This window comes from Pelophylax lessonae (assembly GCF_965119305.1).
Source record: "Pelophylax lessonae genome assembly, chromosome: 10".
Classification (NCBI taxonomy): Eukaryota; Metazoa; Chordata; class Amphibia; order Anura; family Ranidae; genus Pelophylax; species Pelophylax lessonae.
Window position 1 is genome coordinate 18,559,513 of NC_138777.1, and position 60,948 is coordinate 18,620,460.

At 45.2% G+C, this 60,948-nt stretch overlaps 1 protein-coding gene across 1 annotated transcript; it reads right to left on the bottom strand.

Moving 5' to 3' along the window:
• Positions 1-6,645: 6,645 nt before the first annotated feature.
• On the bottom strand, positions 6,646-54,264 carry UEVLD (UEV and lactate/malate dehyrogenase domains). The gene is made up of 12 exons (XM_082269990.1): positions 54,202-54,264; positions 49,468-49,552; positions 47,954-48,019; positions 46,388-46,551; positions 27,263-27,398; positions 22,978-23,078; positions 20,744-20,852; positions 20,468-20,638; positions 18,770-18,943; positions 16,461-16,551; positions 13,120-13,243; positions 6,646-6,958 (listed from the first exon to the last, which is right to left on the bottom strand). The coding sequence occupies exons 1-12, from the start codon at positions 54,241-54,243 to the stop codon at positions 6,791-6,793; spliced, it is 1,431 nt and encodes a 476-aa protein (XP_082126116.1). The 5' UTR covers positions 54,244-54,264; the 3' UTR covers positions 6,646-6,790.
• Between the last annotated feature and the right edge of the window lie 6,684 nt (positions 54,265-60,948).

A 60,948-nucleotide genomic window follows, 5' to 3' on the forward strand; every position in this document is an offset into this window, starting at 1 on the left:
CTACTTCCCCTGCATGTAATCCCAATTTCCCCAACCAGTCACCTCACTGTCACTTTTTTTCCCTGTATGTAACCCATATATTGTATCTCTTAATGCTTGCCACTTCCCTATCCTGTCACCCCAATATCTTACATTACTTGCTATCCCCATACTCCCCTACCCTCCCATCCAACTGCCCCCTCCTTCCAATGCCTGCCATACCCCTACCTCACAACATTGTCAACCAGTTGTCCCCTCCTTCCCTTCATGTAATCTCAGTACCCCCAACCAGTCCCCTCCTTCCCTTCATGTAATCTCAGTACCCCCAACCAGTCACCCCACTGTCACCTACTTTCCCACTATGTAGCCCCAGTATCTTTTATTGCCTGCCACCCACCAAGCCTTTCACCCCACGGTCTCCTAGAAAACAACAAAGAGAGGGCGCAGCAGTTTAGTGCATCATCTTTGCAAACAATTAATTAATCCATCACCCCACTGTTCCCCCCTTCCCCTGTATGTAATCCCAGTACCCCCAACCAGTCACCCTACTGTCCCCTCCTTCCCCTGTAAGTAATCCCAGTTCCCCCAACCAGTCGCCCCACAGTCTGCCTCCTTCCCCTGTATGTAATCCCAGTATCCCCAACCAGTCACCCCACTGTCCCCTCCTTCCCCTGTAACTTTAACTGTTCCCCATCTCCCCACTGTCCCCTTTAGATTACCCCAATACCTTCCATTGCCTGCCATATCTTACCATTCAACCCTGTCACCCTCCTTCCGTTATATGTAACCCTAATCCCTCTCATTGCTTGCCACCTCCCAAACCACCTGTCACCCAACTCTCCCCTCCCTCCAATGCCGGCCATACCCTTACCTTACAACCTAGCCAGCCCACTGTCCCCTTCATTTTACCCCAATACCTTCCATTACCTGCTACCCCCTACCATTCAACCCTATTACCCTCCTTCCCCTATATGTAACCCTAATACCTCCCATTGCTTGCCACCTCCAAACCCTGACACCCCACTGTCCCCTTCTTTCCCTGTATATAAACTTAACTGTCCTATGTCTGCCATCCCCCTACCCCCCAGCCCAGTCACCCTACTGTCCCCTTCATATTACCCCAATACCATCCAACTGTGTCACCCTCCTTCCCTTATATGTAACCCTAATGCCTCTCATTGCATGCCTCCTCCCAACCCTGTCACTCAGCTCTCCCCTCCCTCCAATGCCTGCCATACCCTTACCTTACAACCCAGCCAGCCCACTGTCCCCTTCATATTACCCCAATACCTTCCATTGCCTGCTACCCCCTACCATTCAACCCTATTACCCTCCTTCCCCTATATGTAACATTAATACCTCCCATTGCTTGCCACCTCCCAACCCCGACACCCCACTGTCCCCTTCTTTCCCTGTATATAAACTTAACTGAGCTATGCCTGCCATCCCCCCTACTCCCCAGCCCAGTCATCCTACTGTCCCCTTCATATTACCCCAATACCATATATTGCCTGCCATATCCTACCATCCACCCCCTTTACCCTCCTTCCCTGATATATAACCCTAATATCTCTCATTGCTTGCCACCTCCCAATCCTGTCACCCAACTCTCCCCTCCCTTTAATGCCTGCCATACCCTTACCTTACAACCCTGTAACCCCATTGTCCCCTCCTTGCCCTGTATGTAATGCTAATACCCCCAACCCAGCAATTCCACTGTCCTTTTCTTTCCCTGTATATAAATGTAACTGTCCTGTCTGCCATTCCCCTACCTCCAAACCCAGTCACCCCACTGTCCCCTTCATATTACCCCTATAGCGTCTATTGCCTGCCACCCACCTTCCCCTACATACAACCTAAATACCTTTCATTGCTTGTCACCTCCCAACCAACTCTTCCCTCCCTCCAATGCCTGCCATACCCTTACCTCACAACCTATCACCCCACTTTCCCCTCCATGTAATCTTTATACCCCCAACCTTGTTACCCCACTGCCCCCTTTATATTACCCAGATACCTTCCATTGCCTGCCATATCCTACCATCCAACCCTATCACCCTTCTTCCCCTATATGTAACCCTAATACCGCATTGCCCCCCATCACCCTACTGTCCCCTCCTATCCCCCTCCCTCCAACCCAGTCACCTTTTTTCCTGTGTGTACCTCCAATACTTCCTATTGCCTGCCACCTCCCAACCTTGTCACCCTACTGCACATTTTTCTTATCACCCCATTATCTCTCTTCCCCCCCATGTCTTTCATTCAGTTTATCCCCCTCCTCCACCTCATCTCCCCCCCCCCCCCAAAGCCTCTCTGTTCTTCCCATCGCCCCACTTCCCTCCTTCCCTGAACTGCCGCCCTGCGCTCCTAGTCAAGTCAACGGAATGGACTGTTTAATATGTTTGCACCCAAAATCCTAAAACGTACCCATTAAAAGTGCTTTAAAAAAATCTGCATCTGGTGTTACCAAGATCTAACACCTGGTCTATGGTATGTCCATAACCCCCCCTTTAGATAAAGTGTATCATAAAATATTACTGCAAAGTCTTGATGATGAACACACAACATAATAAATTAAAACGCAAATTTGATTGGTTTTATCTTAGATTTATTGGTTGTATTACGTCATTCACTGAATGAAGGCATTTTTCACCTCGTCCATGATTATCCCACTCACAAATGTTTATGTAGAAAATATCTTGCACCACAAATCCCAAATATGAATCTGTATATGTAACAATCATATATAGTACACAGTATATAAATACAATGGTTTGGTTGAAGGACTTTTGATTCTTTTAGTCCCTTCCCACCATTACCTGTATGGTAATCACCATAGATACATTTCTGAAGACTCTGAAGGCACGCTCACTCTATGGAGTTGCAGTAAGGCACAGCAATGTACATTAAATGCGTTGGTGCGACACGTTGGGGTTCATTTACTAAAACTGGAGTGTGTAAAATCTGGGGTAGCTCTGCATTGTAGCCAATCAGCTTCCAAGTTTTTCTTTTTGTTAGAAGTAAGAAGCTGATTGGCTACCATGCATAGCTGCACCAGGTTTGAACTCTCCAGTTTTACTAAATCAACTCCACTGGAGGAGATTTACTGAAACCGATGCACTCAGAATCTGGTGCAGCTGTGCATGGTAGCCAATCAACTTCTAACTCCAGCTTCTTCAAATAAAACCTGGAAACCGATTGCTTACTATTAGAGGCGAAATTTTGGGGTCGAAACTGAAAATAGAAAATTCAGGATACACTTGGCTGAAACCAAAATTGCCAGTTTTTATATATATATATATATATATATATTTTTATATATAATTGTATTCTATTCAACTTTTTAGTTATTATGAATTTAAATGAATATGAATTTATTGTCGGCCATTATCGGCACCATTAGCGCAAGAAAAGCTAAAAAACGCATCCTTTTAAATTTTATGTATGTCTTCACACTGGTCTGTTGTGCTTTTGTTGTGGTGTTAAAATCTTGCTTGCTGCATTTTTGGCAAGTTTAAAATGCACTTTGCCCTATATATCGGAATCGGCCTTTTGATTTACCGATATTTCGGGAAAGTGCTTGTACCGGAGTGATGCCTGCAGCTAGAGGCTTCACCCCGGTACCGGTGTCCATAGCCGACGGACGGCTGTCTTGTAATGACAACCGATGCGGCTGAGATTCCAAGGAGCGGGAGGGGACGCCCCCCCTACCGCCGCCTTCCGCGGCTTGCCCGGGTCTCCTGTCCCACCGGGAGACCCGGGCATCCTACCTTCACCGCCACCGTCTGACTGGGTCTCCATTTCTTTGAATTCGGTGCCGCCGAGTACCCGGAAGTGATGTGATGACATGACACCACTCCTGGGTACTGGCGGCGCCGAATTAAAAAAACATACAGCATTCAAAACAGCCAAACTTGTCGTTTTGAATGCTTTTAAGTGCAGAGGAGGGGTTTGGGGTCCCTCCACCACAGTACCTGTAGACATTAAAAAAAAAAAATATATACACACACACACATTATATATATATATATATATATATATATATATATATAGTGAATATGAGGGGAATATCATAACAAAGCAATAAATAAATATAATACATCAGGCAGTGGGCTTGTACGGAGATAATAATAACATAGAAGCATAGTAATATAGCAGTAATTATTGTACATCAGTACATTGGAGCCCACTGCCTACAAAAAGGTACAAAAATGGGGGAACGGTAAAAGAAGGGGGGAAAATGGGACTTTAAATGAAGTGTGAGGACATGCAGTTGGTAATAATTGTTTAGAGAACATTGATAAAAAATAAAACAGGTTTATTATTACATATAAACTTGTGTAACATTGCATCAATTGCATAGTACATGCATATTGTATTGGCAGATCATGGTACAGTACAGAGCATAATATCGAAAACACATGATGTAATAGACTTGTACATAGGTTCCTTGGTAGCTATGGGTACATATTGTAGAATCCAAATCGTAGTAGAGTAGATGCATCGATAAAAAGCTCGACGCGTTTCGTGGACATGACCACTTTATCAAGAGCAGGTGCATCATAGAATATATATAAATATACAGCAGTAGAATCAGTATGCAAGACTAAGAGAACATCATGTAGCTTGGGTCAAGAGGGCAACATGTCCACACCGGGAGCTGAGGGAGTCCAACCAGCAGCCACATGGGGCACATCAAGAGGACATTCATAGAGAGGAAGTGTATCCAAGATATTAACAAGGGGGCGGTTTCAAATTAGCAGTCACCAAAGTAATCTGTAGGGGTGAGTACAAAAATATGAATAAATATTCAAAAAAAAAATGTCACCATTTTTTGAATATTTATTCATATTTTTGTACTCACCCCTACAGATTACTTTGGTGACTGCTAATTTGAAACCGCCCCCTTGTTAATATCTTGGATACACTTCCTCTCTATGAATGTCCTCTTGATGTGCCCCATGTGGCTGCTGGTTGGACTCCCTCAGCTCCCGGTGTGGACATGTTGCCCTCTTGACCCAAGCTACATGATGTTCTCTTAGTCTTGCATACTGATTCTACTGCTGTATATTTATATATATTCTATGATGCACCTGCTCTTGATAAAGTGGTCATGTCCACGAAACGCGTCGAGCTTTTTATCGATGCATCTACTCTACTACGATTTGGATTCTACAATATGTACCCATAGCTACCAAGGAACCTATGTACAAGTCTATTACATCATGTGTTTTCGATATTATGCTCTGTACTGTACCATGATCTGCCAATACAATATGCATGTACTATGCAATTGATGCAATGTTACACAAGTTTATATGTAATAATAAACCTGTTTTATTTTTTATCAATGTTCTCTAAACAATTATTACCAACTGCATGTCCTCACACTTCATTTAAAGTCCCATTTTCCCCCCTTCTTTTACCGTTCCCCCATTTTTGTACCTTTTTGTAGGCAGTGGGCTCCAATGTACTGATGTACAATAATTACTGCTATATTACTATGCTTCTATGTTATTATTATCTCCGTACAAGCCCACTGCCTGATGTATTATATTTATTTATTGCTTTGTTATGATATTCCCCTCATATTCAACATGAATAGGGATGGAGGCATCTTGCCCCTATTAGGTAGAGCCTCATTTAAAGTCCCACCTTCTGAACCTCGGTTCAATTCTTTGTTTATATATATATATATATATATAGCAGGGTCCTCTGATTCCTTCTGTATTGAAGTGTATTGTATTTGTACTGTCTACCCTCAAGTTGTAAAGCGCTGCATAAACTGTCGGCGCTATATAAATACTATATAATATATATATATATATATATATTTTTTTTTTTTTTTAATGTCCGAAAATATCGGCGGTAAAAAAAAACAATATCGGTCGATCAATATTGAAAACGCACCAGTGTTACGTTTTGGATGCAGTTTTTGAGTCACATGACCTAGGAAAAGCCCACCATAAGCACAGTAAAATCATAATAAAATTACAGCCAAATCATGGCAAAATCATGGCCATTATCGGCACCTTTTTCTCTATTGGCAAAATGTTAAAAAAAACATTTTCGGACGCAGAAATTTCGGTGCATCTCTAGTTACTATGCACAGCTGCCCCAAATTCTGTGTGCACCAGTATTGGTAAATCTCCCCCAGTGCCATTCATTGTAAATGGCTCCCCATTTGACAGAACACGCATTGCTGCTCGGTGTGTGGAGATCCACCAATCTGCAATGTGCTGGTAAAGAATGGCGCATACATCATTTTTTTTTTTTTGGCAGGGCAGCGCAAGTTTATCACAAAGTGCATTGGGGTGCAGTTCAGAGTACTTGGCACTGCATAAAACACCAACACATTTAATGCACATTATTCAGACGACGCTAACGGGCCTTAGGAGTTTCATTTTAGAAAGTGCAAAACAGCCATGACAGAACTTTATTAGTGTATAGAAAATAGAAGAGACAGCAGCTGTCAAACAACATTGAATGTATGGAGATATATTGGGCCTCATTTACCAATGTCACTGAGGGATGAATGATCTGTTTTTGTTGTAGCCAATCAGTTGCGAAAAGATGAGGCAGACATTTTTTAGTTGCTATGGACAAAACAGACCGCCAATGGTCAAAATCTATGCAAAAATGCCATCTTGACCATACTTTTTTTCCCCACATACAAACTACAAAAGCTTTCTTTCAGTAACCCTGCAATAATCCCTTCATTGTAGGAGAGTGATGCTCTGCACTGCAGAGACGCTCCCCCACCCAATGTCATTGCATAGTAGAGAAGATAGAGGAGTCCAGCTCCATAAAGTTAGAGTTTCAGCTGTTGCTGAAGATTGTGTATGGAGGAGGCACTTTTCTGGAGGGCCGCTGTCATTGCATCGCTCTGTTGAAGGGTCTGGGGGTTCCCATACACCCCAGTGCTTCCCAGTACACACGGCAGGCTTAAAAATACTTCCTCCTGTATGTTGTAGAAACCCTGGATTGGTCACAAAGAGAAACAAAACAATTAGAACCAGCAGAATAAAATATTACTACAGATCTATCCGGAACAATATTCCAGAATCTGCAGCATGATCAAATCCAGGGATCCTCAAACTACGGCCCTCCAGCTGTTGCGGAACTACACATCCCATGAGGCATTGTAAAACTCTGACATTCACAGACATGACTAGGCATGATGGGAATTGTAGTTCCTGAACAACTGGAGGGCCATAGTATGAAGACCCCTGATCAAATCTATCAAATATTCAATTTTGGAAAACCTCTTTAGGTTAAATCGCCTGAAAGTTAGTGTTACTAAACAGTAAAATCAGTCTGTACATGCTTGTCATACTCACTATGGAACCTAAGGGGTTAATCCTGAGCATTGTGTAAAAAGGCTGTTTGATCCGGTCTTCTCTGATCCTCCCTTCTTTTACTTTCCCCAATCCATCTGCTGATAGTACAGAGTAGGGATCGATCGATTATCGGCAAAGCTGATATATCGAGGGCCAATATGCACTTTCCCCGATATATCGGAATCGGCCCCTGAGGTTACCGATATTGTCGATATTTCGGGAAAATGCATGTACCAGAGTAATTCCTGCAGCTAGAGGCATCACCCCGGTACCGGCGTCCATAGCCGACCGTCGTTTGTCTTGTAATGATAACCGACGCGGCTGAGAAGCCACTCGGCTGTCATTACAAGGAGCGGGAGGGGAAGCCCCTCCCACCGCCTTCCGCGGCTCCCCCGGTGGGACGGGAGACCCGGGCAACCAGCCTGCATGGCCGCCAAAGACCTGATCAAAGCCGCATTCAGCTCTGATTGGGTCTCCATGTAAAAACCCGGAAGTGATGACATCACTTCCGGGTACTCGGTGCCAGATTAAAAAAAAATGACAGCATTCAAAACAGCCAAACTTGGCGTTTTGAATGCTTTTAAGTGCAGAGGAGGGGATTGGGGTCTTTTAGACCCCCTGATCAATCCACAAGAGTACCTGTCGAATAAAAAAAAATACATTTTTTTTAAATGTACGAATATATCGGCCCATATCGTCCGATACCGTTACGCGATGACCTAAATATCGGTATCGGTAATGAAAAAACTATATCGGTCGATCACTTGTACAGAGCCTTGGGGGCACTCTGCACATGCTCAGCTTGGTGTGTATTGCTAGAGAGGGTGCATGTGATCAACACAGGGCCAATCAGCACTGTCCAGGCAGAGGGTCGGGGGTCCTGCAGCCTCATAGGGCAGTCAGAGCAGAATGAAAACTCCTCCTACAAGCTTTAACCAGACACTGATAGAAGTCACAAGACTGCTTTATACTGCTGATGGTAAAAGGTATTTATCAGTTTATAAAAAAAATATTCTTTATATTTGTTATTTGGTGTATTCCCACTACAGCTGCAGCTTTATTGCATTCAATATTTTTTCACTGTTTTAGCACAGGTTGAGTATTGTTTGTCATATTCTTACAGTGTGTTTAGCGCGGTTATTTTTTGTATATATATTTATCAGTTCATATTTACTAAAATAATTGTATTTCCATGTTCGTTGTATATATATACACTAAATAAAATTAAAGGAACACATTAAGAGCCCATTCACACTAGCACTACTTGTGAGGCGACTTGTGTAGCCCCAGGTCGCTTGACATAACAAAAGCAATGTTAATCAATCAGTGCCGTCTTAATCGGCACTACTGAAGTCGCTCCGACTTCAGAAAAGGGTCCTGTACTACTTTGAGGCGACCTGTGATCCGACTGTCCCATATACTTCAATGGGAGTCGCCTCCTTATCTTAATTGACACGACTTGTTATCAGACTTTCCAGAAAGAAGAAAGAGATTAGCCTTGGCATTCCCCACAGACAAAGTCGCCTGTCTCTTCAAAGTAGTGCACAAGTCTCTTCCAAGTCTCTTCCAAGTCTCTTCCAAGTCTCTAAACAAGTCTCTAAACAAGTCTCTAAACAAGTCTCTAAACAAGTCTCTAAACAAGTCTCTAAACAAGTCTCTAAACAAGTCTCTAAACAAGTCTCTAAACAAGTCTCTAAACAAGTCTCTAAACAAGTCTCTAAACAAGTCTCTAAACAAGTCTCTAAACAAGTCTCTTCAAGTCACGGGGCGACTTTTTGGTCGTGGTAGTGTGAACCGGCTCTAAAAACACATCAGATCTCTTATGTACCTTTATTTCAGAATCAAAAATCAGACTTCGGTAATTCAATTGCCTGGACAGGGATAGGGGGGACTTTAGGTAGTTCAGACATCACCTGAACCTTTGCAGTAATTAAATCCGCACAAGGAGACTCAGGACCTAAAAAAAACCTGAAAAACCAGCTGGGGTAACCACTGGATCTAGATTATCCAGCCCGTCACCCAGATACGGCATAGTTGCTTGTAGATCTCACAGGAAAAAAATCTAGAGAAAAAGGCTAGCTAATAAAAACTATTTACATAAAAAAAACACTTTTATGCCAGAACAAAAGATCCCAGGAGGGAACGAGGTCCTTACTCCTGACTAGGCAGATTAAAACTGACATCCTATGCAGGAAGAGAGAGGGTGTACCCTCCGGGACTGCCCATAGGTATAGCCAGAACTTTTTTCTGCCTAGTGTCCTACTCCTGTAGGGGGCAGTATAACCCTACTGATATGGATCAGAGGACTGCCTTCCGTCAATGAACAATAGAGAAAGAAACATTTCGCGGATCTCCTTGACACTCACAAAAGAAGTCCTCGGGGCCGGAAACCAGCGAAGATGTCCCCCTACACCAACGCTGGTGCCGTTCCTTCAGAACTCCGTGCCGTGACCATTGGCTCCCGCGCGCGTGCACGGGAGTGACGTCACCGCGGCTCCGGCCAATCAGATGGCCGGATGCCGCGATCACGGAAGACGGGCGACTGGACATGTCGCCCATCATAGAGGTAAGCGGACTGCACGGCGGGGGCTCGTTTAAGGTAAGTATTGCATAATGAGCTAGTATGCGATGCATACAGGCTCATTATGTGTTTCTCTTTCAGGTCGGAAAAAAAAAAAAAAAAAAAGTGTGTATGAGTTTACAACCACTGACATTTAGGCCAAGGAACATTACTGTAATGAATTCGGTTTTGAGACCTGAATCTAAGCCTGGAGGCACCAGGACAACAAAATAAAATGGTTTGGTCCTCACCTAGGCCAGGGGACACTGGAGATAAGACAAATGCTCACCGAGTTGTATGTATGCCAGGGTGCACAAGACCAATTAGAAAGGCCAGTAGGCAGTGGGACACTAGGACAATTAGAAAGGCCAGTAGGCAGTGGGACACTAGGACAATTAGAAAGGCCAGTAGGCAGTGGGACACTAGGACAATTAGAAAGGCCAGTAGGCTGTGGGACACTAGGACAATTAGAAAGGCCAGTAGGCTGTGGGACACTAGGACAATTAGAAAGACCAGTAGGCTGTGGGACACTAGGACAATTAGAAAGGCCAGTAGTTCTGTCTCTGGGTATGGGAACACTAGCCCATTCAGAAAGTCTTAAAAAGGTCCTCATCTATGCCAGTTTACACTATGTCAATGAGAAATGCTCATAGATCTGTTTATAGGCCAGGGGATACTGGGTCAATGACAAAGGCCTTCAAGCCAAGAAAGCACTAGGCCAAATGGGAATTGCCTGTAAGCTGGGGAACATCAGGAGGATGAGAAAGGTTTGTACGCCTATATCTGGATCAGGGGACACTAACCCCTTCAGAAAGGTCCTCACCCAAGCAAGCGGACACTAGACCAATAAACAATGCTGAGATCTGTTTCTAGACCACTAGGGCAATGAAGAAGCCCTCTTGGCCTTTATCAGGGGCAGGGGAAATTGGACCAGTAAGCATTTAGACCAGTGGACCATAGGACAAAAAGAAAGGCTTGAATGTGAGAGGACACTAGGACAGTAAGAAAGGCTTTTAGGCTTGCATCTGGCCAGGGGACACTAGGCCAATGGGAAGAGCCTGTAAGCTGGGGCACACAAGGAGAACGAGAAAGGCTTGTATCTTGATCAAGGGACACTAACCCCTTCAGAAAGGTCCTCACTCAAGCAAGCGGTCACTAGACCAATAAACAATGCTGAGATCTGTTTCTAGACCACTAGGTCAATGAAGAAGGTCTGTAGGCCTTTATCAGGGGCAGGGGACATTGGGCCAGTAAGCATTTAGACCAGTGGATCCTAGGACAATAAGAAAGGCTTGAATGCCTTATCTAGGCGAGGAGGCACTAGGACAGTAAGAAAGGCTTTTAGGCTTGCATCTGGCCAGGGGACACTAGGCCAATGGGAAGAGCCTGTAAACTGGGGCACACAAGGAGAATGAGCAAGGCTTGTATCTTGATCAAGGGACACTAACCCCTTCAGAAAGGCTTGTAGGTCCTCCCCCAAGCAAGCTGACACTAGAGCAATAAACAATGCTGAAATTGGTTTCTAGACCACTAGGACAGTGAAGAAGCCTTGTAGGCCTTTATCAAGGCCAGGGGACACTGGGTCAGTAAGAATTTAGGCCAGTGGACAATAGGACAAAAAAGGCCTGGATTCCTTATCTAGGTCAGGGGACACTAGGACAGTGAAAAAGGCTTTTAAGCTTCCATCTGGCCAGGGGACACTAGGCCAATGAGAAAAGCTTGTAGGCCCACATCTACACCAGGAGACACTAGACCAGTAAGACAAGCTTGTAGACTTGCATCTTGTAATGGGAACCTAGGTCAATAAGCAATGTTTGTAGGCTTACAGCTGGCCAGGGGACACTAGGCCAATGAGAAAAGCTTGTAGGCCCACATCTACACCAGGAGACACTAGACCAATAAGACAAGCTTGTAGACTTGCATCTTGTAATTGGAACCTAGGCCAATGAGAAATGCTTGTAGGCTTACAGCTGGTCAGGGAGCACTAGGCCAATGAGGTTGTAGGCCTTTAACAAGGCCATGGAATACTGGGCTAGCAAGCATTTAGACCAGTGGACACTAGGACAATAAGAAAGGCTTGAATGCCTAAGGGGGCACTAGGCCAATGAGAAAAGCTTGTAGGCCCACATCTACACCAGGGGACACTAGATCAGTAAGACAAGCTTGTAGACTTGCATCTTGTAATGCGAACCTAGGCCAATGAGAAATGCCTGTAGGCTTACAGCTGGCCAGGGAGCACTAGGCCAATGAGGTTGTAGGCCTTTAACAAGGCCATGGAATACTGGGCTAGCAAGCATTTAGACCAGTGGACACTAGGACAATAAGAAAGGCTTGAATGCCTAAGGGGGCACTAGGCCAATGAGAAAAGCTTGTAGGCCCACATCTACACCAGGGGACACTAGACCAGTAAGACAAGCTTGTAGACTTGCATCTTGTAATGCAAACCTAGACCAATTAGAAATGCTTGTAGGCTTACAGCTGGCCAGGGAGCACTAGGCCAATGAGGTTGTAGGCCTTTAACAAGGCCATGGAATACTGGGCCAGTAAGCATTTAGACCAGTGGACACTAGGACAATAAGAAAGGCTTGAATGCCTTATCTACGCCAGGGGACACCGGGACATTGAGAAAGGCTTTTAGGCTTGTAGGGCACACTAGGCCAATGAAAAAGGCCCGTAGGCCCACATCTACACCAGGGGATAATAGACTAGTGAGAAAGGCTTGTATACTCACATCTAGTCAGGGGAACCTGGGCCAATGAGAAAGGTTTGTGGCTTACATCTGGCAAGAGGACACCAGGCCACTGAGTAATGGGCCATACACACTATAAGATTTTCTGAAGACTTTTTCCTTTAGATTTACCAAAACCATATAATATGAGGTCAAACCTAAACATTTTCAATTTGTATGCAATCAGGCCGGCCCTTGTACTACATAGAAAAGGTAAATCTGAAGGAAATCTAACCACAAAAGTTGGATAGTGTGTATCCAGCTTTAGGCTTAGTCAACATCTAGCTTGGGCAGATGAGGATAGTTGGACAGACATTGTTTAAAAGGACAAATTGGTTCTCTGTAGGCTCCAGCAGTCAAAAGAAAAAAATCTGACCAATGATTGGAAAGTAATACCTTGCTGCTTTTCACGCATTGCAATAAAATCAGCCACACTGCTCCTAAACCTGTTTATGAGGTCATATCTCATCTAGCAGCTTTAAATCAGAATATTAAGACGATGGACTCATTACCTTGGAAAACGATGATACTGAATGGGTCTTCCTTTTGTTTTGAACAATGGTGTCCGTGAGTTCGGCTATGGACAAGCCAATCGACCACGACCTTTGACCTTTTCCTTTCATGACTTCCAAGGTCCTAAGGATAAAAAAACAAAACGATACATTTCAAGCAGGGGGTAACCAAACTACGGCCCTCCAGCTGTTCAGGAACTACAATTTCCATGAGGCATTGTAAATCTCTGACATTCACAGATATAACTAGGCATGATGGGAGTTGTAGTTCCTGAACAGCTGGAGGGCCGTAGTTCGGACATAGCTGTAAAGAGGTTTAGATTAAGCAATATTTAAAGAGGAGCTCCAGTCTGTAAAAAAAAAAAAAGTCAGCAGCTTCAAATACTGTAGCTGCTGACTTTTAATATTTGGACACTTACCTGTCCAGGGATCCCACAATGTCGCCCCCCCCCCCCCCCCCCCCGAGTCGATTCATCAGCAGGCTTTGGGTGCAAGCGCCGGCATTATAAGTAAGGGAAACCAGCAGTGAAGCCTTCAGACTACTGCGCTTTCTGAATGGTCCCTGCCCTCTTCTGGGACCTGTGTGTGTCCCAGAAGGCAATGGGGGTAAGGGGGAGGGGCCGGAAAGGCTTGTAGATCTCTGCGGCAATCTTACCCAGAACGGAGAGCGGGTACCTGTCAAAACCAGATACTTGCTCCTCCCCCAAAAAGTGCCATATGTGGCAGTAGAGGGAGGGAGGGTGAGAACAAGCGGAGCTTCCCCTTTTGGGTGGAGCTTTGCTTTAAAGCGGTTGTATCGCCCCCCCAAAAAAAACCCCTGCAGGACAATGGCATAATGTGCTAGAATGCATCGCATACTAGCACATTATGAAATGCTTACCTTAGACGAAGCCCCCACACAGTCACCCAGACACCGCTGAGGGAGCGGACATCTTCCCTCGGCGTCTCTTCCGGGTTCAGCGGCTTCAGAGCTGTGAGTGGCCGGAGCCACGAGGACATCACTCCTGCGCATGCGTGTGGGAGTTCACCTTCCTGCAAGGAGCCAGCAAGGAGCTCTGAAGGTCCGGCAAGATATGCGCTGGTGTCAGCGGCTGTATGCATGGTGAATATCTCCTAAACCGTGCAGGTTTAGGAGATATTAAAACGGAGTTCCAGCCATTTACTCACCTGTCCAACGGTCCAGCGATGCGGCCGCCGGAAGCCTCGATCCTCTCCCTCGGCGCCGGCATCACTGCTGTGGGCACCCGGCTGTTACAGTTTGCGGCTTCACAGCCGGGTACCCACTGCGCATGCGCGAGTCGCGCTGCGCGCCGTGATTGGCCGGCAATCTTCTGGGACCTCTGACGTGTCCCAGAAGATTGCAAGGAGGGAGGGGGAGAGGAGAACTTCCGCTCAGGGCGCCGCGGCGCTCCGAGCGGAAGTGGGAGCGGGTACCTGTCAAAACTAGGTACCCGCTCCCCCCCCCAAAAAATGACATGCCAAATGTGGCATGTCGGGGGGTCAGGACTCCCTAAAGCGGAAGTTCCACTTTTGGGTGGAACTCCGCTTTAATTTTACCTACAGGTAAGTCTTATTATAGGCTTACCTGTAGGTAAAAACTAAAAAAGCGGAGTATACTACAGCTTTAAATAGACATTTACACTCTGCATTTATTATGATGGATTTCTATTAGGTAATATTCCAGCACTGTGCCAAAAGGGTTTGCTTTCATGCCAAACAGTGCTGGAGATCATCTTTTATGTTTAACCACTTGCTGACCACCCCACGCAGATTAACAATGGCAGGGCTGCGCACAATCACATAGATCTACGTGATTATGTGCAAGTGGTCTCGGTGGACCGCGCGCTGCCGGAGCCACGCTCCCGCTGTGATTAGACACAGCGGGAGCCAGACAGCGGGCGCGATCACTGCCAGCCTCTCGCGATCTTCAGGGAAACTGACAGGAGAGCCGCCTGCCTATGTAAACAAAGCAGGTGGTTCTCCTGTCAGACAGGCACAGTGAGTTGGTGTGTCTCCGCTAAACTGAAACACCGATCTCTGTGTACCTGTCACAGAGCCCCCCCCCCAGTTACTAAGCACAATTTAGGAGCACACTTAACCCCTTGATCACCCCCAGCATTAACCTCTTCCCTGCCAGTGTCATTTATACAGTAAAGGTGCATATTATTTAGCACTGATCACTGTATTGGTGTCACTGGTCCTCAAAAAAGTGTCGCTTAGTGTCAGATTTGTCCGCTGCAATGTCACAGTCACGCTAAAAATCGCCGATCGCCGCCATTACTAATAAAAACAACAAAAAAAAAATAAAGTCCAAAAATCTATCCCGTAGTTTGTAAATGCTATAACTTTTGCGCAAACCAAAACCAAAACTAAAATACGCTTTTTGGGATTTTTTTTTTACCAAAAATATGTAGTAGAATTCAAATTGGCCTAAACTGATAAAAAAAATTTGATTTTACATTTTTTTTTTTTATTGGGAATGTTTTATAGCAGAAAGTTAAAAAAAAAAAAAAAAAAAAAAAATATATATATATATATATATATATATATATATATATATATATATATATATATATATATATATATATATATATATATATATATATATATATATATATATATATATATATATACACACACATACATATACATACATATACAGTATATATATATATATATATATATTTTTTTTTTTCAGAATTGTCGCTCTTTTTTTTGTTTATAGTGTAAAATCTAAAATTCACAGAGATGATCAAATATCACCAAAAGAAAGCTCTATTTGTGGGAAAAAAGGACATCAATTGTATTTGGGCACAGTATCGCAGGACCGCGCAATTGTTAGTTAAAGCAACGTAGTGCCGAATCACAAAAAATGTCCTGGTCATTAAGGGGGGTAAACCTTCCGGGGCTGAAGTGGTTAAAGGAAACAAGTAATGGAAAGAAGAGGGCCTCCTTTTTTAAACTGGAGGCTAGCTAATTGCCTTTTGATTAATCCTAGGTTCACGCAAATGCGGTACGGGAAACCCCGCAATCTATGCGCATTTCCCGCACTGCATTTCAGTCGTACTGCCCTTGAGATCTGCAGCGGGTGTCATTGCAATCTTAATGACATCCCAAAAGCAGGTCGCAAATGCAGTGCGTTTGCGTGTGCCCAATGGCATGGTACAAGAATGACCATGTGATCCTATTGCAGGGAAGTTCCAAAATTGGTGCATGCAAGACAAGTCTTTGGTGCGATTTGAGCCCATTTAAAATTTGCTATTTTTTTTTTTTTACACACAAAAGTGGAGTTACCCTTTATTTATTTTTTTTTTAGTTCAGGACCACTTTAGGCAATTTACCTGTTTGCCAGCTGCTCTTGAAAGATCTTGGGATATAATTTTGTAGGGGATTTGAGATTGTTTGCAGAATCTTCGTCACTCCATGCAGCCACTGAAAGAGATTGTTGCCATAAATTCAGATGATGGGGTTTGCTGTTTCTTTAACCGCTTCCTGACCGCTCGCCGCAGTTATCCTGCGGCAGGGCGGCCCTCCTACGTCGGTCACGCACCTGAAGCTAGGGGAGAAGCGCGCGCCGCCGCCGCCGCTCTCCCGCCCCCACTCGTCAACGGGAACTCCGATGCACAGGGCAGGCGGCTCCGATTGCCGCCTGACACCCACGATCGCTCCCCGCTGAGAGAGAAGAACAGTCAGCTGTTGTAAACACAGCCGGCCGTTCTTCTCTCTGGAATGATCACAGGGCCCCTGTGATCCCTCTATATAGGATCACAAGTCTCTGTGATCATTTCACAAGCCCCTCCCCCATACAGTTAAAAACACGCCCCTAGGTACACATTTAACCCCTTGATCACTTACTATGTTAACCCCTTCCCTGCCAGTGTAATTTTTATAGTAACAGTGCATATTTTTAGCACTGATTACTGTAGTAATGGTCACTGGTCCCCCCAAAAGTGTCAAAAATGTCAGTTAGGGGTCCGATCTGTCCGCCGCAATGTCGCAGTCCCGCAAAGAATCACAGATCGCCGCCATTACTAGTAAAAAATTAAAAAAAACCTATAAAAAATGACATAAATCTTTCCCGTAGATAACTTTTGCGCAAAGCAATCAAAATACGCTTATAGCTATTTTTTTTTACCAAAAATATGTAGCAGAAAACAAATTGGCCTAAAATGTTAAAAAATGTTAATTTTTACATTTTTTTTTTTTTTGGGGAATGTTATAGCAGAATGTGAAAAATGTTTTTTTTTTTTCAGAATTGTTGCTCTTTTTTTGTTTATAGTGCACAAAATAAAAATCGCACAGGTGATCAAATACCACCAAAAGAAAGCTCTATTTGTGGGACAAAAAGGACGTAAATTTTATTTGGGTACAGCGTCGCACGACCGCGCAATTGTCCGTTAAAATAACGCAGTGCCGAATCGCAAAATAGGGCCTGGTCATTAAGGGGGCAAATCCTTCCGGTCTTAAACAACTTATTTCATCCACTGCTGCTCCCCGGGCGATGGTTCCTGAACTTCAGGTCTGTTCTAGTAAAGCCCCGTACACACGTAGCGATCGTCGGCCGAACGATCAGCCGTCTTTTGTCCAGGGCTGTCCTGTCGGCTGAAAACTGCAAAAGACTGCACATGAATTTTGTCGGCCAACAACAGCCGACTGCAGAAGTGATGTCATGTGATGGTTGACTTTCCCTGTGTTTTTTCTTTTCTGAGCATGCCCAGTCTTGCTAATCGGCTGTTTGTCGGCCGAAATCTGTACTGACTGGCAAACAATCGGCCGTTCTGGTGTTGGCCAACAAAAATTTTAATGCCTGCACAACAGATTCTGTTCAGCCGAAAATGCGCTGTCGGAAGCATCATACTAACAAGCCTACAATCGGCCGAATATTTACGGCCGACAATCGGTACGTGTGTACGGGGCTTAATGAGACATTTGATGCTCCACATACACATATGAAAGAGTTTGGAAAAAAGTAATTTGGGGTTCTGAATTGGAGGCGCGTAAGAAGAATGTGCACCTGGTGAGATGTAGGGCAGTGCATGATCCACCTATAGTGTAACCAGGGCTGTCTTTAATATTGATTGGACCCTGGGCAAATATTTTCTTGGGCCCTCCCCAATCCACTTATCAAATATTCAAAGGTGGCTCAAGGGGCAGCTGCTTTGGGGCCTACAACAATGAGTGGGCCCAGGGCAGCTTCCCCTTTTGCCCTGTGTTAAAGACGGCCCTGAGTGTAACCACCACCCAGCTTAGCTACTCGGTTGAGTGACTGTCCTTTGTATATTGCTATGAAGAGTACACTGAGGCCCCTGGGCAGAAGAACAGCTCCATTATGCACCCCCTAGTTGACTCCACATATGGAGAACCTACAAGCCGAAAAAAGTCACTCATCTCACAAGCCTGCATGCATCCAATAGGGCAAATTTACACAGGGGCCAATTATCCTACCATCGTGTCTTTATAGTGGGGGGGGGGGGGGGGGAGGAGGTAACACATGAAGGAACCTCCATGCAGATAGGGTCCTGGCCAGGATACAAATGGAGGACCTCAGTACATAAAACATAAACTCACCAGAAGTACATCATAGATTCCTCTAATAATTACACAACAAGCCAATAAGGAACAATTGTGACCATGGAGGTTCCCAGCTTACCTTTGTTCTCGCCCTGCTCTCCGATGATCCAACCAGCCTGCCCCTCCTCCTGGGAATTGGTCACAGTGCGGATGATGTGTTGGAACCGAGCCGAATCCAAATTACATCCAATCCCTAGGACCTGTCGATGAGGCAAGCCGCTCATTTTCCAGGCCACATAGGTCATGATCTCCACTAGAAACCAGACATAAAAAAAAGTAAAAATTACTTAGCAGATGGAAAGTAAAAAATTGCAAAAACTCCCCCTACAAGCGATAGAAAGTTTCTGATTGGTGATGGGGGTTGGTTTATATCTGGCAGTTTCTGATTGATGATGGGGATGAGTTTGTTGCTGGCCGACAGTTTCTGATTAATGATGGGGGTGGGTTTATATCTGGCAGTTTCTGATTGGTGATGGGGGTTGGTTTATATCTGGCAGTTTCTGATTGGTGATGGGGGTTGGTTTATATCTGGCAGTTTCTGATTGGTGATGGGGGTTGGTTTATATCTGGCAGTTTCTGATTGGTGATGGGGGTTGGTTTATATCTGGCAGTTTCTGATTGGTGATGGGGGTTGGTTTATATCTGGCAGTTTCTGATTGGTGATGGGGGTAGGTTTATTGCTTGCAAACTATTTCTGATTGATGATGGGGGTGGGTTTATTTCTGGCAGACGGTTTCCGATTGGTGATGGGGGTGGATTTCTTGCTGTTGGAAAGTTTTTGATTGGTGATGGGGGAGGATTTATATCTGGCAGACAGTTTCTGATTGATGATGGGGGTGGGTTTATTTCTGGCGGAAAGTTTCTGATTGGCGATTGGGTTGGGTTTATTGCAGACAGAAAGTTTCTGATTGATGATGGGGATGGGTTTATTGCTGGTGGAAATTTTCTGATTGATGATGGAGATGCGTTTGTTGCTGTTGGAAGGTTTCTGATTGGTGACTGGGATAGGCTTATTGCTGGTGGAAAGTATCTGATTGGTGATGAGGGTGGGCTTATATCTGCGAGACAGTTTCTGATTGGTGATGGGGGTGGGTTTATTGGTGGCAGACAGTTTCTGATTGGTGATGGGGGTGGGTTTATTGGTGGCAGACAGTTTCTGATTGGTGATGGGGGTGGGTTTATTGGTGGCAGACAGTTTCTGATTGGTGATGGGGGTGGGTTTATTGGTGGCAGACAGTTCCTGATTGGTGATAGGGGTAGGTTTATTGCTGGCGGATAGTTTCTGATTGATGGTGTCTCAGAGACAGAGAATGATGGGAATGACCCCTCCCGCTGCTTGGAAAAGCAATCCAGTATGCACCCCCCCCCTTTTCTCTCTAACAGCACACATCGCTAGTCTCTGCCTCCACTGCCTCGGACTCCTAGCTTTGTCAGGGCAGAGGCTGTGATCAAGTCCGTGTGTCCTCTCCTGCCCGACAATGGCATCCTATCAGCAAAACAGGGGGCAGGAGAAGCTCTCCATTCTAATCTGCAGCACCTCCCGCCCCCCTGCCTTGATAGGATAACATGGTCCGGTGGGCAGGGTAACCAGGAGAGGACAAACCGGCATGGCTGCAAAGCAGGAGGTGAGGGGCGACTGAGGTCTGTGATAGCCCTGTTCCCACGGCGGCCATCGCTCACCTCCTGCTGTGCGGCCCGGTCATTACCAGGCCATGGACCGGCACCAGTCCACGGCCCTGGGGTTGGGAACCCCTGCTCTACCCCATTCAGCCCTTACCTGGCTGAGAGGCGATGACCAACACACTGTCTGGACAGTGATAGGCCACAGCTGGCACTATACCACGTAACAGCTCCACGTTACTCTGAAGAACCTCCAAATATGACTGAGCGTTGCTCCATGCATTCACTGTCATGATAACCACCTTAGAGCCAGCTGCCGTAGACAAATCTGAAAAATGCAATAAAAAAAGTTTAGGATCTCTTGACAACCAAAAGCTTTTTTTTTTTGTAATTGGACAACAAACCCGAGCAGACTTCCAGCTCCGATATTTACCTCTGCTGACTTGCACGTTCGGGATGCAGAATATGTCTAGGTCCATGGCACCTCCCCCTTTCAATCCGCCATCACTGACGTCAAGAAGTACCAGCTTGTCCGCAGCCCTCTGGGCAAAGCACAAGATGTCATCACTATTATTATTATTATTAATTCCCAGACTGCAGAGTAACAGAAAAACTAGAGAACTCTATATGGGGTATGCATTCATTTTCCAAAGTGGATGCAGAACACAATGAAAAGCAAGGGATGAAGATATAAAATATAACACAATAAAATGTGACAAATATATAAAATAATCCCTGTAACGGAACCGCAACCCACAATGTGCTGGTGTGCTTCCGTCAGAATACCACTTTCTTCAGTCTTAAACATAGATATCAGATATTATCGCTGCAATATGCAAGTCTAGCTGACAACTTAGCTTGTATAAGATCTGGGACATTTATTGAACAGACTCACACACAATATATGCCACACCAGGTCAGGTGAGCCTGATTACATTATCATATGCAGATAATTTGTACACAGAAACATAATTAACCTGAGCTAAATACCTAGCCATCTGGACACAAACAATAGGTGAATGGAAATCCAGACCCAGACAATGTTATAATTAACATGCTAATTAACTCAGCACTGCAACAAGGCTAAAACAAAGTGCATTACACATTAGCTTAACCACTTTACCGCTGAGTACCGTAGTACTACTGCGGCAAAGTGGCTCTTGTAGGTCTGACGACGTAGACCTACGTCGCCAGACTCCTCCCCCTGTAGGCGGCGCTTGCGCGCCGCCGGAGGCGCGCTCCCGCTGTTTTCATTCACAGCGGGAGTCGGGCCAGGGGAGGAGCAGCGGCGATCGCCGCTGCTCTGCCCCGATCGTCGGGGAATCCAGTTTGGAGATCCGCCCGCCTGTGTAAACAGAGTGGGCGGATCTCCTCGGTGACAGGGAGTGACAGATCGGAGTGTTCAGCATAGCTGGGCATCCGATCTGTCCCTGTCTCACACAGTCACCTCCCCCCACACACGTTAGTAATCACCAGGCATACATTAACCCCTCCCTCTCCAATAAAATTAACCCCTTCCCTGCCAGTGTCATTTTTACAGTAACAGTGCATATTTATAGCACTGATTACTGCAGTAATGTCACTGGTACCCCCAAAAGTGTCAAAAATGTCAGTCAAGGGTCCGATCTGTCCGCCGCAATGTCGCAGTCCCGCAAAAAAAAAAAAAAAAAAAATCGCAGATCGCCGCCATTACTCGTTAAAAAAAAAACACCAAAAATGACATAAATCTTTCCCTTTTGTTAGTAAACGCAATAACTTTTGCGCAAACCAATCAAAATACGCTTATTGCGATTTTTTTACCAAACATGGGTAGCAGAAAACAAATTGGACAAAAATTAAAAAAAAAATTGATTTTTACATCTTTTTTGGGGGGAATTTCATATAAAAAAATGTTAAAAATATTGTTATTTTTTCAAAATAAACGCTCTTTTTTTGTTTATAGCGCAAAAAGTAAAAATCGCACAGGTGATCAAATACCACCAAAAGAAAGCTCTGTTTGTGGGGAAAAAAAGGCCGTAAATTTCGTTTGGGTACGGCGTCGCATGAACGCGCAATTGTCAGTTAAAATCGCACAGTGCCGAATCGCAAAAAGTGGCCCAGACGTAAGACAGCAAAATGCTCTAGTGGTAAAGTGGTTAAGTATAAACACAGAACACCTTATTAAACAGACAATAGCAGGAGACCCCAGTAGCAGACTGTCTGTCTCCTACTTTGAAGTACTATACACATTATTATAAGTGTAAACACATCCCCACAGTAGACAATAGCAGAGTTAATTAGCACAATTAACAATGTATGGAAGAGCTGATGATTTAAGCTTCTGCTATGAGTCTGTGTGGAGCAGTCCTTTATTAGTAATAGGCAATAGCCTGCAGGCCCCTCCAAAAGCCCCTGTCCTGAGTGAGTTTGTCACAATCCCTTCATTAAAAATCTCTTTTCGCCCACACCAGCTTACAGTGATTGCAAAAGGTTTTTTTTTTTTAAACTAAAAAACAAACATGTTATACTTACCTGCTCTGTGCAATGTTTTAAACATAGCAGCCCCGATCCTCTTCTTCTTGGGTCCCCTCCACCCATGCTCCTGGCTCCTCCCCCCTGCTGAGTGCCCACCTAGCAAGTCATGTGACATCAACCTTAGATGGTTTGGACACTATTATTTATATTTACCTTTGCAGAGATGGCCAATAAACAGGCCAGAGCCAAATCTCCACCTCCGATTACCGTAACCTTTCCCCTGCTTGGTAAACTCACATCTATGTTCGATACACCTGAAACAAAAAAAAAAAAAAAATGCATCAGATGCAAATAATAAAGCATTGGGCCAGTTCCTTTTTTTTTTTTTTGCTCTGGCTGTTCTACAGAAACAAAAGTGATCGCAGTATCTTACCATGCTGAACATGTACACTGCGCTTATTTAAACTCAAAGCAGTACAACAGCAATCATCCAGAAAACTGCAATTAAGACTCCCAAATTACTGCCCCAAGATAATCACCCCAAAAGATTGTCCTGGGGTGTTTACGAAGGTTGGGTGGTAATGCACAAACATGCGATTGTCTCCCAATATTACCTTTACTAGACTTAACCAGTTCAATTCTGACACTTTTTTTTTTTTTTTAAGCAGAAGCCCGAGAGAATAAAATGGTGGGTGTTGCAATATTTTATGTCCTGTGGGACAAACACAATTTTTTTTTTTTTTTGTGCATTAAATTCTTTTTATTCAATTAAAAAAAGGACATAACAACAATACAAGGCAATCAAAAACACAGGTAGTATTCCTAAAGTAAGCAAAAGAAAAAACAATAAGAAATCCAATATACGCCACTATATATATATTTTATACATAAAAATAGAAATATATGCCACTAATATATATATATATATATATATATATGAAAACGTAATAAATATATAATACATGGTATATTTCCTAAGAGCGTATCCTTACATCCATAAATATCACATTCTCTCTCCTCCCCGCCCCCCAAATAAAAAGTAGGCAAGAGACAAGTGGGAGGCGGGGGAAACCTCCTTCAAAACTTAAATACCCTTTCCTGCAACTATGGTCTAGGTAGGGTCTAAAAAGGAAAAACCGCGTGAAAAAGATTGCGCTGTTTTTTTGTTTTTTTTTCTTTTTTGCTCTTTTTCCGGTATTCAGGAATTCGAAAAGTGCAGCAGTCTGTTCTGTTTTTTTAGCGTGAGATTTATCCTATATACATTATGGTCTAGGCCCGGGTCTACCTGGCCTCTCCGCCTAGTCCCTGGTCCTCACCCCAACAACCCACATCTTCCTATGTTGGTGGGGAAAAAAAGAAAACAACAAAACAAGAGTCAAACCGGAAAAATGTGTATGCTATTCATAATAATTTAGGGGGGAAGAACCAGAGGGAACAACTTCTGGTTACCTCTCTGGTTCTACCTTTCCCATATCATGCTCCCATATCTTCCTATATACCCATACAGGCCCAATATGGACAAACTATAATCAGTGAGCATATTCACTATGCCAAATTACTGTGAGTACATAAGAAAAAACACTATTAAAAAAAAAAAAAAAAAAATACACTTTAGTGAATTTTATTGCACTAAAACATAATAGAATACCCAATTGTTTGGTAAATTATAAAAGATGATGTTACACCGCGTAAATAGATACCTAACCTGTCACTCTTTAAAACCGTGCACCCGCGTAGCGCCAAACTACGCTACCATAAAATCTCCATAGGCAACATTTTATAAGCCTTTACAGGTTACCAGTTTAGAGGTACTCAGGAGGTCTGGTGCTAGAATTATTTATTTCCCTAAAACATTAGCAGTGATACCTCATGTGTGGTGTGATTGCGGTTTACATATGCGTGTGGATAGACGCGTGCATTCGCCTTCATGTGAGTGCACAGTGGGACGGGGGTGCTTTAATTTTTTTTTATTATTATTTATATTATTTTAATTTTTTTTTACACTAACTTTTTTTTGGATTACCTGTATTGCTATCACAAGGGATGAACACCAACATTTCTTTGTGGTAGCATGTGCAGTGACAGGTGCTCTTTATGGAGAGATCTGGGGTCTATTAGACCTCAGATCTCTCCTCTGGCCTTCATAGCATCAGATCAAACCGAGATTGGTTTGATCCGATGCTTTCACAAGTCAGTAACAGCTTGTTTACATGAAACCGAGAGCGGAAGTGACGAAATCTTTGTCGCTTCCGGTTTCTGATGTCACACAGTTTGGAGGAACAACAACCATTCCTCTCACTATGTCTCAGGAACCGGATGCCGCCGGTCGCATCCTTGCTGGGATAACTTTTTTGGATTTCTTGTACTGCTATCACAAGGGATGAACACCAACATTCCATTATGATAGCATGTGCAGTGGCAGGTCCTCTTTATGGAGAGATTGGGGGTCTATTAGACCTCAGATCTCTCCTCTGGCCTTCACAGCATCAGATCATACTGAGATTTGTTTGATCCGATGCTTTCACAAGTCAGTAACAGCTTGTTTAAATGAAACAGAGAGCGGAAGTGACGAAATCTTTGTCGCTTCCGGTTTCTAATGTCACACAGTTTGGAGGAACAACAACCATTCCTCTCACTATGTCTCAGGAACCGGATGCCGCCGGTCGCATCCCTGCTGGGATTACCTTTTTGGATTACTTGTATTGCTATCACAAGGGATGAACACCAACAATCCTTTGTGGTAGCACGTGCAGTAGCAGGTGCTCTTTATGGAGAGATCTGGGGTCTATTAGACCTCAGATCTCTCCTCTGGCCTTCATAGCATCAGATCAAACCGAGATTGGTTTGATCTGATGCTTTCACAAGTCGGTAACAGCTTGTTTGCATGAAACAGTGGAAGTGACAAAATCCTTGTCGCTTCCGGTTTCTGATGTCACACAGTTTGGAGGAACAAAATCTTTTCCTCTCACTTTGTCTCAGGAACCGGATGCCGCCAGTCGCATCCCTGCTGGGATTACCTTTTTGGATTACTTGTATTGCTATCACAAGGGATGAACACCAACATTCCTTTATGATAGCATGTGCAGTGGCAGGTTCTCTTTATGGAGAGATCTGGGGTCTATTAGACCTCAGATCTCTCCTCTGGCCTTCATAGCATCAGATCAAACCGAGATTGGTTTGATCTGATGCTTTCACAAGTCAGTAACAGCTTGTTTGCATGAAACAGAGTGGAAGTGACGAAATCCTTGTCGCTTCCGGTTTCTGATGTCACACAGTTTGGAGGAACAAAATCCACTCCTCTCACTATGTCTCAGGAACCAGATGCCCCGATCGCATCCCTGCTGGACTCCCGAATCACATGGGAGAGCCCGGTAAAGGAGACGGCAGGTGCTCCTTCTGCCGCCTAAAAAAAAGTAATCCAGCGGCTCTTTAGCCTTATTTTTACCAACTTCAAAATTGCCTGATGGAAAGAAAAAAAAAAATGTTTAGCCATCACTGCAGCAATGGCTGAGATATTACCCTTGCAGTTCAGCAACATAGCGGTACGCCGCTGGTCGGCAAGTGGTTAGTACAGGTAGGTGATGGCTGCTAGGAGGGACCAGAAGGGTGCTGTATACAGGAAGCTATGGTAATGCCCGCATGTGATGCGGAGCCTCCATGATTGAAAGAACCGAAATCCAATGGATGAAAGGGGCGGGCCAGGGATGAAAGGGGCGGGCCAGGGATGAAAGGGGCGGGCCAGGGATGAAAGGGGCGGGCCAGGGATGAAAGGGGCGGGTCAAGGATGAAAGGGACGGGTCAAGGATGAAAGGGACGGGTCAAGGATGAAAGGGACGGGTCAAGGATGAAAGGGACGGGTCAAGGATGAAAGGGACGGGTCAAGGGTGAAAGGGGTGGGCCAGGGACCGTCAGGCTGGACAGGAAAGGGCTAGAGCAGTGGTCCTCAACTCCGGTCCTCAGGGCCCACTAACAGGCCAGGTTTGCAAGATAATTAAATTACATCACAGGTGATCTCATTTGCTGCTCAGTGATTGCAGTATTCTAGTCTGCATCTCCCCAAGGTAATACTTAAAATCTCGCTTGTTGGTGGGCCCCCGAGGACCATTGAGCTAGATGATGCCAAAAAATAAAAAGGATACCCGACTTGCTGCAGCTTCTAATGCACATTATGAGAAGCTCACAGTGTGCAGGGAAATCAGAGTAAGCCATTTCAGTCCAGGAGAAGAGCCGATACAACTGTGCCAGACTGAAGGGGGAGCCTAAAAGTGGGCCTGAACTTTAAAAGGAAAAATGTGCTCTTTTATATGCAGCTATTAAACATATTATTGGTGCCTACCTTTTGTCTAGAATTCCTCCAATCCACTTCCAAAAGGATTCACAATAAAAACCTGACTGTAGCTCTAACCCTTCCCTACTTTATTTCATACAAGATAAGATGTTTTGTCTGGAGTTGGCCTGCACTGAGGTTTCCCATTCATGGGGTGGAGGTCTCTCTTACCATCGGTGACCTGAGAGATGTAGGACAGCAGCTCCCTCTGTCTGTCGGCGTCAGAAGCTGTGAGGGAGTACAGCGGGAGTTCCTCCTCAAACTTCTTCACCATCTCTTTTATCAGTCCAAGGATTGTGGAGTTGGGCTGAAAAGACAAAAAAGTGCTCATCAAATATCGATCTGTCAATGTGGCCGTATAGGGGGCCGTATAGGGGGCCGTATGGTCACTACTAGGGGATAATGACCTCATAGGAGCACATAGTGAAGGCAGAAATCTCATTCCCTGCAATCAGCATCGTCCCTTATAAAAATAGATCCTCCATTCTGGACCCCCTGCAATCAGCATCATCCCTTATTGAAATAGATCCCGCATTCTGGATTTACTGCAATCAGCACCATCCCTTATCAACAAAGGTCCCCATTCTGGGTCCTCTGCAATAAGCATCATCCCCTCTACAAAAGGTCCCCATTTTGGATCCACTGCAATCAGCACAATCCCTTTAAAAAGAGCCCCCCATTAGAGAATCCCTGCAGCCAGCGTCATCCTTTAGCCACAAAAGGCCCCATTCTGGATTCTCTGCAAAGATCGCCATTCTAGATACCGTGCAATCACCATCATCCCTTATTGAAATAGATCCCCCATTCTGGATCCCCTGCATTCAGCATCATCCCTGATCGACCAAGATCTCCATTCTGGATCCCCTGCAATCAGCATCATCCCTGATCGACAAAGATCTCCATTCTGGATCCCCTGCAATCAGCATCATCCCTTAACAAAGATCGCCATTCTGGATCCCCTGCAATCAGCACCATCCCTTATCAACAAAGATCACTATTCTGGATCCCTTGCAATCAGCATCATCCCTTATTGACAAAGATCGCCATTCTGGATCCCCTGCAATCAGCATCATCCCTTATCGACAAAGATCGCCATTCTGGATCCCCTGCAATCAGTATCATCCCTTATCAACAAAGATCGCCATTCTGGATCTCCTGCAATCAGCATCATCCCTGATCGACAAAGATCTCCATTCTGGATCCCTGCAATCAGCACCATCCCTTATCGACAAAGATCGCCATTCTGGATCCCTGCAATCAGCAGCATTCCTTATCAACAAAGATCGCCATTCTGGATCCCCTGCAATCAGTATCATCCCTTATCAACAAAGATCGCCATTCTTGATCCCCTGCAATCAGCATCATCCCTGATCGACAAAGATCTCCATTCTGGATCCCTGCAATCAGCACCATCCCTTATCAACAAAGATCACTATTCTGGATCCCCTGCAATCAGCATCATCCCTTATTGACAAAGATTGCCATTCTGGATCCCCTGCAATCAGCATCATCCCTTAACAAAGATCGCCATTCTGGATCCCCTGCAATCAGTATCATCCCTGATCGACAAAGATCTCCATTCTGGATCCCTGCAATCAGCACCATCCCTTATCAACAAAGATCACTATTCTGGATCCCCTGCAATCAGCATCTTCCCTTATCGACAAAGATCTCCATTCTGGATCCCTGCAATCAGCACCATCCCTTATCAACAAAGATCGCCATTCTGGATCCCCTGCAATCAGCATCATCCCTTATTGACAAAGATTGCCATTCTGGATCCCCTGCAATCAGCATTATCCCTTAACAAAGATCGCCATTCTGGATCCCCTGCAATCAGCATCATCTCTTATCAACAAAGACCCCCATTCTGGATCCCCTGCAATCAGCACCATCCCTTATCAACAAAGATCACTATTCTGGATCCCCTGCAATCAGCATCATCCCTGATCGACAAAGATCTCCATTCTGGATCCCTGCAATCAGCACCATCCCTTATTGACATAGATCACCATTCTGGATCCCCTGCAATCAGCATCATCCCTGATCGACAAAGATCTCCATTCTGGATCCCCTGCAATCAGCATCATCCCTTATTGACATAGATCACCATTCTGGATCCCCTGCAATCAGCATCATCCCTGATCGACAAAGATCTCCATTCTGGATCCCCTGCAATCAGCATCATCCCTGATCAACAAAGATCGCCATTCTGGAACCCCTGCAATCATCATCATCCCTTAACAAAGATCGCCATTCTGGATCCCATGCAATCAGCATCATCCCTTATCAACAAAGACCCCAATTCTGGATCCCCTGCAATCAGCATCATCCCTTATTGACATAGATCACCATTCTGGATCCCCTGCAATCAGCATCATCCCTGATCGACAAAGATCTCCATTCTGGATCCCCTGCAATCAGCATCATCCCTTATTGACAAAGATTGCCATTCTGGATCCCCTGCAATCAGCATCATCCCTTAACAAAGATCGCCATTCTGGATCCCCTGCAATCAGCATCATCCCTTATCAACAAAGACCCCCATTCTGGATCCCCTGAAATCAGCATCATCCCTTATTGACATAGATCACCATTCTGGATCCCCATGCAATCAGCATCATCCCTTATCAACAAAGATCGCCATTCTGAATCAATGCAATCAGCATCATCCCTTATCAACAAAGATCGCCATTCTGGATCCCCTGCAATCAGCATCATCCCTTATTGACAAAGATCTCCATTCTAGATACTGTGCAATCAGCATCATCCCTTATTGACAAAGATCGCCATTCTGGATCCCCTGCAATCAGCATCATCCCTTATTGACAAAGATCGCCATTCTGGATCCCCTGCAATCAGCATCATCCCTTATTGACAAAGATCGCCATTCTGGATCCCCTGCAATCAGCATCATCCCTTATTGACAAAGATCTCCATTCTGGATCCCTGCAATCAGCACCATCCCTTATCAACAAAGATCACTATTCTGGATCCCCTGCAATCAGCATCATCCCTTATTGACATAGATCACCATTCTGGATCCCCTGCAATCAGCATCATCCCTGATCGACAAAGATCTCCATTCTGGATCCCCTGCAATCAGCATCATCCCTGATCAACAAAGATCGCCATTCTGGAACCCCTGCAATCAGCATCATCCCTTAACAAAGATCGCCATTCTGGATCCCATGCAATCAGCATCATCCCTTATCAACAAAGACCCCAATTCTGGATCCCCTGCAATCAGCATCATCCCTTATTGACATAGATCACCATTCTGGATCCCCTGCAATCAGCATCATCCTTGATCGACAAAGATCTCCATTCTGGATCCCCTGCAATCAGCATCATCCCTTATTGACAAAGATTGCCATTCTGGATCCCCTGCAATCAGCATCATCCCTTAACAAAGATCGCCATTCTGGATCACCTGCAATCAGCATCATCCCTTATCAACAAAGACCCCCATTCTGGATCCCCTGAAATCAGCATCATCCCTTATTGACATAGATCACCATTCTGGATCCCCTGCAATCAGCATCATCCCTTATCAACAAAGATCGCCATTCTGAATCAATGCAATCAGCATCATCCCTTATCAACAAAGATCGCCATTCTGGATCCCCTGCAATCAGCATCATCCCTTATTGACAAAGATCGCCATTCTGGATCCCCTGCAATCAGCATCATCCCTTATTGACAAAGATCTCCATTCTGGATCCCCTGCAATCAGCATCATCCCTTATTGACAAAGATCGCCATTCTGGATCCCCTGCAATCAGCATCATCCCTTATTGACAAAGATCTCCATTCTGGATCCCCTGCAATCAGCATCATCCCTTATTGACAAAGATCGCCATTCTGGATCCCCTGCAATCAGCATCATCCCTTATTGACAAAGATCGCCATTCTGGATCCCCTGCAATCAGCATCATCCCTTATTGACAAAGATCTCCATTCTGGATCCCCTGCAATCAGCATCATCCCTTATTGACAAAGATCTCCATTCTGGATCCCTGCAATCAGCACCATCCCTTATCAACAAAGATCACTATTCTGGATCCCCTGCAATCAGCATCATCCCTTATTGACAAAAACCCCCATTCTGGATCCCCTGCAATCAGCATCATCCCTTATTGACATAGATCACCATTCTGGATCCCCTGCAATCAGCATCATCCCTGATCGACAAAGATCTCCATTCTGGATCCCCTGCAATCAGCATCATCCCTTAACAAAGATCGCCATTCTGGAACCCCTGCAATCAGCATCATCCCTTAACAAAGATCGCCATTCTGGATCCCATGCAATCAGCATCATCCCTTATCAACAAAGACCCCAATTCTGGATCCCCTGCAATCAGCATCATCCCTGATCGACAAAGATCTCCATTCTGGATCCCCTGCAATCAGCATCATCCCTTATTGACAAAGATTGCCATTCTGGATCCCCTGCAATCAGCATCATCCCTTAACAAAGATCGCCATTCTGGATCCCCTGCAATCAGCATCATCCCTTATCAACAAAGATCTCCATTCTGGATCCCCTGAAATCAGCATCATCCCTTATTGACATAGATCACCATTCTGGATCCCCTGCAATCAGCATCATCCCTTATCAACAAAGATCGCCATTCTGGATCCCCTGCAATCAGCATCATCCCTTATTGACAAAGATCGCCATTGTGGATCCCCTGCAATCAGCATCATCCCTTATTGACAAAGATCGCCATTCTGGATCCCCTGCAATCAGCATCATCCCTTATTGACAAAGATCGCCATTCTGGATCCCCTGCAATCAGCATCATCCCTTATTGACAAAGATCTCCATTCTGGATCCCCTGCAATCAGCATCATCCCTTATTGACAAAGATCGCCATTCTGGATCCCCTGCAATCAGCATCATCCCTTATTGACAAAGATCGCCATTCTGGATCCCCTGCAATCAGCATCATCCCTTATTGACAAAGATCTCCATTCTGGATCCCTGCAATCAGCACCATCCCTTATCAACAAAGATCACTATTCTGGATCCCCTGCAATCAGCATCATCCCTTATTGACAAAAACCCCCATTCTGGATCCCCTGCAATCAGCATCATCCCTTATTGACATAGATCACCATTCTGGATCCCCTGCAATCAGCATCATCCCTGATCAACAAAGATCTCCATTCTGGATCCCCTGCAATCAGCATCATCCCTGATCAACAAAGATCGCCATTCTGGAACCCCTGCAATCAGCATCATCCCTTAACAAAGATCGCCATTCTGGATCCCATGCAATCAGCATCATCCCTTATCAACAAAGACCCCAATTCTGGATCCCCTGCAATCAGCATCATCCCTTATTGACATAGATCACCATTCTGGATCCCCTGCAATCAGCATCATCCCTGATCGACAAAGATCTCCATTCTGGATCCCCTGCAATCAGCATCATCCCTTATTGACAAAGATTGCCATTCTGGATCCCCTGCAATCAGCATCATCCCTTAACAAAGATCGCCATTCTGGATCCCCTGCAATCAGCATCATCCCTTATCAACAAAGATCTCCATTCTGGATCCCCTGAAATCAGCATCATCCCTTATTGACATAGATCACCATTCTGGATCCCCTGCAATCAGCATCATCCCTTATCAACAAAGATCGCCATTCTGAATCAATGCAATCAGCATCATCCCTTATCAACAAAGATCGCCATTCTGGATCCCCTGCAATCAGCATCATCCCTTATTGACAAAGATTGCCATTGTGGATCCCCTGCAATCAGCATCATCCCTTATTGACAAAGATCGCCATTCTGGATCCCCTGCAATCAGCATCATCCCTTATTGACAAAGATCTCCATTCTGGATCCCCTGCAATCAGCATCATCCCTTATTGACAAAGATCTCCATTCTGGATCCCCTGCAATCAGCATCATCCCTTATTGACAAAGATCGCCATTCTGGATCCCCTGCAATCAGCATCATCCCTTATTGACAAAGATCGCCATTCTGGATCCCCTGCAATCAGCATCATCCCTTATTGACAAAGATCTCCATTCTGGATCCCCTGCAATCAGCATCATCCCTTATTGACAAAGATCTCCATTCTGGATCCCTGCAATCAGCACCATCCCTTATCAACAAAGATCACTATTCTGGATCCCCTGCAATCAGCATCATCCCTTATTGACAAAAACCCCCATTCTGGATCCCCTGCAATCAGCATCATCCCTTATTGACATAGATCACCATTCTGGATCCCCTGCAATCAGCATCATCCCTGATCGACAAAGATCTCCATTCTGGATCCCCTGCAATCAGCATCATCCCTGATCAACAAAGATCGCCATTCTGGAACCCCTGCAATCAGCATCATCCCTTAACAAAGATCGCCATTCTGGATCCCATGCAATCAGCATCATCCCTTATCAACAAAGACCCCAATTCTGGATCCCCTGCAATCAGCATCATCCCTTATTGACATAGATCACCATTCTGGATCCCCTGCAATCAGCATCATCCCTGATCGACAAAGATCTCCATTCTGGATCCCCTGCAATCAGCATCATCCCTTATTGACAAAGATTGCCATTCTGGATCCCCTGCAATCAGCATCATCCCTTAACAAAGATCGCCATTCTGGATCCCCTGCAATCAGCATCATCCCTTATCAACAAAGATCTCCATTCTGGATCCCCTGAAATCAGCATCATCCCTTATTGACATAGATCACCATTCTGGATCCCCTGCAATCAGCATCATCCCTTATCAACAAAGATCGCCATTCTGAATCAATGCAATCAGCATCATCCCTTATCAACAAAGATCGCCATTGTGGATCCCCTGCAATCAGCATCATCCCTTATTGACAAAGATCGCCATTCTGGATCCCCTGCAATCAGCATCATCCCTTATTGACAAAGATCTCCATTCTGGATCCCCTGCAATCAGCATCATCCCTTATTGACAAAGATCTCCATTCTGGATCCCCTGCAATCAGCATCATCCCTTATTGACAAAGATCGCCATTCTGGATCCCCTGCAATCAGCATCATCCCTTATTGACAAAGATCGCCATTCTGGATCCCCTGCAATCAGCATCATCCCTTATTGACAAAGATCTCCATTCTGGATCCCCTGCAATCAGCATCATCCCTTATTGACAAAGATCTCCATTCTGGATCCCTGCAATCAGCACCATCCCTTATCAACAAAGATCACTATTCTGGATCCCCTGCAATCAGCATCATCCCTTATTGACAAAAACCCCCATTCTGGATCCCCTGCAATCAGCATCATCCCTTATTGACATAGATCACCATTCTGGATCCCCTGCAATCAGCATCATCCCTGATCGACAAAGATCTCCATTCTGGATCCCCTGCAATCAGCATCATCCCTGATCAACAAAGATCGCCATTCTGGAACCCCTGCAATCAGCATCATCCCTTAACAAAGATCGCCATTCTGGATCCCATGCAATCAGCATCATCCCTTATCAACAAAGACCCCAATTCTGGATCCCCTGCAATCAGCATCATCCCTTATTGACATAGATCACCATTCTGGATCCCCTGCAATCAGCATCATCCCTGATCGACAAAGATCTCCATTCTGGATCCCCTGCAATCAGCATCATCCCTTATTGACAAAGATTGCCATTCTGGATCCCCTGCAATCAGCATCATCCCTTATCAACAAAGATCTCCATTCTGGATCCCCTGAAATCAGCATCATCCCTTATTGACATAGATCACCATTCTGGATCCCCTGCAATCAGCATCATCCCTTATCAACAAAGATCGCCATTCTGGATCCCCTGCAATCAGCATCATCCCTTATTGACAAAGATCGCCATTGTGGATCCCCTGCAATCAGCATCATCCCTTATTGACAAAGATCGCCATTCTGGATCCCCTGCAATCAGCATCATCCCTTATTGACAAAGATCGCCATTCTGGATCCCCTGCAATCAGCATCATCCCTTATTGACAAAGATCTCCATTCTGGATCCCCTGCAATCAGCATCATCCCTTATTGACAAAGATCTCCATTCTGGATCCCTGCAATCAGCACCATCCCTTATCAACAAAGATCACTATTCTGGATCCCCTGCAATCAGCATCATCCCTTATTGACAAAAACCCCCATTCTGGATCCCCTGCAATCAGCATCATCCCTTATTGACATAGATCACCATTCTGGATCCCCTGCAATCAGCATCATCCCTGATCGACAAAGATCTCCATTCTGGATCCCCTGCAATCAGCATCATCCCTGATCAACAAAGATCGCCATTCTGGAACCCCTGCAATCAGCATCATCCCTTAACAAAGATCGCCATTCTGGATCCCATGCAATCAGCATCATCCCTTATCAACAAAGACCCCAATTCTGGATCCCCTGCAATCAGCAGCATCCCTTATTGACATAGATCACCATTCTGGATCCCCTGCAATCAGCATCATCCCTGATCGACAAAGATCTCCATTCTGGATCCCCTGCAATCAGCATCATCCCTTATTGACAAAGATTGCCATTCTGGATCCCCTGCAATCAGCATCATCCCTTAACAAAGATCGCCATTCTGGATCCCCTGCAATCAGCATCATCCCTTATCAACAAAGATCTCCATTCTGGATCCCCTGAAATCAGCATCATCCCTTATTGACATAGATCACCATTCTGGATCCCCTGCAATCAGCATCATCCCTTATCAACAAAGATCGCCATTCTGGATCCCCTGCAATCAGCATCATCCCTTATTGACAAAGATCGCCATTGTGGATCCCCTGCAATCAGCATCATCCCTTATTGACAAAGATCGCCATTCTGGATCCCCTGCAATCAGCATCATCCCTTATTGACAAAGATCGCCATTCTGGATCCCCTGCAATCAGCATCATCCCTTATTGACAAAGATCTCCATTCTGGATCCCCTGCAATCAGCATCATCCCTTATTGACAAAGATCGCCATTCTGGATCCCCTGCAATCAGCATCATCCCTTATTGACAAAGATCGCCATTCTGGATCCCCTGCAATCAGCATCATCCCTTATTGACAAAGATCTCCATTCTGGATCCCTGCAATCAGCACCATCCCTTATCAACAAAGATCACTATTCTGGATCCCCTGCAATCAGCATCATCCCTTATTGACAAAAACCCCCATTCTGGATCCCCTGCAATCAGCATCATCCCTTATTGACATAGATCACCATTCTGGATCCCCTGCAATCAGCATCATCCCTGATCGACAAAGATCGCCATTCTGGATCCCATGCAATCAGCATCATCCCTTATCAACAAAGACCCCAATTCTGGATCCCCTGCAATCAGCATCATCCCTTATTGACATAGATCACCATTCTGGATCCCCTGCAATCAGCATCATCCCTGATCGACAAAGATCTCCATTCTGGATCCCCTGCAATCAGCATCATCCCTTATTGACAAAGATTGCCATTCTGGATCCCCTGCAATCAGCATCATCCCTTAACAAAGATCGCCATTCTGGATCCCCTGCAATCAGCATCATCCCTTATCAACAAAGATCTCCATTCTGGATCCCCTGAAATCAGCATCATCCCTTATTGACATAGATCACCATTCTGGATCCCCTGCAATCAGCATCATCCCTTATCAACAAAGATCGCCATTCTGAATCAATGCAATCAGCATCATCCCTTATCAACAAAGATCGCCATTCTGGATCCCCTGCAATCAGCATCATCCCTTATTGACAAAGATTGCCATTGTGGATCCCCTGCAATCAGCATCATCCCTTATTGACAAAGATCGCCATTCTGGATCCCCTGCAATCAGCATCATCCCTTATTGACAAAGATCTCCATTCTGGATCCCCTGCAATCAGCATCATCCCTTATTGACAAAGATCTCCATTCTGGATCCCCTGCAATCAGCATCATCCCTTATTGACAAAGATCGCCATTCTGGATCCCCTGCAATCAGCATCATCCCTTATTGACAAAGATCGCCATTCTGGATCCCCTGCAATCAGCATCATCCCTTATTGACAAAGATCTCCATTCTGGATCCCCTGCAATCAGCATCATCCCTTATTGACAAAGATCTCCATTCTGGATCCCTGCAATCAGCACCATCCCTTATCAACAAAGATCACTATTCTGGATCCCCTGCAATCAGCATCATCCCTTATTGACAAAAACCCCCATTCTGGATCCCCTGCAATCAGCATCATCCCTTATTGACATAGATCACCATTCTGGATCCCCTGCAATCAGCATCATCCCTGATCGACAAAGATCTCCATTCTGGATCCCCTGCAATCAGCATCATCCCTGATCAACAAAGATCGCCATTCTGGAACCCCTGCAATCAGCATCATCCCTTAACAAAGATCGCCATTCTGGATCCCATGCAATCAGCATCATCCCTTATCAACAAAGACCCCAATTCTGGATCCCCTGCAATCAGCATCATCCCTTATTGACATAGATCACCATTCTGGATCCCCTGCAATCAGCATCATCCCTGATCGACAAAGATCTCCATTCTGGATCCCCTGCAATCAGCATCATCCCTTATTGACAAAGATTGCCATTCTGGATCCCCTGCAATCAGCATCATCCCTTAACAAAGATCGCCATTCTGGATCCCCTGCAATCAGCATCATCCCTTATCAACAAAGATCTCCATTCTGGATCCCCTGAAATCAGCATCATCCCTTATTGACATAGATCACCATTCTGGATCCCCTGCAATCAGCATCATCCCTTATCAACAAAGATCGCCATTCTGAATCAATGCAATCAGCATCATCCCTTATCAACAAAGATCGCCATTGTGGATCCCCTGCAATCAGCATCATCCCTTATTGACAAAGATCGCCATTCTGGATCCCCTGCAATCAGCATCATCCCTTATTGACAAAGATCTCCATTCTGGATCCCCTGCAATCAGCATCATCCCTTATTGACAAAGATCTCCATTCTGGATCCCCTGCAATCAGCATCATCCCTTATTGACAAAGATCGCCATTCTGGATCCCCTGCAATCAGCATCATCCCTTATTGACAAAGATCGCCATTCTGGATCCCCTGCAATCAGCATCATCCCTTATTGACAAAGATCTCCATTCTGGATCCCCTGCAATCAGCATCATCCCTTATTGACAAAGATCTCCATTCTGGATCCCTGCAATCAGCACCATCCCTTATCAACAAAGATCACTATTCTGGATCCCCTGCAATCAGCATCATCCCTTATTGACAAAAACCCCCATTCTGGATCCCCTGCAATCAGCATCATCCCTTATTGACATAGATCACCATTCTGGATCCCCTGCAATCAGCATCATCCCTGATCGACAAAGATCTCCATTCTGGATCCCCTGCAATCAGCATCATCCCTGATCAACAAAGATCGCCATTCTGGGACCCCTGCAATCAGCATCATCCCTTAACAAAGATCGCCATTCTGGATCCCATGCAATCAGCATCATCCCTTATCAACAAAGACCCCAATTCTGGATCCCCTGCAATCAGCATCATCCCTTATTGACATAGATCACCATTCTGGATCCCCTGCAATCAGCATCATCCCTGATCGACAAAGATCTCCATTCTGGATCCCCTGCAATCAGCATCATCCCTTATTGACAAAGATTGCCATTCTGGATCCCCTGCAATCAGCATCATCCCTTATCAACAAAGATCTCCATTCTGGATCCCCTGAAATCAGCATCATCCCTTATTGACATAGATCACCATTCTGGATCCCCTGCAATCAGCATCATCCCTTATCAACAAAGATCGCCATTCTGGATCCCCTGCAATCAGCATCATCCCTTATTGACAAAGATCGCCATTCTGGATCCCCTCCAATCAGCATCATCCCTTATTGACAAAGATCGCCATTCTGGATCCCCTCCAATCAGCATCATCCCTTATTGACAAAGATCTCCATTCTGGATCCCCTGCAATCAGCATCATCCCTTATTGACAAAGATCTCCATTCTGGATCCCTGCAATCAGCACCATCCCTTATCAACAAAGATCACTATTCTGGATCCCCTGCAATCAGCATCATCCCTTATTGACAAAAACCCCCATTCTGGATCCCCTGCAATCAGCATCATCCCTTATTGACATAGATCACCATTCTGGATCCCCTGCAATCAGCATCATCCCTGATCGACAAAGATCTCCATTCTGGATCCCCTGCAATCAGCATCATCCCTGATCAACAAAGATCGCCATTCTGGAACCCCTGCAATCAGCATCATCCCTTAACAAAGATCGCCATTTTGGATCCCATGCAATCAGCATTATCCCTTATCAACAAAGACCCCAATTCTGGATCCCCTGCAATCAGCATCATCCCTTATTGACATAGATCACCATTCTGGATCCCCTGCAATCAGCATCATCCCTGATCGACAAAGATCTCCATTCTGGATCCCCTGCAATCAGCATCATCCCTTATTGACAAAGATCGCCATTCTGGATCCCCTGCAATCAGCATCATCCCTTATTGACAAAGATCGCCATTCTGGATCCCCTGCAATCAGCATCATCCCTTATTGACAAAGATCTCCATTCTGGATCCTCTGCAATCAGCATCATCCCTTATTGACAAAGATCTCCATTCTGGATCTCCTGCAATCAGCATCATCCCTCATCGACAAAGATCTCCATTCTGGATCCCCTGCAATCAGCATCATCCCTTATTGACAAAGATCGCCATTCTGAATCAATGCAATCAGCATCATCCCTTATTGACAAAGATCGCCATTCTGGATCCCCTGCAATCAGCATCATCCCTTATTGACAAAGATCTCCATTCTGGATCCTCTGCAATCAGCATCATCCCTTATTGACAAAGATCTCCATTCTGGATCTCCTGCAATCAGCATCATCCCTCATCGACAAAGATCTCCATTCTGGATCCCCTGCAATCAGCATCATCCCTTATTGACAAAGATCGCCATTCTGAATCAATGCAATCAGCATCATCCCTTATTGACAAAGATCGCCATTCTGGATCCCCTGCAATCAGCATCATCCCTTATTGACAAAGATCTCCATTCTGGATCCTCTGCAATCAGCATCATCCCTTATTGACAAAGATCTCCATTCTGGATCTCCTGCAATCAGCATCATCCCTCATCGACAAAGATCTCCATTCTGGATCCCCTGCAATCAGCATCATCCCTTATTGACAAAGATCGCCATTCTGAATCAATGCAATCAGCATCATCCCTTATTGACAAAGATCGCCATTCTGGATCCCCTGCAATCAGCATCATCCCTTATTGACAAAGATCTCCATTCTGGATCCCTGCAATCAGCATCATCCCTTATTGACAAAGATCTCCATTCTGGATCCCCTGCAATCAGTATCATCCTGTATCTACAAAGGCTCCAACCAGTGTTGTCAGCCCAGCCTGCCTGTGGAACTCCCCCTATCCCTGCCCCCCTCTTTCCTTCCTCACATACATATAAGACGATTTATTTCTCAAAAAATGAATGCTGCAGCTCTGAGTCTATCTACACACTGAGTGCATTGGAAAAGGCTCTCGAGAGATGTAGTTCTGGTGGCATCCAAAACAAACAGGAATAAACCTCCCAGAAGTTGCTCCTGCAAAAATTTTACAAACCCGGTGCTAATTTTGACCTCTAGCTGTCCACGTAACGCATGTGCGCTGCGGCAAAGAGGGTGAGCTTTAACGCCCACGCACCTCAGTTCAGAATCCATGGGGGGGCGGAGCTTCCTGTGCTGGAGGCGCGCTCCTAGCACAGCGCTAGAGATGTCAAAGACAGCTCCTGGTCCATACTAATGATGATGTGATCATTGCAACAGCCAATCAGGTGTACAGACCCCGATAAAGGGACGTTGGGCCTGGGTGTAAAGAAAGAAATAAAAGCAGTTTATTCTGGGGAAACACAGTGAAAGAACCCAAAAAATGTACGGATATAATCCAGAGGGGGAAGGGGAGAGTAAATCTGGGTCATGGCTGGACATACAGTTTAGTATTTGAAGAATGTATAAAATATGTACGTTAGGAATTTGACAATAAAGTTATTTATAGTTTTTTGTTTTTATATATAGAATATATATACACATATATATATATATACACACACACTTCCCTATCAAGCCAAGTCCAAACCTGCAATACCAGTCCAGCCAGTGACTCAGTGAAACTAATGACAGGTCTGGTCATGTGATACTCCCTGGTCATGTGACAGGCTGTACTGTGCAGGGTGACACACAAGGCAGAAGATTGACCGCAGCCACCACTGCCTATACCAGGGTTTCTCAACCTTTTTTCAGTCAAGGCACCCTTAAAAAACTATGGTCAGTCCCGAGGCACCCTTTAAAATTATGGATAGTATTGAGGCACCCTTAAAAAACTATGGACAGTCTCGAGGCACCCTTAAAAAACTATGGACAGTCCCGAGGCACCCTTTAAAAACTATGGACAGTCCCGAGGCACCCTTTAAAATTATGGATAGTATTGAGGCACCCTTAAAAAACTATGGACAGTCTCGAGGCACCCTTAAAAAACTATGGACAGTCCTGAGGCACCCTTAAAAAACTATGGACAGTCCCGAGGCACCCTTAAAAAACTATGGACAGTCCCGAGGCACCCTTTAAAATTATGGATAGTATTGAGGCACCCTTAAAAAACTATGGACAGTCTCGAGGCACCCTTAAAAAACTATGGACAGTCCCGAGGCACCCTTAAAAAACTATGGACAGTCCCGAGGCACCCTTAAAAAACTATGGACAGTCCCGAGGCACCCTTAAAAAACTATGGACAGTCCCGAGGCACCCTTAAAAACTATGGACAGTCCCGAGGCACCCTTAAAAAACTATGGACAGTCCCGAGGCACCCTTAAAAAAATATGGACAGTCCCGAGGCACCCTTAAAAAACTATGGACAGTCCCGAGGCACCCTTAAAAAACTATGGACAGTCCCGAGGCACCCTTAAAAAACTATGGACAGTCCCGACTCCCGAGGCACCCTTTAAAAACTATGGACAGTCCTGAGGCACCCTTTAAAAACTATGGACAGTCCCAAGGCACCCTTTAAAAACTATGGACAGTCCAGAGGCACCCTTTAAAATAATGGATAGTATTGAGGCACCCTTAAAAAACTATGGACAGTCTCGAGGCACCCTTTAAAAACTATGGACAGTCTTGAGGCACCCTTTAAAAACTATGGACAGTCCCGAGGCACCCTTTAAAAACTATGGACAGTCCCGAGGCACCCTTAAAAAACTATGGACAGTCCAGAGGCACCCTTTAAAATTATGGATAGTATTGAGGCACCCTTTAAAAACTATGGACAGTCCAGAGGCACTCTTTAAAAACTATGGACAGTCCCGACTCCCGAGGCACCCTTTAAAAACTATGGACAGTCCCGAGGCACCCTTTAAAATTATGGATAGTATTGAGGCACCCTTAAAAAACTATGGACAGTCTCGAGGCACCCTTAAAAAACTATGGACAGTCCTGAGGCACCCTTAAAAAACTATGGACAGTCCCGAGGCACCCTTAAAAAACTATGGACAGTCCCGAGGCACCCTTTAAAATTATGGATAGTATTGAGGCACCCTTAAAAAACTATGGACAGTCTCGAGGCACCCTTAAAAAACTATGGACAGTCCCGAGGCACCCTTAAAAAACTATGGACAGTCCCGAGGCACCCTTTAAAAACTATGGACAGTCCCGAGGCACCCTTAAAAACTATGGACAGTCCCGAGGCACCCTTAAAAAACTATGGACAGTCCCGAGGCACCCTTAAAAAAATATGGACAGTCCCGAGGCACCCTTAAAAAACTATGGACAGTCCTGAGGCACCCTTAAAAAACTATGGACAGTCCCGAGGCACCCTTAAAAAACTATGGACAGTCCCGAGGCACCCTTAAAAAACTATGGACAGTCCCGACTCCCGAGGCACCCTTTAAAAACTATGGACAGTCCTGAGGCACCCTTTAAAAACTATGGACAGTCCCAAGGCACCCTTTAAAAACTATGGACAGTCCAGAGGCACCCTTTAAAATAATGGATAGTATTGAGGCACCCTTAAAAAACTATGGACAGTCTCGAGGCACCCTTTAAAAACTATGGACAGTCTTGAGGCACCCTTTAAAAACTATGGACAGTCCCGAGGCACCCTTTAAAAACTATGGACAGTCCCGAGGCACCCTTAAAAAACTATGGACAGTCCAGAGGCACCCTTTAAAATTATGGATAGTATTGAGGCACCCTTTAAAAACTATGGACAGTCCAGAGGCACTCTTTAAAAACTATGGACAGTCCCGACTCCCGAGGCACCCTTTAAAAACTATGGACAGTCCCGAGGCACCCTTTAAAAACTATGGACAGTCCCAAGGCACCCTTTAAAAACTAGGGACAGTCCCAAGGCACCCTTTAAAAACTAGGGACAGTCCCAAGGCACCCTTTAAAATCGATGGTCAGTCCCGAGGCACCCTTTAAAAATTAAAGGACACTTTCGAGTCACCCTTTAAAATAATGGATAGTATTGAGGCACCCTTTAAAAACTATGGACAGTCTCGAGGCACCCCACTCTAAAATGTAAAAGCTATTCTAAGAGTTTTACATAATGCAGCAACATTTACAAGTCCAAGCAGGAAACCCAACATTAGAGGTGATTTATTCTTCCAAAGCAAATTCACCTTTGCAAACTGGTACAGACTAGTATCCCATAGTTTCTCCTCTTCCCTCAGTTTTTCTCCATCGCTCAGCTAATGTTGATGAAGAGGGGCAGGGGAGGGTCAAGAAAGGATGCTATGCAGGCAACTGACATCCTCTTCATCAACTGATGATGCCATTGGTCATTAGAACACCGGCAGCTAGAAGGTTATATTGGTGCGCAATGAAAACCTGTAACTTAATGTAACTTAAAAAGGGCAGCCTTCTTCCACACGCTGGCTTGTATACAATTTTTGGGCAATTTTTTGACCAAGGCACCCCTAAAGAAACCCCAAGGCACCCCAGGGCGCCTAGGCACCTTGGTTGAAAAAGGTTGGCCTATACTGAGGATTATAAAGAGGATCTCTGGATTAGACAAAAAAAAAGTCAATATCTTGTATTGGGTGTACATTATGGGGGAAAATTACTGAAACTGGAGAGTGCAAAATCTGGTGCAGCTCTGCAAAGAAACCAATCAGCTTCCAGGATTTATTGTCTAAGCTTAACCACTTGTTGACCGCCCCACGCAGATTTACTGCGGCAGGGCGGCTCGGCTGCTCATAATTACGTAGATCTACGTGGTTATGTGCACGCGGTTTTGGCGGTGCGCACATGCCGACGAGTTGCGCTCCCGCTGTGATTAGACACAGCTGGAGGCAGACCATGGAAGGAGAGGGCTCGATCGCCACCGGCCTTCTGCGATCATCAGAAACACTGACAGGAGAGCCGCCTGGAATGTAAACAATGCAAGACGGCTCTCCTGTCAGAGGCAGGGGAAAAAATTGCGTGATTCAGCTAAGCTGAATCACCGATCTCTCTGTGCCTCTGTTCAATCCATCCCCCCCCCCCACAGTTAGTAAGCACATCTAGGGACACACATTTAACCCCTTGATCACCACCAGTGTTAGCCCCTCCCATGCCAGTGTCATTTACACAGTGACAGTGCATATTATTTAGCACTGATCACTGTATTAATGTCACCGGTCCCCAAAAAAGTGTCACTTAGTGTCAGATTTGTCCGCCGCAATGTCGCAGTCCCGCTAAAAATCGCTGATCGCAGCCATTACTAATAAAATAAAAAGTCCATAAATCTATCCCGTAGTTTGTAAATGCTATAACTTTTGTACAAACCAATCAATATACACTTTTTGGGATTTTTTTTTAACCAAAAATATGTAGCAGAATACAAATTGGCCTAAACTGATGAAAAAAAAATAAAATAAAAAATGTTTTTCTTACATTTATTTTATTGGGAATTTTTTGTAGCAGAAAGTAGAAAATATTGGTATTTTTTCAGAATTGTCGCTCTTTTTTTGTTTATAGCGCAAAAAAAAACAAAAAAAAAAAACGAAAAACCGCAGAGGTGATCAAATACCACCAAAAGAAAGCTCTGTTTGTGGGGAAAAAAAGGACATTAATTTTATTTAATAATAAAATAAAATAAAAAAAAATAAAATATTAATTTTAAAAAATAAAATAAAAAAATAAAAATAAAATATTCATTTTATTTTCATACAGCGTCGCACGACCGCGCAATTGTTAGTTAAAGCAGCGCAGTGCCGAATCGAAAAAAAAAAAGCCTGGTCAATAAGGGGGTTGAAGTGGTTAATTGAACAAGCTGAAGTTAGAAGCTGATTGGCCCCCACGCCCAGCTGCACCAGATTCTGAGTGATCCAGTATTAGTAAATCTCCTCCTCTGTGTCCCGTAGACCAGAGTGCACAATGCAGCAGCAGGCAATACCGATCTGAAATCATCTTTCACTATCCCGCCTACCATCACCTAACTTCTGATTGGTTGCTCTGCCTTCTAGACATTTATTCCAACAGTCTGTTACTGTAATGTTCTGGTACCTTTGGTACCCTTATTCCACTTTCCAATTCCGTGTATGCGTCCCACCATTCTCTTCTGGTAGGTGCGCATACACCTTTAAGACCGATGCTGTCATCACTGAGCGCCGCAGAGCGGCTATTTCAACCGCCGGCGTTCTCACTCACATCGTTCGTTCAACCTGCCGTGAAGCTCATATGCTTACAAGCGTACCTCGCTGTCGGAACCTCGCTGCTGATCCCTGTATCCCGCTACCGGATCACTTGCTCATACCGAACCTCTCTACTACTGCTTGCTATTAGTGATAAGTACCCCGCAGGGGAATCCTCCATAACCTTCCTACCAAGCTTACACTATCTAGCTCTGCATATTAAGGACTATTACTAACATCTATCCTTGCACTGGGTTAGTCTCTCTTGTATGTCATCTGCTATCCTACCACCTACTACCATACATGATTGCTAACCTATCTGCATCCCACCTGCTACCATCTATACTCTCATGAACATTCCTCTCAAGTGTTTGTCTCCTGTTGTCTCCATTCAAACCTGTCTCTCTAGCTCATCATCACTATACTGCAATATACATATCACTCTAGGAACATCTTATTGAGTGTGTATATTTGTATGCTGAATCAGACAGACCACAGTGATGAGTCTTGGGAGTTGGGATTGGTATTTCAACATATCTCTGCATGACTACTGAGTGGAGTTTTTCTGCAGCTGCAAATCCATCTTGTTCAAAAAACGCAGGAGCGTTACACTTACATGGCTCCAGTTCTGGAGGTACGGCAGATACATCCTTCCCTGGGCATCTATGTGTTTGCCCACCCGGATGCCCATGGCGTCGGTGGGTTTCAGGAAGCAGAGCGGGGGAGCGAAGGGGTGCGAGTCCAAGAGCCAGAGACAGATCGGGATGTTGTAAGAGTTCCCTGCAAAATAAAATGTTAAAGCAGTATTACACCTAAAAGCAAAAAATAATTATATGGCAGATTACCAATTCTTACATGTGACGGCTGCATTCACTGTCTTCTTTTTTTTTTTTTTACAGTGAAACATCTTTAATGTATTTAGGGTACAATTAGACACCCCAATAAATATTCTTTCACACAGAGTGCAGGAAAGATTCGCAGAGTTCAGGATGGACATAGAGCCAGTTCAGATGTCTTTACTGGTCATTCTCATACATGGCAAGGACCTTCTTCTTCAATCTCTCATGTTCTCTTGTCCCCCAGTTGTAGGTTATATATGCCAAAGCAAAGGGTGGCACTACGGTCAGGAAGCTTGATGCAAACCTCCGCCAAAAATTGGGAACGCCTTTTGAAAAAAGATGGGCAAATGCCCTCTGCTCAAAAGGACAATGACACGGGTTGTTTTTCAGGGCTTGGGCTTGGCCCCTTAGTTCCAGTGAAGGGAATTCTTAAGGCGTCAGCATACCAAGACATGTTGGACAATTTCATGCTCCCAACTTTGTGGGAACAGTTTGGGGATGGCCCCTTCCTATTCCAACATGACTGCACACCAGTGCACAAAACAAGGTCTATAAAGACATGGATGAGCGAGTTTGGGGTGGAGGAACTTGACTGGCCTGCACAGAGTCCTGACCTCAACCCAAGGGATGAATTTGAGCGGAGACTGCGAGCCAGGCCTTCTCATCCAGCATCAGTGCCTGACCTCACAAATGCGTTTCTGGAAGAATGGTCAAACATTCCCATAGACACTCCTAAACCTTGTGGACAGCCTTCCCAGAAGAGTTGAAACTGTTATATCTGCAAAGGGTGGGCCAACTCAATATTGAACCCTACGGACTAAGACCGGTATGCCATTAAAGTTCATGTGTGTGTAAAGGCAGGCGTCCCGATACTTTTGGTAATATAGTATATATATATATATATAAATATAGATAGAGATGCCATAAAGTTCATGTGGGTGTAAAGGCAGGCGTCCCAATACTTTTGACAATAGTGTATTTAATAAAAGTTGATCCAAAAAGATTTAAAGTGACAAATAACATGAAACGTGAAATCTTCTAGGGGGGTTTTAGTGATTGGGCGTACATCTTCTTTAATCTGGAAATGATAATCCCTCCCCCACACAGGCGGGGGATGGGTAATGACGGTGATGGAGACGGTTGTCAGCCTCCTTCCAGCCCAGGAGGTCAGATGACACCAATAAATGTAATGAGGGTAAAGGGGAAATATTGATGTGTCACGTGACTTTTATATTAAATCATATCAAAATAAATTTGGGTACTTTTTGTATAATTTTTCCATCAAAATTAATAATAAAAAGAATTCAAAATCTTTATGAACCAAAAAAAAAAAAACTTCTTACCCTGAAATTTCATGGGAACCGTCCCGGAGAGGTTCAGGAGGTCTTTCTGTGAACCGTCTTTAAACGCTGAAAAAAAAAAAAAAAACCACAATCATTAGACACGCCCACCGCAACAATCGATCAATCAGCAGGATTCAGACTATAAACTGACGCTTGTTACATTGTAGCGATCCTTTTAGGGCTCCTTATACTTGCTTTGATTTCAGCAGGCTTCTCTGATGCTTTAATGAAGCTTGGCAAATGCTCTGTGTGTTGATTTTCTGTTTTAAAGAGGCCCAGTAGAACCCCATATCTTAGTAGTACTCAGCAGATCCCTTGTTCAGCAGATCTCCAGCTCATTTCTACCCCCAGCTCTGCCAATCCCTCCGCTCAGTAGTAACCCCCAGCTCTGCCAATCCACTGCTCATTAGTAACCGCAAGCTCTGCCAATTCCTTGGCTCAGTAGTAACCCCCAGCTCTGCCGATCCCACCTGCTCAGTAGTAACCCCCATCTCTACCAATCCCCTGCTCAGTAGTAACCTCCAGCTCTGCCGATCCCCTGCTCAGTAGTGACCACCCCCAGCTCTGCCGATCCCCTGCTCAGTAGTAACCACCCCCAGCTCTGCCGATCCCCCGCTCAGTAGTAACCCCCAGCTCTGCTGATCTCTCCGCTCAGTAGTAACCCCCAGCTCTGCCAATCCCCCCGCTCAGTAGTAACCCTCCGCTCTGCCAATCCCCCATTCTGTAGTAACCCCCAGCTCTGCCAATCCTCAGCTCACTGGTAACCCCCCCCGCTCTGCAAATCCCCCGTTCAGTAGTAACCCCCAGGTCTGCCGATCCCCTGCTCAGTAGTAACCCCAGCTCTGCTGATCCCCTGCTCAGTAGTACCCCCAGCTCCCCTGATCCCCCTCTTACTAGTGACCCCCAGCTCTGCCGATCCCCTGCTCAGTAGGAACTCCCAGCTCTGCTGATCCCCTGCTCAGTAGGAACTCCCAGCTCTGCTGATCCCCTGCTCAGTAGGAACTCCCAGCTCTGCTGATCCCCTGCTCAGTAGTACCCTCAGCTCTGCCATCCCCCCCTGTTCAGTAGCAACCCCCTACTCTGCCAATCCCCCCGCTCAGTAGTAACCCCAGCTCTGCTGATCCCCTGCTCAGTAGTACCCCCAGCTCCCCTGATCCCCCTCTTACTAGTGACCCCCAGCTCTGCCGATCCCCTGCTCAGTAGGAACTCCCAGCTCTGCTGATCCCCTGCTCAGTAGGAACTCCCAGCTCTGCTGATCCCCTGCTCAGTAGTACCCTCAGCTCTGCCATCCCCCCTGTTCAGTAGCAACCCCCTACTCTGCCAATCCCCCCGCTCAGTAGTACCCCCAGGTGCCGATCCCCCGCTCAGTAGTAACCCCCAGCCACCACATCAAAGGACTAGCGAGCTGTATTTAAAAGTACATTTCTGTTCCGGGGATTTGATACGCTTTAATAAAATAATTGAGCAGAACTTTCTGAGTGCCTGTGTAACTCCGGAAGCCCTCATCCACTTACTGTATGTATCCATGGAGTAGATGAATCCTGGGAAGGCCTTGTAGACATCTCTCAGCTCTTCAACCGTCAGATCCCTGAACTTGTACTGTGATGAAAAATAATCTTGAATTACCGATTCTTACAATCAGCTTTGTCTTCAATAATTACATATTCAGCTTTATTACATCTGATGGTAGCCAAACACGCTTTGATTTTATCTGATCGATAAGCAATTTGATCAAAACTATTGAATCTGCAAACAATTGGCGAGCCACGACTTCCCTTCTGATCGATTTAGACTCAATTTTGTCTCAGATGTGATCAGACGGAGTTGATCGGCCAGAACTGGAAAATTATCAATCGTTTTGCATCGATCCGCAGCGCTGAGACACTTTGTTCATAAATATGATCGTAGTTTGATTGATCAGATTATGTGATCACACGGTAGAAACAGAGATGTGATCAATAAGTTACAATCTTATTTTAACCAGTGACGTCCACCCGGAAGGAAGAAAGTCCCGCCTGGTCCTCATTTGACTATGGGCTGGGCGGGACTTTCGTCGCTCCAGGTGGATGTCATATGATGTCCTTCCAGACAGCCGATGACTACTATACTGGCCCGCTGCCAGTACCATGTGATCCCTGTGACCAATCACAGCAGATCACATGACAATTGTACACAATGGATGGTTTCTGTTAATGCCATTCATTGCATACAATTGTGTTCCTAGCGGTGATTGGTCACAGTGATAACATGGTACAGACAGAGCCGATCACAAAAAAATCAAAAAACAAACACAAGGGTGCACTGGCCTAGTGCATTATCCTCCACAAAGATTTTATTTGTTAAAAGGTATAAAAATACTCACAAACAAGTTCTTGGTACAAGCATATCAAATGGATGTATTGCTCTGTTTCGAGGCTCTGAGGAAGAGGCGAAGCCTCGAAACACGTAAGCCTTTAACCACTTGCCGACCGCCGCACCACTATCTACGTCGGTGGTCAGCCCCTCACAGGCAAAGTGACGTAGGGCTACGTCACTAGCTTGTGAGGGTCTAGGGAGCGAGCGCGCGCCCCCGGAGGCGCGCTCCCGCGTGGTCACGGACCCCCCCGCGCGTGTGACCGGTGGACCCGATGTTCGCCGGTCACTCTGCGATCGGCGGGGGAGAGGGAGAAAGTCAGGCGGCTTGTGTAAACAAGCTGCCTGTCATTCTCCCCTGTGTATGAAGGATGATCATACGGTTCTACTATGTAGAACCGTTGATCACTCTTCATACATCTGAAGCCACAGCCAATCACAGTAGAAAGCACGCCCCTAGGGACACACATAGCCCCTCCTTTTAAAAAAAAAAAGTTAACCCTTTCACTGCCAGTGTATTTTTACAGTAACAGTGCATATGTATAGCACTGATTACTGCAGAAATGTCACTGGTAACCCCAAAAGTGGCAAAAATGTCAGTCAAGGGTCCGATCTGTCCGCCGCAATGTCGCAGTACCGAAAAAAAAAAAAAAAAACGCAGATCGCCGTCATTACGCGTTAAAAAAAAAAAACAACAAAAATGACAAAAATCTTTCCCTTTGTTAGTAAACGCGATAACTTTTGCGCAAACCAATCAAAATACGCTTTTTGCGATTTTTTTTTTACCAAACATATGTAGCATAAAACAAATTGGCTGAGAATGTTAAAAAATTTAGATTTTTACATTTTTTTGGGGGGGAATTTCATATAAAAAAATGTGAAAAATATTGCTATTTTTGCAAAATTTACGCTCTTTTTTTGTTTATAGCGCGTGATCAAAAAATCGCACAGGTGATCAAATACCACCAAAAGAAAGCTCTGTTTGTGGAAAAAAAAGGACGTCAAATTCGTTTAGATACAGCGTCGCACGACCGCGCAATTGTCCGTTAAAGTCATGCAGTGCCGAATCGCAAAATACCCCCTGGTCAGGAAGGGGGTAAAATCTTCCGGGGCTTAAGTGGTTAAGCTCCAGACGACGATACACCCTTTGGTTCGGATGCTGATGGCAATAGATCCATTTGATCCAATACATCCAATTAGAGGATAATGCACTAGGCCGGTGCACCCTTGTGTTTGTTTTTTGATTTTATCTCAGACTATCCTGGTCTTGTAAGGGGCTGCAAGGCCCGAAGCATTCAAGAGCAGCCAAGTAGAAGGTCTTTGGTAGCCTCAGGGGGTGTGGCTGGATGTGGTTAGAAGACGACCTCTCAGAGCGCAGGAGATACCAATTTTTTTTGGTTTAGGGCCAATCACAGCCTATCTGTACCATGTAATAAGCTGTGGCCAATTATAGCAACACTCGCTGAGTTTCGTTCAGAAAAATAGTTGCTTATACCAATGAAATTCACTGGTATAGGCAATCATATTATAAAACAAAAAATAAAAACATAAAAAAAAAATACTGATCACAGTAGCAAAGTGTTACTATGGTAACACTGTATTGCTCTAGTCACCGTGTATAAAAAAAAAAAAAAAAAAATCGTAAAAAAAAAAAAAAAAAGATAAAGAAAATATGTAATAAAAAGAAAAAAAATAATTTTAAAATAGTGGAAATAAAATGTTACCAGTCAGTGTCCCTGATCACTGCCACACCAGTTATATGATAACTCTGTGCTAGTATGTAAAAAAAGATAAAATCGTGAAAATTGTTTTTTTTTTTTAATTTCTTTATTTTCCAAAAAATTGTGACAAAGAATTACAACTTCAAAAAACTCGCCATGCATGCCTCTTACTAAATACCTTGGACTGTCTGCTTTCCAAAAAGGTGCCATTTGAGGGTTATTTATATTTTACCGGCATTTTAGAGCCTCAAGAAATGAGAGTCCGTCAGTACATCATAATTGATCAATTTTCATGTATATATATATACCATAGATTGTAGACTCTATAACTTTCCTATAGACTAAATAATATACACTGATTCAGGTTATTTTCAACAAAGAAATGTAGCAGAATACAATTTGGCCTAAATTTATGAAAAATTAATATATATTTTTTTTTTTGAAAAATGAATATTTAATTCCAAAATTTTATAACAGAAAAAAAATGTGTTATTGTTTTCAAAATTGGTATTTTTTTTTTTTTTTTTATTTAGAAAAAAAAAAAACCCAGGGATGATTAAAGACCACCAAAAGAAATCTCTTATTTCTGTTAAAAAAAATGATAAAAATGTCATATGGGTACAGTGTTGCATGACCGCGCGATTGTCATTCAACTTGTGACAGCGCTGAAAGCGGACAATTGGCCTGGGCAGGCAGTGCCCGGTATTGAAGTGGTTAATTATCGATCACAATCCCTCTACCTGTTTGTAGAATATAGATCGAATGGGTTGTAGACTATAGATGAATTATTCCTATTAGAAGATATCGATGAAAAAAGAAAATCGATCATTATTGGAAGTTGTATGAAGAATCAGATATAGTGCACAGTTTCCCCGGTCATTGTGGATGGGACGCCTTAACGCCAACGCAGGGGAACGCTGGACATACCGCGTATTCGCATGTGCTGTAAAGATGTATTTGGGCCCCATAGAAAATAATTAGAGGAGGTCATGAAATAGTCCTGGCTGCGTCTAGAAAAATGCGATCTGTCGCAATTCAGAATAACCGTTAGTGAAAACCGCCAGTCCGCCTCACCCAAAGAGCTTTCACTCAAACTTTCCTGACCCTTTCCCAGAGTTTGTATCAAATGCCCTATGGATGGGCACTAACACCTGTGTCCATGGTTCTCCAAACACAATATGTCTACAATCGATTGATCAATATTGGTATAAAAGCTGATCAATCAGGTGGGACCACAATCAGGACCAGTACTGAGTCACATGATCAAAACTTCCAATGACTGACAAGAAGTTAAGAGTTACAGTGATCACAGCAGGGGGAGTTAGTAAGAGTGTAAGCTCTGTGGCAGTATAGGGGGAGGGGAAGTTGGTAGAGTGTCAGATCTGTGGCCCAGTACAGGGGGAGGGGGAGTTGGTAGTCAGCTCTGTGGCAGTACATTGGGAGGAGAAGTTGACAGAGTGTCATCTCTGTGGCCCAGTGCAGGGGGAGTTGGTAGAGTGTCAGCTCTGTGGGTCAGTAGAGGGGGAGTTGGTAGAGTGTCAGCTCTGTGGGTCAGTACAGGGGGAGGGGGAGTTGGTAGAGTGTCAGCTCTGTGGGTCAGTACAGGGGGAGGGGGAGTTGGTAGAGTGTCAGCTCTGTGGGTCAGTACAGGGGGAGGGGGAGTTGGTAGAGTGTCAGCTCTGTGGGTCAGTACTGGGGGAGGAGGAGTTGGTAGAGTGTCAGCTCTGTGGGTCAGTACTGAGGGAGGAGTGTGGGTCAGTACAGGGGGAGGGGGAGTTGGTAGAGTGTCAGCTCTGTGGGTCAGTACTGGGGGAGGAGTGTGGGTCAGTACAGGGGGAGGGGGAGTTGGTAGAGTGTCAGCTCTGTGGGTCAGTACAGGGGGAGGAGGAGTTGGTAGAATGTCAGCTCTGTGGGTCAGTACTGGGTGAGAGGGAGTTGGTAGAGTGTCAGCTCTGTGGGTCAGTACTGGGGGAGTTGGTAGAGTGTCAGCTCTGTGGCCCAGTACTGGGGGAGGAGGAGTTGGTAGAGTGTCAGCTCTGTGGGTCAGTACTGGGGGAGGAGGAGTTGGTAGAGTGTCAGCTCTGTGGGGGAGGGGGAGTTGGTAGAGTGTCAGCTCTGTGGGTCAGTACAGGGGGAGGGGGAGTTGGTAGAGTGTCAGCTCTGTGGGTCACTCACCTTGCCCAGCCGCGGTCGGATCAGCTCCACATTCAGCTCCATCTCCGGATCCTTCTTCCGGTTTCCTCCGACAATACAGCGGGACCAGGAGCAGGGAGGAGCCGCCCGACATCACTCAGAAGGCGGATCCCAAGGCCGCCCCGCCCAGAGGGGCAGACACATGAGATCCGATGTAACAGACCAGGAGTGAGGACGGTGTATATAGACTATAGTGGGTGGAGGATGCGTACACCGGTGCGGAGAATTCTGGTTCCTATAGCAGATAACTGATATGGTGTCAGTATTAACCCCACTAACTAGGGGCAATCGATGCAATAATAACCCTCAGCACTGGTTTTGGTGGGCGCCATATAACCCCCAGCACTGGTGTCGGTGGACTGAATATAACCCCCAGCACTGGTGTCGGTGGACGGAATATAACCCCCAGCACTGGTGTCAGTGGGCGCAATATAACCGCCAGCACTGGTGTTGATGGGCGCAATATAACCCCCAGCACTGGTGTTGATGGGCGCAATATAACCCCCAGCACTGGTGTTGGTGGATGGAATGTAACCCCCAGCACTGGTGGCGGTGGGCACAATATAACCGCCAGCACTGGTGTCGGTTGGCGCAAATTTAACCCCCAGCACTGGTGTCGGTGGGCGCAATATAACCCCCAGTACTGATGTCGGTGGGCGCAATATAACCCCCAGTACTGATGTCAGTGGACTGAATATGACCCCCAGCACTGGTGTCGGTGGGCGCAATATGACCCCCAGCACTGGTGTCGGAGGACATAATGTAACCTCCAGCACTGGTATCAGTGGACTGAATATAACCCCCAGCACTGGTGTCGGTGGGCGCAATATAACCCCCCGCACTGGTGTCGGTGGGCGCAATATAACCCCCAGCACTGGTGTCGGGCGCAATATAACCCCCAGCACTGGTGTCGGTGGGCGCAATATGACCCCCAGCACTGGTGTCAGAGGACATAATATAACCCCCAGCACTGGTGTCGGTGGACGGAATATAATCCCCAGCACTGGTGTCGGTGGGCGCAATATAATCCCCAGCACTGGTGCCGGTGGGCGCAATATAGCCCCCAGCACTGGTGTCGGTGGGCGCAATATAACCCCCAGCAGTCCAGCACTGATGTCGGAGGACAGAATATAACCCCCAGCACTGGTATCGGTGGACACAAAATAACCCCCAGCACTGGTGTCGGCAGACACAATATAACCCCCAGCACTGGTGTTGGAGGATGTAATAATAACCCCCAGCACTGCTTGCCGTAGAGACAGTTACAACCTGAAATATTAAAGTGCTCGTTCACACAAGCTTGGGAAGCAGTTAAATCCAGTGGTTAGGCCACATTCTTACCACCCTGAACCCCTACCCCCCCCCCACCCTTTTGCTGCAGAGACAGCGGGTGTACACATGCTGCGGACGCCCCAAGAAATATACCCCTTGTTAGCACAATCCGGCACACCCAGCATTTTGCCAGTCCATCGCATGCAATTTGAACAGGAATGCAGTGCGATTTCCCCCACAGCTCCTGTGTGTGTGAACCCAGTAAAGAAAGTGAAGCACCATGTAGTGCAGCAATAGGCAGCTTATTAAAATGTTATAACAACAAAGTAAATATCTTGTCAAATTCATAGCTACAGTGTCCCCGCCCCGCCGATAATAGCAAACCACGGCCGCTGGAGATATTCTGGGACTCCTGTGAGTATGGGGCGGAAGTGATGTCAGCTTGGGGCGGACTGGGCCAGGGGGGCAACTTCACCCTGGGCCACTCTGATGCCCCATAAAAAGGCTGCACCGCTTCTGCCACAGACATGCCTAAAGAATTCCTGGTGAAAAGAAGTAAAAAGTCCAAACCACTGACCTACTGAGTGCAGGATGAAGACAAGAGCAGAGCGCAGGCCCCCCACCCATTGATGGTGTAAACTGTCTAGACGAAAAGAGGCCATGCACCACTGCCCCGATCAAGCTGTCCAAGCTGCCCCCAACCACCCCCTGCTGGCCAGGTCAGGAACCCAGATTCGGCCAGTGAGTAGAGAGTACCTGTAGCGGAGCTTCAGTCTGGAATGGGGGGTCAGGAGGCGGCTGGGAAGAGGGATAGTGGGAGGGGGGTCAATTTTGCTGCACCATGGGCTTCTGCTTTGTACTTGCCAGTCAGCCCCGGGCGGACCGTTGGACATCTCCTCCAGCAGCTGTGATTTGGCATCATCAGTGGGACGGGGACACTGCAGATATGGATTTGACCCCTTTTCAGACCCTACACTGGTTCATTGGGTCCCTCCTGGTGCATGTCAATGCCCGGCCTCCTGTGGTGAGAGTATGCCGCCATTTCCTGGAGGATGAAAGAATTGATACCATTGAATGACTCCCACGCTCACCTGACCTAAATCCAGTAGAACACCTCTGGGACATTAGGTTTCGGTCCATCCAACGATGCCAGGTTAAATCTCTCAGGTTCAGTCTGCTCAGGAGCTCAGGGATGCCCTGGTCCAGATCTGGGAGGAAATACCCCAGGACACCATCCAACGTCTCATTAGGAGCATGCCCCGACATTGTCAGGCATGCATACAAGCACGTGGGACCAAACTACCGAGGACCATTGTGAGTTGCTGCAATGACATTTCAGCAAAAATGGACAAACATGCTGCATCATTTCTTGACTTTGATTTTCAGGGCGTCTTTGAATTCAGCCCTCTGCAGGGTGATAATTTTCATTTCCATCAAACAATGTGACATCCTTTCCTTCCTAACAAACTACCCAGTCCATATCAGTATAGATCCTAACACTTTACTTAGTCTATACAGTATAGATCCTAACACATTACCCAGTACATACCAGTATAGATCCTAAAACATTATCCAGTCCATACCAGTATAGATCCTAACACATTACCCAGTCCATACCAGTATAAATCCTAAAACATTACCCAGTCCATACCAGTATAGATATCCAACATATTTTCTCCCATTGAGATCTGATGTGTTTTCAGTGTTCCTTTAATTTTTTTTTTGAGCAGTGTGTGTACGCGCACGTGGGTATATATATATATAATGAGGAAACGGGAAGCAGACATTTTGTTTATCAAACATTTATTTATGACTATCAAACATGTATTTATGATTAAGCAGATATATTGGATGTATATGTTGTGAGAAGTCATATTGTATAACAGCTGTTGTGTTCAAAAGCCATTTACAACTCCAGCTGTTAGATTGCTATCTAGACCTTTGAAGACCTGTTCTGCAAACAAGCCTTGAAAGTGATGTGAATGACTATCCGCATATCAAAGAATGTCACCAAAGACTCAAATGGGACTTCAAAAGAATTTAGTTAGCTTTAGTTAGCTTAGTTAGCTAGGTGCCACCTACTTCAGAATGTATAAATTGTAATACAAGTCCTTAGGAAGATAGAACAAATGTTTTCAAACCAACAGAATGTAATGTGACCGAATTGCTCTCCAAACATGTCTGTCTAATAAATAATTTTCAATCTGGCTTCAACGAAAATGTAGTGTGTTGGTTTATATGTGTTGTAAAAAGATGAGCAGTCACTGATCTGCCTCCTTAATAAGACGGCTGGGGTGCAGGGCACTGAGGGCAGGCCCAGTCAGACCACTGTCCTCCTCGGGTTCTTTGATCCTCCATCTGGACACCTCCCTCATCCCTGCACTTCCAGCACACTCTCCTACAATCTGCAAAGGCGCCAACCAGCACCATGAAGTCACGACATCAGCTCCTGGGTAATACTGCGAGATTTGTAGCACGGAATACATCCCCAAATGACGTCATCGCCAATCGGACCCGGAAGTGAGGAGGAGGAGGAATAAACGAGAAAATAAGGTATTTACTAGCAAAAAAAAAAGTTTCCATTGGTAAAAGTCGTTTTAAAAGGGGATTACATACATCTATGTAATCCAACGTATTAAAAATGGGTAGAACTCCGCTTTAAATTTACAGACAGTTGGCAACCCTGGACTAGAATCACTGAGTCTTCTGAGCTTTACAAAAACAAAGACACAACGATGCAAAAAAAAAAAAAATCTTTATATAAATGAAACCTCAAAGCCATGTAAGTAAATGCTCGGTTTATTGAAGAAAACAATGGTTAGTGCAATTAGATGCTTTATACAGAAAAGGTATTTGCTACATAAACATGTATGTATGTATGGCACCCCTTGAATGCAAAAGATAATGCAGTTCACAGGAAAAAGAAAGAAAAAATACATTACAACTCTTTACTGGCAATATGGATAATGGAAAGAATCGCAGTTTGTTGTGTGATGTCGGACCGCAGAATGGTGGCAGTTCTCAAATCAAGGCCTGCGAGATTTTTACCAGCAATTTTTTTTACTGTTAAAGCACAGTAGACACGCATTGCTGGCATCTACAGAGGCCTAAACGTTCCTTCAGGATTTTTGCCCCCAAACTAAAAAATTCCAATATGGAGCAGCAAAATCAGAACTCTGACCCTTCACCTCTTACTTACTGCATCTCAATGTGATGTACACCATCACTGACCAATAGTGACGTTCAGGAGGCGGGAGCTGCTCCAGGTAAACTGAAGGTAAGCGCCAGCATTTCCGGTAGGACCTCTACTGTACAGATACAATTTAACTCAAATTAATCTTAGAATTATGTTTGACATATCTTCGCTAAAAAATAAAATCCAAACAGGTCTTCTATTGAGGGTCATGAATAAATTTTATTTTCTCTTATGATGCGAGTCCTATTACAATGACCATGTCAGGCCTCCGCCGGGAGAAAAGTTAGAGAAGTGCCGCAGCAGAATGTAACAGAACAAAGAGAGACCTGAGCATGGCTTGGATTGACTGACAAAGGACCATTTAATTCCCATTCCTGGTCTGGCCCGCCATCCTGCTCGGCCTTTTGGCATCTGAAAAACTTGGCGTGAGAGTGACCACATAGTGGACATAAAGGTCGGCCCGTTGGATCTTTCTGTATGCTAAATTCATAGAATTCTACCCGGTTACAGGGTGGGACAACACCAAACTTGGAGCTCCGATGCCAAAAAGTAACAATCAATAGATCAGTGATGGAGAACCCTGGCACCCCAGGTGTTTTGGAACTACATTTCCCATGATGCTCCTGTACTCTGCAGTGTAGTTGAGCGTCATGGGAAATGTAGTTCCAAAACATCTGGGATGCCAAGGTTCACCATCACTGCAATAGATTCTTAGGCTCACTGCAGGTTAATGATTGTACAATCTCAATCTCCTTAAGGCTTGATTCACACTAGTGAGGGACATGCGGCCCGCCTTTGCTCTGGCACGGCAGCCATTCATTTGAATGAGCTGCTATGCCACGTGAAAAAAAAAGGTGCATGCATCATTTTAAAACCTGGCAGCAGGGAAACCACATGGTCTTATTGACTATGCTGTTTCCCTGCAGTTCCCGCAGGCTAAGATGAATGGCAGCCCCGCACAATGCGGGAGTCACTGCGTTGCCCGCAACTTGAACGCACTAGTGTTAACCAAACCTTAAAGCGGATCTTCTGCTCATTTGCTTCACCCCCCCCCCCCCTCCGGTGCCACATTTGGCACCTTTCAGGGGGAGGGGGGGGGGGGGGGAACAGGTACCTGTTTTGACAGGTACCCTTCCCCACTGCCAGGATATGGCGCCGCAGTGCCATCCCTCGGAAGTTTGGCCCCCTCCTTCCTCTGACGCTGAGCCAATTTGAATGCGCGCATGCACAGTAGAGTCCCGCCTGTGAAGCCACAAAGCTTCACTGCCGGGTTCCCTTACCGGCAATGGCAGCACCCAACAGCCGATGGAAACATCGGCTGCGGTGCTGACATCGCTGGACTCCAGGACAGGTAAGTGTCCTATTATTAAAAGTCAACAGCTACAATAGGTGTACAGTGTGTGTAGCTGCGGACTTAATTTTTAGAGGGGGAGGCTGAACACCGCTTTAAGCTGGATACACACTATACAACTTTTGTTGTTAGATTTCCTTCAGATTTACCTTTTCTATGTAGTACAAGGGCCGGCCTGATTGCATACAAATTGAAAGTGTTTAGGTTTGACCTCATATTATATGGTTTTGGTAAATCCAAAGGAAAAAAATCTAAGGAATATTGTATAGTGTGTATCCAGCTTTAGATCTACCAACAGCTATGCAGTACATGTGTCTACCTGATTGGATAGAAGTTGATTGTAATATGGAGGACCTACCTAAACAATCCATAGATTTGGTAAATCAAGTTGATTGCACAGAGATTGTATTATTGTAATGTGTAGTGTGACCTTTAAAGTGGTTTTAAAAAGGTAAAACTTTTTTTTTTTTTTACCTAAATGCACTCCCTGCATCCAGGTAAAAAATGTTTTGCCCATCGCTGTGCCCTCCTCCCCCACCCCAGGTACTTACCAGTCATATTTCGATCCAGCATTGTTCCCATCAGTCTTCAATCCCCATTCTCACAAGCTTAAAGCGGAGTTCCACCCAAAAGTGGAACTTCCGCTTTAGGTAGTGCTAACTCCCTGCCACATTTGGCAGGTCATTTTTTGGGGGGGAGCGGGTACCTAGTTTTGACAGGTACCCGCTCCCACTTCCGCTCGGAGCGCCGCCCTTAGCGGAAGTTCTCCTCTCCCCCTCCCACCCTGCAATCTTTTGGGACATGTCAGAGGTCCCAGAAGATTGCCGGCCAATCACGGCGCGTAGCGCAACTCGCGCATGCGCAGTGGGTACCCGGCTGTGAAGCCGCAAACTGTCACAGCCGGGTGCTC

What these genes read in the sequence shown, in the direction of transcription:
- UEVLD (XM_082269990.1), bottom strand. Translation starts at nt 54,243, where the DNA reads ATGGAGCTGAATGTGGAGCTGATCCGACCGCGGCTGGGCAAG. An exon ending in CATCTCTCAGGTCACCGATG is followed by an intron (nt 23,079 to 27,262) that starts GTAAGAGAGACC and finishes TTTTTGTTTCAG; the next exon opens with GTGTATCGAACATAGATGTG. An exon ending in GAACGTGCAAGTCAGCAGAG is followed by an intron (nt 20,639 to 20,743) that starts GTAAATATCGGA and finishes TGCATTTTTCAG; the next exon opens with ATTTGTCTACGGCAGCTGGC.